At 43.7% G+C, this 72089-nt stretch overlaps 1 protein-coding gene across 3 annotated transcripts; it reads right to left on the bottom strand.

The window, feature by feature from the left end:
• Positions 1 to 1491: 1491 nt before the first annotated feature.
• Positions 1492 to 57539, bottom strand: GOSR2 (golgi SNAP receptor complex member 2). Of its 3 annotated transcripts, none has more exons than XM_033919220.1 (7): positions 57409 to 57539; positions 56799 to 56950; positions 43919 to 43983; positions 28419 to 28527; positions 15620 to 15752; positions 13421 to 13561; positions 1492 to 1959 (listed from the first exon to the last, which is right to left on the bottom strand). In XM_033919220.1, the coding sequence occupies exons 1-7, from the start codon at positions 57424 to 57426 to the stop codon at positions 1798 to 1800; spliced, it is 780 nt and encodes a 259-aa protein (XP_033775111.1). In that variant the 5' UTR covers positions 57427 to 57539; the 3' UTR covers positions 1492 to 1797. The 3 variants fall into 3 exon arrangements, with proteins under 3 accessions (XP_033775111.1, XP_033775110.1, XP_033775112.1); XM_033919219.1 differs by lacking the exon at positions 57409 to 57539 and adding an exon at positions 57197 to 57338; XM_033919221.1 differs by lacking the exons at positions 13421 to 13561; positions 57409 to 57539 and adding an exon at positions 57197 to 57343.
• Positions 57540 to 72089: the final 14550 nt, after the last annotated feature.

The raw sequence follows: 72089 nt of genomic DNA on the forward strand, positions 1-72089 counted from the left end.
TTTAATGTGGACAAATGCAAAGTGATGCACATTGGGAAAAATAACCTCAATCACAAATTATCGGATGCTAGGGTCCACCTCGGGGATTAGCGCCCAAGAAAAGGATCTGGGTATCAACGTAGACAATACGATGAAACCTTCTGTCCAAAGTGCGGCGGCAGCAGCCAAAACAGCAAACAGGATACTAAGATTTATTTTAAAAAGGAATGGTTAACAAAACTAAGTATGTTATAATGCCCCTGTATCATTCCATGGTGCAGCCTCATCTGGAATACTGCGTTCAATTCTGGTCTGCTTATCTCAAGAAAAAATATAGTGGCACCAGAAAAGGTTCAAAGAAGAGCGACCAAGATGGTAAAGGGGATGGAACTCCTCTCGTATGAAGAAAGACTAAAGCTGTCAGGGCTCTTCAGCTTGGAAAAGAGACGACTGAGGGGTGATATGATTGAAGTCTACAAAATCCTGAGTAGAGTAGAACAGGTACAAGTGGATCAATTTTTCATTCTATCAAAAATTACAAAGACTAGGGGACACTCAAAGTTACAGGGAAATACTTTTTAAAACCAATAGGAGGAAATTTTTTTTATCACTAAGAGAATAGTTAAGCTCTGGAATGTTTTGCCAGAGGATGTGGTAAAAGCGGATAGTATAGCTAGTTTTAAGAAAGGTTTGGACAAGTTCCTGAAGGAAAAGTCCATAGTCTGATATTGAGAAAAACATGGGAGAAGCCACTGCTTGCCCTGTATCGGTACCATGGAATATTGCTACTCCTTGGGTTTTGGCCAGGTACTAGTGACCTGGATTGGCCACCGTGAGAATGGGCTACTTGGCTTGATGGACCATTGGTCTGTCCCAGCAAGTCTATTCTTATGTTCTTATGGTCATGCACCAAGAGGCTTGAAAGCAGTAATTACACTTCCTTCCCCAATTTAGGCAGCAGTTAGAGGAATTTTTTTTTTTTTAAATCACACTCCCCTTTAACTTGTTTCATTCCTGGGGCTAAGGGAAAAAAGTCTGAAATAGTGGAAAGTTTCTCCTTCTTTGTCGCTAAGCTGCATACTTACAGTGATTATATGGTACAGGATGTGCTACAAAATTGTCTGTCATCAGGAAGCCATAGAAGAATCACCCCGACAGCTGAACTACAGTTTTCCAAGATGTGGAGGAGATTAAGACTAGAGACATTGGACATAATTCTAATTTTAGTAAAGGATCCATAAAGGCTGAAGGCAAAATGGGGAGAAACACAGAAAATATGAATATTTCAAACAACAGGTAGCACGGCAATTTTGCAACAAAGAGGAGAGAAAATACAAACCAGACCTTGTCATGTTCAGAATAATCCCAGGGTCAGCTAGAGCACAGACTTGTTCTGGCTGAGCTCTGTCCTACAGGTTTTCATCCAAATTTACAGATGTGCCGTTCACAAAGAAAAACAAATAAAACAACTGGAGCTCCCAGAATCTTGTGATTATGTTTGCACAGAACTAGTCACAATAAATTGTTTTTTTTTATTAAAACATTTGCTACACCACAAATATCACCAGGTGTTCAATAGAGAGCAGTCTTGAGGAACATGCTGGTGGGACAATACAGGGTAATTTGATTTTAAAAGACTGCATTGTCATTTCTTTACCAGGGCGTACTTCCAGTTGTGTCCACACATGGTTTGTAGTGCCATCAGAATTTTTCTTGGAATGCTATGCAGCTTATATCCAATCTCAGTTTCACAGTAATGATCAGGGTAGACATAGTGTCCAATGAAGATGAAGGGGCAGTCATGGCCCTGCATGCACCTCAGGTCAGATACTTGATCACAAGATACATAACTACAAAGGTTAACAGCATGCCACCTATCATAATGCACTTATCCTGGAAGGCACGCTTCTCAATCAACCGCATCACTGTGTTGGACAGTCCCAGCATGTTGGCAACATCCAGTATCTTCTTCTGAGTGCCCTGAAATACACAAAGAATTTATCAATAAAATAAAATTATCACTTCTCCAAACCCCTGAAAACAGAGAAAGCCTCTAGTCTGCCAGCGACTGCTTGGGAGATCTTGCCCTTGAGCGCAGAATGGCAATACAATCATGATTTGTACCTGAAGACAGGTGGAGTCCTGCTCCCCAGCAGACCCCATTTTATCACTGTAAGAAACCACCATGTTTGGAATACGCATACCAGCATGTTCTCCTCTCAGTGTCTAATGACTGATTTTTAGTCTCAGTGGTTTTAAAATTTCCAGACTGCTGTTTATTGTAATACTAGTATTTTAGCCCGTTACATTAACGGGTGCTAGAATATATGTCTGTCTGTCTTTATTTCTGTCTCTCTCTCCCTCCCGCTGGCTTTCTTTCTGTCTGTCTCTGTCCCCCTTTGTCTGTCTGTCTTTCTGTGTATCTCCCTGCCCCTGTGTCTTTCTTCTTTTCTTTCTGTCTCCCTTCCTCCCGCTATCTGTCTGTCTGTCTTTCTATCTATCTGTCTCTCTCCCTGCCTCCTATGCAGCAGCATTTCTCTCCCACCACTTCCCTGTGCAGCAGCCAAAGCAGCATTCCCTCCCCCCACACCACTTCCCTGTGCAGCAGCAGTAGCGTTTCCTCTACCCCCCTTTCCCTTCCCGCGGTCCAGACTACGAACCTGGCAATTCCAGCAGCGTGTGCAGCAGTCTTCACACGCTGCTTCGGGCCCTTCTACTGCCCTGATTTATTCTAGCACGTCCCTGATGACATCATCAGAGATGCATCAGAGCAGTAGAAGGGCCCGAAGCAGCGTGTGAAGACTGCTGCACACGCTGCTGGAATCGCCAGGTTCGTAGTCGGGACCACGGGAAGGGAAGGGGGGGCGGCAAAGGATTCGGGTCCCGGGCGGCGGGGTAAGCGCAAGAGCCGGGGCGGAAAGTTGCTGGGCTCCATTTCTCGGTTCGTCCTGGGAAGGGGGGGGGCAGGAGGCGCTCTTTGTGCCCCAGCCCTTCGGAGGGTGTGTGTGAGTAGCCGGGAGGCCTAGGCGGTGACAGGGGCTGCGGCGGCCGTCTCTGAGTGACACCAACTCTCGCTTCTCCTTTTCTGTCACTCCTGGACCGCTGCCCCGCGCTCTCTGATGATTATGGTACACTTTTATTTTCCCCCTCTGTGGCTGCCTCTAAATATCCCGCCGCCGCACGCACCTGTCGCATCTCTAGCACACCTTCGGATACGTAGTAAACATGCATGCGCACTCTTGCCGGCACATCCCGACAGATCAGATCTCAGGGAACACGCGGCGAGAGTGCACATGCGCGCTTAGCGTTTTATTATTATAGATTATGAAAAATACATCTTCATTTTTGTAGACAAATTTACGTATTCTGAAATTAATATTTTTGTTTTGCATAAGATGCTGCTTTCAGTTTAAAGTGAATCTTCATCAAAAAATAAATAATGTTGAAAGGGATGGGACTTGATATACTACCTTTCTGTGGTTACAATCAAAGCAATTTACATATTATATACAAGTACTTATTTTGTACCTGGGGCAATGGAGAAGCTGTAGTGGGAATCATTCCAGTTTCCCCTGATTCTCAGGCCACTACACTAACCATTAGGCCAGTGTTTTTCAACCGCTGTTCCGCGGCACATTAGTGTGCCGCGAGATGTTGTCTGGTGTGCCGTACGGTCAGGGCCGCCATCAGGGCAGTACCACCAGTCTAGGGAGAGGGGCGGTCCGCCTCACGTGGACAGGAGAGAGCTGGACGGGGGACCCGCGGAGTTTAATACATCTCGAGCCGCGAGGCTCGTCTTCTGTTCCTGCCTGTCCTGCAGCTAACATATAGCCGATCGCAAGCGTTCCCCGATGTCAGCGCTGACGTCGGAGGGAGGGCTTAAGCAAAGCCTGCCCTCCGACGTCAGCGCTGACGTCGGAGAATACTTCCGTTCGGCTATTTGTGCGCGGCAGGGCAGGCAGGAAGCAGAAGACAAGCCTCGCGGCTTGAGCTTCGTTTTGCTGAGAAAGTTGCAAAGATGGGCTGGGAGGCAAACACGGAACACAAAAGGGGGGAGGGAGTGCGTTTTGGACACAAGGCATGAACTTGGGAGAGAGGAAGGGAGGGAAAGAGATGCTGAGGTGGGGGAGGGAATGGGTTTTTGGACACAGAAGGCATGGACTTGGGAGAGAGGAAGGGAGGGAAAGAGATGCTGAGGTGGGGGAGGGAATGCGTTTTTGGACACAGAAGAAATGGACTTGGGAGAGAGGAAGGGAGGGAAAGAGATGCTGAGGTGGGGGAGGGAATGCGTTTTTGGACACAGAAGAAATGGACTTGGGAGAGAGGAAGGGAGGGAAAGAGATGCTGAGGTGGGGGAGGGAATGCGTTTTTGGACACAGAAGAAATGGAATTGGGAGAGAGGAAGGGAGGGAAAGAGATGCTGAAGTGGGGGAGGGAATGAGTGTTTGGACACAGAAGGCATGGACTTTGGAGAGAGGAAGGGAGGGAAAGAGATGGTTGTGTACACGGGGAATAGAAGAAAGGAGAATTTTTGGTCATAGGGAGGGAGTGAGGTACAGATAGTGGCATACCAGGGTGGGGGGGGGGGCGGTCTGCCCCACCCCGGGTTTACGTCCCAAGGGGGTGCACAGCTGGCCACCCTCCAGTGTTGTCCCTAGGCCGGCAAACTGCGGCTCTTTAGCCACTTGAGTGCCACCGCCGCCAACGGTGTTGTTGGCGGTGGCAGCATTATAAAATACTTTCTTTGTGTTTATTTGATTCCTATTCAAGAGAATTACTTTATATATAGTCAATATAGGCACAGAGTTAAATTTTTTAACATTTTCTAATGGTGGTGTGCCTCGTGATTTTTTTCATGAAACAAGTGTGCCTTTGCCCAAAAAAGGTTGAAAAACACTGCATTAGGCTATACTTTCACTCTGAGATTCTGGGACCCAAGAGAACAAAAAGCAAGTAAAGTCCACTTTGTTACAGTGGGAGATATTGGCCATCTTAGTTTGTGATGCACACATTCAGTAAAAGGAACCAGCAATGCCTGAATTAGCTTTATCTGTATGTATGTAAATATGCAAAAGGCTATAGAGGCTATGAATCAGTGTATAGCTAAAATAATGTAAAAAAATGGACACAGCACTCCTTTGCTTTGAAGGGCTCGTATTTACTTTGTTGGGTCTTGACTTGTATGCAGGATATGATATAAAGGACCTTTTAAAATTATTAAATTTTCTCATGGTTCTAAGGTCTGTGAGGTATTCACTGGATTCATAAGATTAATTGTATCTCCTTCACTGTCTCTCTGGAGGGAGTTGTTAAGGATTCCCCCTCTCTTTCCCCCTCCCACCACCATTCAACACTGCTCACCCGTCCCACCTCTCTTTCCCCTACCATCTAGCATCCCCACCCCCTCTTTCCCCCACAATACAGCATCATCCTCTCTCCTCCCCCCACCACAGAGAAAGCAAAACAGTTAGTCTATTTGTTGTGCAGTGGTCTGGAACCCTGGGGAACTGGGTTCAATTCCCACTGCAGCTACTTGTGACTCTGGGTAAGTCACTTAACTCGCTATTGCCCCAGGTACAAAATAAGTACCTGTATACAATATGATTGTAATCACAGTAAGGCAGTACATCAAGTCCCTTCCCCCCCCACCCCTTCTTAAGAAACTGATACATTGGAAACGTCTTTGTTAGTCCCCAAATACCTGTTTCCACCCAAAATACAAAATATAAAAAATGTCCTCATTAAGTGTGACAGAATCTGACCCTGCTTTCTCTCCAGAGTATGCGCCGACATCTCCCTACAAACCAGATCATAAACCATCAGTATAAATATAAATTCATCCCACAATGTAAGTCCATTTTAGGCATTAGTGATCCATGATAATAAAGCTTAACACAAGATACAAAGTTCCTCTTTTGGATCTAGAAGATGTTTTTTCAATAACCGTTATCGAACATGGCACAAATTATCCTTTCCCACAAGGAACCAAAAAGTATATGAACACCACAATATGTACTCTTTTCTCTAATAGAGGAAAAAGACCTTGAAAGACATCTATATTCAAGGGTTTATAGCAGGGGTCTCCAAAGTCCCTCCTTGAGGGCCGAATCCAGTCGGGTTTTCAGGATTTCCCCAATGAATATGCATGAGATCTATGTTCATGCACTGCTTTAAATGCATATTCATTGGGGAAATCCTGAAAACCCGACTGGATTCCGCCCTCAAGGAGGGACTTTGGGGACCCCTGGTTTATAGGGTAATATCAGTGGTCAAAAAATCTGTGTGTGCTTTTCATCCCTTAAGTGTACCGTATTTGCCGGCGTATAAGACGACTGGGCGTATAAGACGACCCCCCAACTTTTACAGTTAAAATATAGAGTTTGTTATATACTCGCCATATAAGACGACCCCTTCTTCCGCACACCTTCTGCACAACAAATAAAACTTAAAAGAACATCAGAATTTATTTCAACAATTTTAATTAATTCACTAAAGCTGAATAGAACAATAAACCCATGGGAGCTGCCATGCTATTTGTTTTCTAAACTGTTAACCAAACTGAAACGGTCAATGATAGAAGGAAGATAACACATAGAGGGAGAGAGCAAGTGCCGGGCAAGTCCCTAGCAAGTTTGCTGGCATGACAGTTTCCCTTTAAAAGCCTTCAAAAGCCTCCTGTTCGCCCCCGCAACTTCCTTAAGGGCTAGACTCCACACACGGCCGCATGTGCGAGAGACGTAGTAAAGAGAAAAGGGGTGGGGCCAGAGCACCGCTGCTTCCCGCTGCGCAGGATGAAGGAGCTGGCACCCTTGTCACACTGATGTCCCGCCATGGCCCCGCTGATGTCCCGGCAGGTTTACTAGTACCGTAAGCACCGTAAGGAGGTAAGGAAGGAGATGTTAGGGCATGTAAAGTAAGGGCATGTAAACAGTACCCGGCGTATAAGACGACCCCCGACTTTGGGGAGGATTTTAAGGTACTGAAAAGTCGTCTTATACGCCGGCAAATACGGTATATATTTTCTTCAATTTCAATGTATTTTTGTAATTTTCTAAGGTGATTACTTTTTACATTTTCTTTAATAATGGTTTCCTTCCATAATCATATTTTGAAGATGATGAACAACTGCAAATGAATGTAAATATGTGACAATATTCTTTTTAAACATGTAGCACACACAAAATCATCGGTACATAGATGTCGTCTTCATGCTATGGACCAGCACAATTAATTAATTTTCAGCTTTCTTTAAAATGGTTAAATTCATGCAATGAAAAATTTAAATTTATGCTTTGTCATTTAGAATTTTAACACAGCATTTACGTCTTCAATTGATAAATTCAAATTTTCTTTTGACATTACCCACTAGCAAAAGCATGTTACTGTTTACCTGTCAATGTTGGACAGATAGACATTTTGCTTTTATCCACAAAGTGCCTAAGAAAGGAAATGCCCTGAGCACCAGCATTCAAATAAAACTAAACAAAGTCAGCAAAAGATAAAGTAGAGTGAGGGCATGAGCAGTGCAGAAGGGGCCTTACAGTTACAGCACTGACCTTAGAACCAGGAAACTAAAATTACAACCCCCATAGATAGGCTTACTGTAAGAGGGAAAGAAGTAAAGTAACCACAATATTTCAGACAGGACACTGGTACACAATTCTAAATTGTACAATCATAAAGAGTTGTAAAGGCTTCACATTCAGCAGAGAATTGAATTTAAACTTTTAACACGGATTCATAAAATGTTGCATGGTAAGAGACCCATTCACCTTTTATCCACAGTTCATTATGTTACTGGGAGAACTTTGCATTCTTACCAGTAAAATGAACTCACAATGTCAGATAGTATTACACTTCTCCCTCCGTATTTGCTGTGATAGGGGATTAAAAGAACCACAAATAAAGAAAAACTGCAAATAACTTTATATGTTATTTGCTGTTTTCTATTAAAAACCATCGTGAATATGGTGAAACCGCAAATAACATAGTGGGAGACCTGGCCTGTGAAGAAAGTGCTGGGAATCAGCTAATTTCTCTGTAAAAGCTTGGAATCAGCGATTTCTCTATGCAAGCTGATGTAATTTGGTTTCCACTGTCCCTTACCCACACCGAGAACTGGGACTCCACTGTTTTTATTCTGGTTTCATGTCCATCCACTTTTATTTCCACGCTAGATAGTCTATTTTTCAATTCCAAATTTTCGGATACAACAGTAGTATATCGTGTAGTAAGTTGCTGCATTTGGGTCCCCAAGGAGATTTGTAAACTAGATATTGCTTCCCAAAGTGTCTCCATATTGAAAACCTTGGACCTCTGCGTAGGCATCAGTTCAAAACCCAGACCCTCTGATGTAATTAAAGTACCTAGAACTTCAGCTGAAGATGAATTCAGTGTAAGGAAATCTTGAGGCAATTGCTGTTTCAACTCCTCCGAATGGTCTGGTGGCTGAATTGGCTTCACAACTCCTCCTGCTGAGTCGACTCCCAAACTCAGCTGGTCAGAAGAGGGAACACCCTGGGACGTTCTTTCCTCCATCTGCTACTTTAACGCCCCAGGATGACTTGGAGGACTCCGCTCCTCCGGAGATAGCGATGTTGCCTCGAGGGAGAGCACCGACACTTCAGTGGGCGTGTCTCTCCTAGCCGAGGAAACCTCCGGCTCACTCGTTTGCGTCCCTCGCTAGAGAAAGGCGTCCATCGGGCCAACGATTCATCGGGAAAAACCCGAAGTTTGGATTTGCGCTTCACCATCACCAAGGTATGTGGCAACTCTGGAGCTTCCGTGGCGACTTAGCTCCAGCCTCCCGCAGCCATCTTCCTTAAGCCACTCTCTAAAGTTAAAAGTTTATTGTGATCAAAATTTAAAAAAATACACAGTAAGGCATACTGTATGGTTGTTACCAATCTACATTTCTCCCTCCTTATTCGCAGTTTCAGCAATCACAGTTTCGATTATTCACCTAAGCGATCAATCCAACGTTGTTCGTGCTGGGCTAAATAGCGTCTGAAATCTCCACCTCTAGTGCTCTGATTCTACTCGCCTTGTAGAACATAAGAGCAACATTAAAAATAAAAAAATAGGAGCTCCCCTATCTCGCCATTTTATCGAAAAAAAACCCATGGTTTCTTTTCACTGAAGGGGATTATTATTGAAATAGTTAATCAGAGCACTAGAGGTGGAGACTTCAGACGCTATTTAGCCCAGCACGAACAACGTTGGATTGATCGCTTAGGCATTTTAGAGCCAGATGGTCTTAACAGCGCTTCAGAGTGGCAACATGTTTACTAGAGGATACCTGATGATTTAGTAAACAATCTGTTTGTCCATTATGGACTTTTAAAAACTGCTAGTTTTTTTCTAATTGTAATGTGTATATGATGTCTTGTCATCACATGACTAAATATGTTGCCGGAAGTGAATAAATCAAACGCTGGCGCCATTTTACCACTGTTTGTGAAAGCTCGGCAGTCTTTAAACACGGAGTAAGTAGTATTCTGTTTTATGTTTAATTTGTGATCTAGTATGTTACTAATTACTTTATCCTGTTATAGATGCCTTAATGTCTCCTGGCTATTGGCCCTGAAGCAGTGGACTTAGTCCACAAAACGCTGGCCGCGTCGGCCTAGACATTATATAGGCAGTACAGACAGACCACTAAATAATGGGACGTTCAAGTCATACAGCTGCCTGAGATAAGTAACTTTAATGTTTACTATTCTCTAATTTTGAGAGCAATGCACCCTGAGGAAAATTGAAGTTTTATCACGTTATTTATGTTTCACTAAAGAATAAGTTCTAAAAAGTTCTAAAAAGAATTTTAAAAAAACAATCAAACCCAGGAGCCCATGACTGGAGTCTGGAGCTGTAAAATTACGCTGACTGTTCAGTCCATGATAGGACTACGCGTATGCTCCAAATTTGAGGCCTTTCCTGGTGATAAAAAAAGATAAGAAAGAGCAAAAGTAAACAAAGTAAAAAGCTAGATATTTGATGCATCTCTCATATTAAGTGGTATATGTGTTTTATATGAGTATAGTGTATTTTGACCACTTGGGCTTATAATATTTAGGACAAATATTATAAACCAATTAGTGAATTAACAAGTGTAATGACGTGTAAGAAATAACAAATAAAAACTAACCATGTGATTTAGACCAACATGGTGCCGGCCACCTAGAAATGTATAAAAACAGGCCTTTTAGAGGAAGTAAGTAGAACAGACACCAGTGGATCCTCAGGCCTGAAGATCACATTCTGTTACTCTATATGCTGAAAGATTTATTCTCGTAAGCTGTTACTGATTTGTTAATAAATATACTTATCGATTAATAACAGTATATTGAGTGTGAGGTCTCTCATTGGCCGTAGGCCCAAACAGCGGGCTTATGTCATTGGTGACCCCGCCGATTGATAGAGGGGATATGCGTAGCTTAAGCGACCTCACCTGGATTGTAGGCCTAAGTTTGCTTGTCAGACTGCCTCTCCACATTTTTGTATACTTATTTTTCTGGCTTTTTTCAGCTTTTCATTTATGTTTGTACTTACTAACTGCCTTTGCTTTGCTTTTCATTAACTTCCTCTTTGTATTACAGATTCATTGTGCTGCCCTCATTATTTTGCTTCCCCTTCTTAACGATTCTTTCCTTATTTCAGCCTTGTCTGTGGATGACCATTGTCTAACACTGTAACAAAAAGCTATCTGTTTCATTTGTTGGTATAGTCGATAAGGATTATAGGTTTTACAGGATAATTTTAGAAATTATTATAAGGGTACAACGCTTAGTTTAATAATATAGCTGGTTCTATATAGGACCCCTCAGGAGAATTAAGGAAGACACGCGGTCCAGTTCTGATCCCAGCGTACCTCCACGGAACTGTAGCAACCTGCGCTCTAACCCTCTGCGGACGAACCAGGGGAGAGATGGCTCCCGATCCTGGAGACCCGATCCAATCTGCTGGCTGTCTAGAGCAGTGTTTTTCAACCTTTTTACACCCGTGAACCGGCAGAAATAAAATAATTATTTTGTGGACCAGCAAACTACTAGGCCTAAAATTTAAAAACCCCGTTTCCACCCCATCTCTGCGAGCTCGGTCCCCACAAATCATCTGATCCCATCCACACAAGCCTCAGTTATGATTTTATATTGAATGTATTTTATTAAAGTATAAAAAGAAACAATATTCTGTACAATTGTCATTTTATAAATACAAATACAGAGCAAGGATCAACAAAACACCTGTCTCCCCTCCCCTTCACATATATCCCCTCTACTATCAAGAAAATTGAACAAGCCAAATTATTACAGAATGCTACACACGAATAGTTTTAGGGGAGTACGGTCAGAGAGCGCCCTAAGCCAGCTGGAAGCTAAAGAAGCACTGCCTGGGCTTTGCAGTCCCCAGTTATGTCTAATACCAGCTCTAGCAGGATATATATTTCAAATTTGATATATTCTAATCACAAAATAGAAATAAAATTATTTTTCTACCTTTTGTCGTCTCTGGTTTCTGCTTTCATCTTCTTTTCACTCTCTTCCTTCCAGCATCTGCCCCTTTCATCCACTGTCTGTCTTCTCCCCCTTCCATATGGTATCTGACTTCTTTCTATGCCCCTCTCCCCTTTCCATCCAGCCTGTGCCTCCTCTCTCCTTTTTACATGATTCATTCCAGCTTCACTGCTCTCTTCATTTTTATCTCTCCTACACCAGATCTACCATCGTTGTCCCTCTCTGCTTATTTTTCTGCTGACCCCTTCCCATCATCAATCTCTCTACTTTCTCATGCCCGTCTATCCCCTTCCCCTCCTCTAATCTCCCTGCCAACTGTTTTCTTCCTTTTTTCCTTCTCCCTTCCCTCCTCCTCCTGTCCAGCAATAACTCTCTTCCCTTCCTCCCCTCCCAGCAGTATCTCTCCTTCTCTTTCCCTCCAGGTCCAGTAGCAGCTGTCCCTTTTTTTCCCTTGCCCAGCAGCTTCCCAGACTCCTTTCCCTCCTCTCCTCCCAGTAGCATCTCTCCTTCTCCTTCCCTCCAGGTCCAGTAGCAGCTGTCCCTTTTTTTCCCTTGCCCAGCAGCTTCCCAGACTCCTTTCCCTCCTCCCCTCCCAGTAGCATCTCTCCTTCTCCTTCCCTCCAGGTCCAGTAGCAGCTGTCCCTTTTTTTCCCTTGCCCAGCAGCTTCCCAAACTCCAATAGTGGCTTTCTCCCCTCCCAGCAGCTCTCCTTACTTCCCAGCGCAGCGATTCAGGAAGGCAGCCTCAGGTCCTTTGTTGGGTCGCACCACCTCTGAGGAAAAAGGAAGTTGCATCATCAGAGGCAGCCGCGACTTAGCAAAAGCCCCAAGGTTGCCTTCGTGAATCGCTGCGCTGGTAAGTAAAGGAGAACTGCAGAGAGGGGAGAAAGCCACTGTCGGAGGCTCCCCATGATCTCTCCGGTCCAGCGAGGACCAAATGAAAATAACTCGTCGATCTTGCCGGCCCTGCACAGACCGGGAGAAATTTCCTGTGGACCGACACCGGTCCGCGGACCGGCAGTTGAAGAACAGTGGTCTAGAGGGCTTACTGCAGTTCAAGCTTACAGAGCACCCTCCAGAAGCAGACAACTTTAAGGAAAAGTCTGCTATCTCCCGCCGAAGGAACACTCTCGGAGTAAATCCGCAGCACTTGGACAATACCTGCGGCACCGAAGAAAATAAAAGACTAGGAACTGAGAAATAAAATCATGAGCAGAAGAAATTAGAAGTTCTCAGCAAGGCTGCAGAAACAAACTGAGCTTCAAGGGGAGTGCACGCACAGGTGACATCGCAGAGGGGGGGGGGTTGGTTTTATTTCTAAGTTCTGCAGTCAAGGCTGGAATAGATGCACAACCCAAGAGTTCAGCCTCCAGAGGGATTGTACAAGAGAATATAGAATCAATGTTGTTGTAAAGTTATGTTGCTTTGTTTTACTGAGTTTTATGAATTTTATGCTGTAAACCACTTTGCAACCACCTTTTAGGGACAGGTGGTCTAAGTATGTTGAATAAAATAAAATTTAGCACACATTTTAGGCATGCAGTCCTCTATTCCAGTTGCCCTCATGAAACACTGCTGTCACTCCACACCCATCCCAGGATTTATTTTCCTAGGATATGGCATAAGAGAACTGATGCATCCAAAAGTGGAACTCTAAGATGAAGCAGATTCAACAGCAAGGGATGAAAATAAAGAATGGCCACTCAAAGCACAGGAAAGCAAGTTTTAACTGACCTCTATTGTCTACTTTCCAACACCCAGAGTCAAGTTGTGTTACCTTATGGAGAACAAATTTAAATTTTAAGAGCCCCAGGATTTTCAATCCTCAGGTAAATGTGGCTTGTACCTTTCCTGTTTCTGGGAATATCCTCTCTTACTCCTTTTCTCCCAACACATAAGAAAACGCAGCACTTGTTGTTCCTATGCCCCCACCTTCAATGTCCTTCTCTGGTCCCTCAGCCCGTCCAGAATGCTGCTTCCACTGCCCAGCAGCTCATCCATACCTCGGTGGGCGTTGTGCAAAGAGGTGTTAAACTGCAGTGTCTCATCAATTGGGATGGTGGTATCAGAATCCTGTGTGAGAAATGTAGTGTCTTCATTATCCCACTCTGCCAGACTGGTTTATCAGCTAGTGAAGGAAGATAGAATCAAAGAGGCAGCACCTGGAAGCCAATTTCTGAACTTTATCATCAGAGTGGGTACACTGTGTGCAGCAGCAGAACAAGCCATATGCCAAGAGAGATCTTCACCTCAGGAGAGCAAGTGGCCTCTCTGTTTAGTTCATCAGTCAGGATGCTAAATGGGAGGAGCCATGGGAACAGGACTGAAAATAACTCATTTTACTACTGACCAATGAATTTACTGGAAATTTCAGTCACTACCAAATTAAACACTCACATAAAGGTGACGGGCTCCCTATCATTGTGTCCATCCCACAAGTCATTCAATTCCTGGATGAGAGGCTCTTATCCTTGTGCCTATTTTGCAGCCCTTTAGTACTAAAGGAAGTAAGTTCTGTATCCCTGCACCTATCCCCTGAGCCTTCCAATCCTAGAGACAGGTTCTGTATCCCTAGTATTACTTATTTCTATAGCGCTGCTAGATAGACACAGCACTGTAAATTAAAACATTTAAGAGACAGTGCTGGTTCAATAGAGCTTATAATCTAATCAAACAGACAAACAAGACAAGTAGGGGGTTAGGGAATTTCTCAGGCATAGGTACTTTACAAGTGAGAGGGGGTTAGGAGTCAAAAGCAACCTCAAAAAAGTGGACTTTTAGCCTGGATTTGAAGACTGTCAGGGACGGAGATTGATGTACTGACTCAGACAGTCTGTTCCAGGTGTATGGTGCAGCAAGAGAGAAGGAACATAGTCTGAAGTTGGCAGTAGGGAAGAAGGGTACAGATAAGAGAGACTTATCTGATGAACGAAGTATAGGGCGAGATAAGAGGAGAGTTATTGAAGAGTTGCAGAGTGAATGCATTGTAAGTCAATGGATGCAGAAATGGATAGGGAGCCAATGAAGTGATTTGAGGAGAGGGGTGATATGAGCATAGCGACTCTGGCAGAATATAAGTTGTGAAGCAGAATTTTGAATGGGCTGAAGGAAAGAAAAAGAGTTACATGGAAGACCTGCGAGAAGCAAGTTGCAATAGTCTAAGAGGTGCTAAAATTGTGCATATAGGTTCTGGAAGTGTGCTCAGAGAAAAAGGGTCAGATTTGGTGATATGATAGAGAAAGAAATGACAAGTTTTAGTGGTCTGTTGGATCCGTGCAGAGAAAGAGAGGAGTCAAAGATAACCCCAAAGTTGTGAGCTGATGAGACAGGGAGGATGAAAGTGTTATCCACTGAGACAGAGAGTGGGGAAAGAGGAGAGGTAGATTTAGGAAGGATAAGTAGCTCATTCTTGGCCATGTTCAGTTTTAAGTGACAGTGGACATCCAGGAAGCAATATCGAACAGGTAGGCTGAGACATGGGCCTAGATTCCTGTAGAGAGGTAGATCTGGGAGTAATCAGCATAGAAATGATACTGAAAACTATGGAAGAAGATCAGAGCATGAAGGGAATGAGTATAGATGGAGAAAAGAAGGAGGTCCCAAGACAAAGCCTTGGGATACTCCCAACTGAAAGTGGGATAGTATACACTAAAGGTGCGATGTAAAAGATAAGAAGAGAACCAAGAAAGAACAGAGCCCTAAAATCCAAATAAGGACAGCATATCAAGATGGTGGTCTACCATGTCAAAAGCAGCGGCAGATCAAGAAGGACGAGGATAGATTAGAGGTCTTTGGATCTGGCCAGGAATAGGTAATTGAAAACTTTAGCAAGGGCAGTTTCCGTAGAGGGTAGGGGGTGAAAGCCTGATTGGAGTGTGTTAAGAATAACTAGATGATAGAAAGTCAAGTCAAGTTAATTAAACTGTGCCATCTCAGAAGCTTCAAGAAGTCCATACAGATGAGATCAGCTGGCAAAGATATTTAAATAACATCTCTTATGAGTTAAGTCTGAGAAGAATATTAACATATTTTTTTTAAAAACCCACACACAAGCTGGTGGTAAATATGTAAAAACCCTGTGGAAAAACAGCTTGCCTGTCATTTTTCCAAGCAGGCATAGAAAATGCTTACATTAGTGGTATATGTGCGTGTCAGTAGCTCCTCTCTTTCTTTCTCCTGCTGCTCCTGGTTGTACCGCCGATGTTGGAAATTCTTCAGAGCTGTCTGAAGATGCTGTACGTCATATTTCAACTGGTCCACTCGGCTACAGAGACCCGGTCAAAGTGTATGAGAAGCCAGATATAGGACAAAGGAAAAGGTCGAATGAGATAACATAAAAGATGGAAGGAACCAGAAACCCAAGTTAAAATCTGCATATATCTAGTTTCTAAAAGGTCTCTCCAATCTTTGGCTAGGAGAAAAACCCGCTTTCACTTGCAGTGAACTGAACATGGCCAAGAATGAGCTACGTATCCTTCCTAAACCTAAATCCAGAGCAAGTGAAATGAGTTAAATACTTGCCTAAAGATGTGCAAAACTTTGGAAAATGTTTCTCAATGAGGGGAAGCGACATAGACCAGGCATGCAACTTACCTTGTGTACTGCGATTGAGGGAAATGTTTTCAACATAACAAAATCATACGAGCAACAAAAAAAATTTATTTATACAGTGGTGCCTCGCATAACGAACGCCTCGCACAACGAACGCTGCACACAACGAACTTCATGTCTTGATTCACACAACGAACTTCGTTTCACACAACGAACTTCACACAACGAACTTCGTTTCACACAACGAACTTTGTTTCACACAACGAACTTCGTTTCACACAACGAAGTCGCCCGAGCTGCCGATGTATTGCATCCTTCTGCGCAGGCACTGCAGGCAGTCGTTAGTCACTGCGCTTAACTGCCCTCTCTCACTGTATACAGTCGTCCTTTTAAGATAAACTCAATATTTTTTATATATCATGGCTTCTAAAAAAAGCAGGAAGGTGATTTCTGTTGAAATGAAACGGGAAATAATTAGAAGGAGTGAATGTGGGGTAAAACAGTGTGACCTCGTCAAAGAGTTTGGCCTCAGCAAGACCACCATTTTCACCATTTTGACAAATTTATCTTTTTTTATGTCATCTTAGCATATTTTATGCTGCAGAACGAATTATTTTTTTTAACATGTATTGTTATGGGAAAACGCGTTTCACATAACGAACTTTTCGCATAACAAACTTGCTCCTGGAACGAATTAAGTTCGTTGTGTGAGGCACCACTGTATACTGCAAAACCTTACAGTTCTATGTGGTTAACAGAATAAAAGAAGACTGAATAATCACAGTGAAATACAAAACTTCAAACTTCCCAAAATTTTACAAATAGGTGAGTTCAACAATTTCCTAAAATGTTGATAAGAAACAGAGATAACTATCAAATAGCAACTGTGATTAAAATAGATACAGGGCAACATTACTGCTGTCTGACAGACTCTAGATTTGGAGTAGTAAACTTCTCTTTGGTCATATGATAAGGGTTAAGTCGATACTTTTTAAGGCTCACAATACTGGGACATACAGGTTGGTAATAAAGTTTCCAAGTTTATTCAAATTTTGATATACCGCAGGACCGTGAAGTTCTATGTGGTTTACAATGATTAAGAAATGTTGCAGATTGATTAGTACTAACAGAGTTAAAGTTTAGCAGTCAGTTATTGTGGGGAGAGATTGTGCAGTGCAGCTGCCTACGTACTTTAGGAACAGATATGTTTTTAGGTGTTTCCTAAATTTCCCATAAGTATTTGCAAGCATGAGTAATTGCTTCAGGTCTTTACCCCATAATGCTGCCTGATATGAGAAGAGACCGTCGACATGTATCTGGTCAGTTTACAATGCTAAAATAATATAAAACATAAAATTTTAAAAATAAAAAGGGGTGGAGGGAACAAAAAGACAATCACATTTGACATAAATGATACATGAGATAGAGGAAGGGAAGAAGATTAATTACATCCATAGTCTGTTATTGAGAAAGACATGGGGGAAGCCACTGCTTGCCCTGTATTCAGTTTTGGCCAGGTACTAGTGACCTGGATTGGCCACCGTGAGAACGGGCTACTGGGCTTTATGGACCAGTTGGTCCATAAAGTAAGGCTATTCTTATGTTCTTATCATAAAATAAAAATAAGAAGAGGAATGAGGGGATGGGAAGGAACATCAGGGAATGGGTGGTCGTTTCATAGAAGCAGTTCTCATGAGACGAAGGAAGTAGGACGCTGTGGTTAAAAAAGCAATGTTATCTTATTGTTTGGAATGCGTCCTGGAACAAAAAGGTTTTGAGATTGGCTTTGAGTTTATTGAGAGAATTTTCATGGCGGAGGTTAGATGGCATGGCATTTGAAGGGACACGTATCATGTACCTTGTAGTTTTCCTTAGGCTGTGTTTGAAGCTGTAAAAAAAACAGACCCTGTTTGTTTTTCCTTCTCTGAAATACTGCAAGGCCATTTTATGTTTGAAAAATGTGTGTTCTTATCTTGCTGTGAAGTGAATTCAATTGTTTTCATAAGCTGTATTTGTAAGAAGCTTTAGATAACAAAATTGTCTGCTATGCAGGGCACCCTTTGGACTTCAGCCTTTAGATAGTAAGATGCTTGTTATTTCTTCAAAGTTTCATATGACCTGTGTCCATATATGGTTTGTATTTACGTCACATGCTGATGACATTGACTCATGTAAAATGATATAAAAAGAGTTGTAGAACATTCAATAAACTGGACATGTTTGGGAGATTTCTTGTCTCTAAGATATTGTCCCCAGATGCATCTGTTTTGCTAATGACAGAGAGAGAGAGTGCGGGGCAGTAATTGGGACCTAATCATTACAACATTCCAGAGTGTGAGAACTGTGACAGAGAAATTTGTGTTTCTGGTATAATAGAGATCTTTTCATCAACGACCTGGAAGAAGGAACGTCCAGTGAAATCATCAAGTTTGCCGATGACACTAAGTTATGTCGGGCGATCAGATCACAAAAGGACAGCGAGGAACTCCAGAGAGACTTGAGCCAGTTAGTGAGATGGGCAGAGAAATGGCAGATGAAGTTTAATGTGGAAAAATGCATAAGTAATGCATTTGGGCAGAAAGAACAAGGAGCACGAGTATAGAATGTCAGATGTAACATTAGGTAAGAGCGAACAAGAAAAGGACCTGGGTGTACTGATTGATAGGATCCTGAAACCGTCAGCGCAATGCGCAGCGGCGGCAAAGAAAGCAAACAGGATTTTGGGCATGATAAAGAAGGGAATCAGAGGAGGTTATAATGCCACTCTATAGAGCAATGGTCAGACCACACTTGGAATATTGTGTCCAACACTGGTCTCCTTACCTAAAGAAGGATATAAAACTGCTGGAGAGGGCGCGGAGGCGAGCAACAAAGCTAATAAAAGGTATGGAGAACTTGAGCTACAAAGAATGACTTAGAAAACTGGGACTGTTCTCCCTTGAGAAGAGGAGACTGCGAGGGGATCTGATTGAGACTTTCAAAATACTAAAAGGAATCGACAAAATAGAGCAGGAAAACAAGCTATTTACGATGTCAAATGTGACTAGGACAAGCCCAGGACAAATGCCAGGAAGTTCTGCTTCACACAGCGAGTGATGGACACCTGGAACGCTCTCCCGGTGGATTTAAGGGCAAGTTAGATGCACATCTCCTCGCAAGATGCATAGAAGAATAAGGGTGACTAAGTATTCGCTAGGTTACACCTGGCTGGGCCTCCGCGTGGGCGGATCGCCGGACTTGATGGACCTAAGGTCTGATCCGGAGATGGCAGTTCTTATGTTCTTATGTTTAATTGACAGGTTCTGGTCAGCGGATCTAATGGCCCTGGATGAGGAGTAAGGAATGATGTATTTATCGAGGACAACTGGAGAACGGGCAAGTTTGATTTTGAAAACAAGCAAGAAAATTTTATATGTAAAATGCAGTGTGAAATGGTAACCAGTGTGTTTCTCAGAGAGGGGTGACAGGATCATACTTGCTGGCTTTATGGATTAGTTTGATAGCTGTATTCAACATGTTTCTTTTTGAGTAAAACTGTAAAAATAAAGAGTTGCAATAGTTGAGGCCAGAGATTATCAATGAGTGAATCAAGGTTTGGATAGGGCGGTGTCGAGTATTGAAGTTATGGAATAAATGAGACAAAGTTTATAGTAGCATTTTTTAGTCAGAGAGCTGATTTGGTCATGATATGTAAGAACTTAATCAAGGATTACTACTAGCAATTTTATTTTGGTTTCCATTTGAATTGTTCAGGAATCTATGCAAATTTGCCCTTTAAGGGTTTCGTTACTTTTTGCTGGGAAGAGTAGGCCTCGAAATTTAGTTATATTGAGAGATAATTTGTTTGTTCGGTGCCAATTATTGATTTTGGCTAGTTTGGAGTTGATTTAGAGAATGTTGGAGATGTTTGAGGGGTTGATGGGATGTAAAAGTTGGATGTCATCGGCGTAAGCAAAAGTGGTGAATCCAATTGATTGGGCTAAAGTTAAAAGAGGAGCAAGGAAGATGTTGAAGAGTAAAGGAGAAAGAATTTAGCCTTGCGGTACGCCGTATGATTGGGTGATTGGGGATGATAAGGTTCCTTTGCAATGTACTCTGAAATTGCGATCTTTGAAATAGGAGATGAACCAGAGGGGGGCAGAGCCTGAAATTCCACAATTCTTGAGATGGGCGAGTAGGAGGATATGGTCAATGGTATCAAACGCTGCTGATAGGTCAAGTGACATTAGGAGGAGAATGGATTTGCGGTGGTCCTGAAAGTAGTAGATGGTGGTGGTAAGTGCGAGAAGAGATAGTTCTGTTGAGTGGATTAGGCGAAATTCCATCCGATTTGGGTGAAAGATATTGGTTTTCTCAATGAATTCAGATAGTTGGTTAAATACTATTTTTTCAGTGAGTTTGGCAATAAAGCACAGTTACTTACTGTAACAGGTGTTATCCAGGGATAGCAGGCGGCTATTCTCACATATGGGTGATGTCATCGACGGAGCCTGGATGTGGACGCCTCGTAAGCAGACTTGCTTGAAGAAACTCGAAGTTTCGAGTCACCCACACCGCGCATGCGCGAGTGCCTTCTCATCCAGCACAGGGCGCGTCTCCTCAGTTCAGATAGCTAGCTAAGAAGCCAACCAGGGGAGGTGGGTGGGTTGTGAGAATAGCTGCCTGCTGTCCCTGGATAACACCTGTTACGGTAAGTAACTGTGCTTTATTCCAGAACAAGCAGGCAGGTATTCTCACATATGGGTGACCTCCAAGCTAACCAGAACGGGACGGTGGGAGTGTTGGCATTTTAGAAGAATAAATTTTGTAATACAGTTTGGCCAAACTGTCCATCCCGTCTGGAGAAAGTATCCAGATGATAGGGAGAAGTGAAGGTATGAACCGAGGACAAAGTAGCAGCCTTGAAAATTTCCTCAATAGGTGTAGATCTAAGGAAAGCTACCAAAGCTGCCATAGCTCTGATTTTATGGGCTGTGACTTTACTGTGAAGGGGTAATCCAGCCTGGGCATAGCAGAAAGAGATATAAGCCGCCATCCAATTGGAGATGGTACGCTTAGAAATAGGATGTCCCAACTTATTTGGGTCGAAGGAAACAAAAAGTTGAGGAGCAGTTCTATGTGGTTTTGTGCGTTCCAAGTAGAAGGCCAAAGCACGTTTACAGTCCAGAATATGAAGAGCTGATTCTCCAGGATGAGAATGAGGCTTTGGAAAAAACACTGGAAGAACGATGGATTGTTTGAGATTAAATTCTGAGACCACTTTAGGTAGGAATTTCGGATGAGTACGAAGAACCACTTTGTCATGATGGAACACTGTGAATGGTGGGTCAGTAACTAAAGCTTGCAGCTCACTGACTCGTCGAGCAGAAGTGAGGGCAATGAGAAACACCACTTTCCAACTGAGATACTTCAGATGAACCTTATCAATTGGTTCAAATGGAAGCTTCATGAGTTGAGTAAGGACAACATTGAAGTCCCAAACCACAGGAGGCGGTTTGAGAGGAGGTTTAGCATTGAAAAGTCCTTTCATGAATCTGGAAACCACCGGATGAGCAGAGAGGGCCTTCCCTTCAATAGGCTGATGGAAAGCCGCAATTGTACTGAGATGGACTTGTATAGATGTAGACTTGATACCAGAATTGGATAAGTGCAAAAGATAGTCCAAAACAGAAGATAAGGAGGAATGCTGAGGCTCCTTATGATGAAAAAAACACCATGTAGAAAATCTAGTCCATTTTTGGTGATAGCATTGTCTAGTTGTAAGCTTTCTAGAAGCTTCTAAAACGTCTCTTACAGATTGAGAAAACTGAAGAGGGGTTATGTTGAGAGGTACCAAGCTGTCAGGTGTAGAGACTGCAGGTTGGGATGAAGCAGAGATCCTTGACTCTGTGTAAGCAGAGAAGGAAATCTGGTAGAAGGTATGGCTCCCTGGTGCTGAGTTGAAGTAGAAGGGAGTACCAAGGTTGTCTTGGCAACCTAGGAGCGATTAGAATCATGGTGGCATGATCGTTCTTCAACTTGACCAGAGTCTTGAGAATGAGAGGGAATGCGTAGAGGAAGAGATTCGTCCATTCCAGAAGAAAAGCATCTGCCTCGAGGCGGTGAGGAGAATATATCCTGGAGCAGAACTGAGGCAGTTTGAAGTTGTGGGGAGTCGCAAAGAGGTCTATCTGAGGGGTTCCCCATTGTGAAAAAATGTGATGAAGAGGCGAGGAATGGAGAGTCCATTCGTGAGGTTGCAGAAGACGACTCAAGTTGTCCGCCAAGCAATTCTTCACCCCTTGAATGTAGACAGCTTTGAGGAAAGTGTTGTGGTGGATTGCCCAGTCCCAAACCTTCAGAGCCTCTTGACAAAGGAAGGCAGATCCCGTCCCTCCTTGTTTGTTGACATAATACATGGTGACTTGGTTGTCCGTCCGGATGAGGACTACCTGGTCGCGAAGATTTTGAAAAGCGTTGAGAGCCTTGAAAATAGCTCTGAGTTCCAACAGATTTATGTGACATTGGCAATCCATACTGATCCAGTGGCCTTGAGTGGCCTTCCGAGGTTGTTGTTTTTTCTGAGGAGAGCGCGTATAAGGACCCGGCTTTGGAGCAAAACGTCTTTGATAGATAAGAGCAGGGCGTGCAGGCTTGGCAGGAGCTGGCTTTGGTTTAGGTCTGACTATATATGCGATGATTACAACTAATGCAAAACACTGCGGTCAGACTAATCTTCGGTCTAAAGAAGTTCGATCACGTGACGCCATACTTCAAACAGCTACACTGGCTGCCGATGGAAGCTCGTGTAAAGTTTAAGTTCGCCTGCCTCTGTTTTAAAGTTTTCTACAGTCTAACCCCTAAATACATCACTGACCTATTCTCCTTCTCAGCCAACAAATACAAGAGAAGCTCCCACTCGCACTTCGTTTCTCCCCCGGTTAGAGGATGCAAACTAAAAAAACACCATGAGCATCTTCTCTCACATCAGGCTGCTCTATGGGGTAAAGACCTAGAACAACTCCTATTGCCCACCACTTATGAGGTATTCAGGAAACGCCTCAAAACTCCCCATTATTCCCTCATCCCTTAAGTTAACTCAACTTGTATGTCAACTCAACTTGTACTCCACTAATCTTCTGTAAACCGCATAGAACTTAACGGTATTGCGGTATATAAACTGTTACTGTTATTATTATTATTATAGAAGCAAATGATTTTTCATGGTCAGATAATTTCTTGGTGGCTGCCTCGATGAATTCATCAAAGAGGTCGTTGCCCTCACAACGAATGTTAGCTAAGTGGTCTTGAAGGTTAGAGTCCATGTCAATGGTACGAAGCCAGGAAAGATGACGCATAGCTACAGAGCAAGCAGCCTCTCGGGCAGACAACTCGAAGGCATCATAAGATGATTGGAGGAGATGCAGACGTAATTGAGAGAAAGAAGCAATGACTTCCTGAAACTCAAAATGTATTTGGTTTTCCAAATAAGCCAAAAACTTTGGTAGAAGAGAAAGAAGAAATTCAAAGTAAGTGATGAAATAAAAATTATAACTGAGGACTTTAGAGGACATCATAGCATTCTGGTAGATGCGACGTCCGAATTTGTCCATAGTTTTCCCCTCCCTTCCAGGAGGAACTGTGGCATAAACCTTGAAAGGATGGGACATCTTCAAGGAGGATTCAACAAGCAGGGATTGATGAGATAACTGTGAGTTGTCAAACCCTTTGCGATGCACAGTTTTATACCTAGAGTCCAATTTTCCTGGAACAGCTGGTATGGAAAAAGGTGTTTCCATGCATCGACCAAAAGTCTGATTCAAAAGCTTATGAAGTGGAAGCTTAAGATACTCTGTCGGAGGTTGAGGAAGATGCATGACTTCTAGATACTCCTTAGAATACTTGGAGCCAGTATGCAATTGAATATCCAAGTCTACAGCCATCTGTTGCAGGAAAGACGAGAAAGATAGCTGATCAGCCAATGCTTTACCTCGAGAAGGACTCGAGGACGTTGAGGCAGTCTGTGTCTGAGAAGAAGCTTTGGCAGGGAAAAAGGCATCAAAGGAACCTGGTGACTTGGACGAGGCAATCTAGACCGTAACATCCTCGAGGTCTGGCATCGGAGACCTCGAACGAGGAATCGGTGGTCTGGTCGAGGTTGGAGTAGATCGAGGCTTCGAGAAAGATGGTCTGTCATGAGAAGAAGAATGATGCCTGGAAGGATGCCTTGATGAAGGCCTCGAATGTCGGTGAGAACTGTGTCTGGAACCAGATCTCAAGAATCGAGGAGATTTCGCCTCGGAGACGTAAGCAGCCGATGCCGATGTATGAATAGGACTAGAGCTGTAGATCGAAGCTCCAGAGGCTTGGTGGAGGAACTTCGATGCACTCTCAAAGACTCTGCTCCTTGTTTAGAGTGTGAGGATTCTCGTTGAGGCACTCACAAAGAATCTGCTCCTTGCTTTTCGTGCTTGGATGGCAGAACAGACACTCGCAGAGACTCTGCTCCCTGCAAAGAGTGTGTAAGTTCAGACTGGGGTAAAGGAAGCGGCTCGACCTCGCGGGAGTCTGCTGAATTGCCCAGGCTGGATAAGAGGAAGCAATTTAGGTCCCTTGTTAGTAAGGAACTGCATAAACTGCTTCTCTAACATGGTCTGGAAACAAAGCCGGCAAGGATGGATCCGCGTCTGAAACCAGACCACCTGCTTTGGCTGGAGGTTCCTTCGAGGTAGTGTGAGTGTGTTTCGACTTAGGAGTCTTGGACACTTTAATCACCACCGGCGGAACCGACTGCTGAGCTATCTGACCTGAGGAAACAGGGGAAGATACAGCAGATGACGTCAAAGCAAGAGCTGCTGCAAACGACGAAGGTCTGATGAGGCTCAAGGTGGAAGCAGTAGGTGCAGAAGAAGCCTCGATGGAAGTCGAGGCCAAAGACGCCTTTGAAGTCGAGGGATCAGTAGGAGACTCCATCTCGAAAAGCTTGTCCACCAGAATGCAACGAGGCTGAAGTGGTGGGTAAGGCAGGCACGACCTAGGATGATGTTTCGGCCCAAGGCACTTGAGGCAGCGTCCATGAAGGTCCATAAGAGAGATCGCGCGCTGACACTTGCTACACCTCTTGAAGCCCGTAGCAGGCCAGGACGTAGACTGAAAAATAGCCGCCGCAAAGTTGAAGCCCTCGGGCTGCGGCCGAGCAGCCTGTCCCAGAAAACGAACGGAAGAAGAAAAAAATTTATTTTTTTTTTAACTAAAATAAAAGAAATAAAATAAAACAGCGATTCGTGAAGAAAAAAACACAAACCACGGTTGAGAGAAGGCACAAAGTGAACGAAGTTAAACCCAGAGAGTCAAAGACGGACTTCTCGGCTCCGCGGAAAACTGAGAACTGAGGAGACGCGCCCTGTGCTGGGCGGGAAGGCACTCGCACATGCGGGCGACTCAAAACTTCGAGTTTCTTCAAGCAAGTCTGCTTGCGAGGCGTCCGCATCCGGGCTCCGTCGATGACGTCTCCCATATGTGAGAATATCTGCCTGCTTGTCCTGGGATAAAGGGCAGATTGGCAATGGGTCGCTAGTAAGAGCATTGTGTTTCGTTTGAGTTTTGGTTCTTTATTTTGGGGAAGACTGGCAGATTTCCAGATTTTTGGGACTACGTTGGTTGAAAGGTTCTTAGTTATCATTTCGAGGAGAAAGAGGCCAAAGAGAGAAAATAATCTTTTTCTGATGGAGGGTGGAATATTCTCAGTTGGGTTGTTAAAAATGTTAATGGACTGTTTGACTTTAAATAGATCTTGAAGAGAGGGAGGCTTGAAGTTGGAAAATGTGCTAAAAAAGAGATGGTAGGTCTGGTTGGTAGGATCTGGAGACCTTGTAGGTGTAGAATGGCCTTGTAAGGGAGGACTGAAGTCATTTGTTGGCAGTGTCTGCTAAACACAACTGCTGAGGAGTTAACTTCAGCACTCACTGAACTCTTCATGACCTTTGGCTCACTGCAAACTTCCCCAGGGCAGTATCACAAGTGATTTGCAGAGCATTTTAAAAAGTACTTTTATTAGAAAAACGTTATGGCTAGGGATCAATCGCTTACTGTGAGATCAGAATTGCATTAAGAACCTTCTGTGTAACGGAAGATAAAATCTTGCATTCAAATTTCAATCAAGAAGGGGATCAAAGATATAATAATAAAAAAAAAATAGCCTTACAATGTTGCCAAAAACTGCATAAGAGTCCTTTAAAGCAGACAGTGAACGTCTATCAGCCTTTGATTTGAAAATGGATTTCCCACTGTACATTTTTGAATCTGGGAATATGGGGAGAACTCTAAACAGAAGGAAATGTGAAAGAAAGTAAAGTTACTTATCTGTAACGTGGGTTCTCCGTGGACAGCAGGATCAGTCAGCCACACATTGGTGACATCATCTGATGAGCCCAAAATTCGGATTTGCTCTCCCAGAGCTCAGAGGGAGGCTTTTGTAGCCTCCCCCTTGGGTGTGCTAGCTCGAGCTGGCCGAACCAGGCCACCCCGGAGACTTGGTCATAGAGGACTAACCCATAGCCAGTGGAAGATGAACTGATGTTACATAGCCAAGGGAAAGTAAAATGTTGTTGTAATATGTACTCAGGTTGACATATGTGTACAGACTGTGTTGTGTACTGCAGACAACCCTGTCAGCGGTGCTACGACAGTTAAGTTATTCGGTTATGTCATGGTCTATTAGGCTATGTCTGTTAAGTTATTTGTTATGTCATTCTCTGTTAGGCGATGACAGTTAAGTTATAGTTTTTTGCTAGAAGCAACGTTATACATGTTAAATTATAAGAATAAACAACGCCCGTGCCCACATGGGCCATTAAAGCATTTTGCCCTTTTGCACAAAACGTGGTCCTTAGTCTTTATTCCTCACCACGTAGCCCTCATCTGCCCTCAACCCGTGAAGCGGGATGTGGAAAGGGCCCGAGGGGAGAGACGCAATGATCATTCTCGGTCCCTCCCACACCCCTCAGCTTGGGAGTCACCAATGTGTGGCTGACTGAGACTGCTTGTCCATGGAGAAAGTAAAGTTACTTATCTGTATGTGGGTTCTCCATGGTCAGCAGGATCAGTCAGCCACACATACCCTCCCACCTTCCCTGCAGATGAGGCCGCAATTCTTATCTGGGGAAAACCTCTGAGGCAAGGAGATCCTGCAGGGGAGCATGCAGGGATTCATGCAAAATTGAAATCTTCAATCAAGTTTGCTTGAAAAGCTGTCCGCGTCGGGGCTCCGTGGATGACGTCACCCACATGTAGAGAATATGCTGCCTGCTTGTCCTGGGATAATGTTATTTACCTACCTTGCAAGAATGAAAGTTCATGACTAGGCTGGGATTAGAATCAAAACAGACTTGTTTGCTGTCACCAATTGTTTTCTCTTTCTTCCCTTCTCATTCTGTGCTGCTGTCTCTTGCTGCCACTACAGTCAGTGGCTGCCTTCCCCACTTGCCCCCGCCCCCCATGGACTCAAGAGTACTACCTCCTCAGCAATTCCCAGAATACAGAACTGCTACTGGAAATGCTGGGCGCCAGTCATTGGGCCCTGAGGCTTGACCCACCCTCTCACATTTTCCTGCCTTTGTCACAAAACAAATGGAAAATGTAAATTCCTTGATAGCTTTCAATGCGATGTGAAGAAAGTCTATTAGCTGAGTGAGAGCCAACCTTCCTGACTGCAGTTTCCTCTTTATAGATGAATTATTTTTTCTTTTATCTGCCTATGGCCCAAGGTCTCATATCATAGGAACTCAGTCTTAATTAGCCTGGAAAGAACCCAACAGTTAATATGTAACTTGGCATAAAGCCACTGGGAATTAGGGTCTTTCATTAAGGAACTGAAGAGATCCTAGACTGATAATATTATCAGTGGATAAGAACCTGTAAGATCAGGAAAGAACTGCAAACTGAGCAGACCTGGAGAAAAGATAATCAACCATGAAGACCAGAATAAACTATAAAGGGCTAGATTCACTAACCTTCTATTCATGTCCGATCCGTGTCCGTTTGCATGCAGGCCGATGAATTCACTAAAGACCAGCATGCAAATGGGGGCGATCGTTGGCATGCCCCACACCGACTACACGGATTATTAGAGAACAATCCTTGAGCATGCACAGACTAACTTCCTTGCCTCTAAATTGACTGTGCATGCTCTCAGCAGGAAACTTTTTTTTTTTTTTTTTTGCAAGCCCTTGGTTTTAACCCGCTTTAAGCCTGCAGGTTAAAACTTCAGGCTTGTACTGCAGGGAAGGGCAGGAGAGATTCGGGGCTGAGAGCAGGAGAGATTCAGGGCTGAAGGCAAGGCAGGCACTAGCACTATAGACAGGAATGTCTTCAAATCCAGAAGGAAAATGCAGCCACTTACAGTTTTGCATTCTGTCGTTTAGAGGGAGGCTCCTTGCTGGAGAGGATTTCCAGGCGTTCCAGGTTACTGAAGATCTGGTCAATTCGGGCTTGAACTTCATTTTCTACCACTGGGTGAGGTGACAGACAGCTGATTAATGCAGAGTTAGAAAGAGCTGAAAAGTTGCAAACATCTTGTACAAAACCCTCAAATAAATACAGCTCCTCAAACCTGTCCTGATGACTTTCAAGTCAGTCCAGTTTTCAGGGATATTCACAAGTATTATTCATGAAACAGAACAACAAAAACCAGAAAAAAACTTCAGATATATGAGAACCATTTTTAGGATTGCTACATTGTATTTTATAAAGACTTTGTACTAGAGAGCTGCACGGGAACGGGGACGACGGGAATCCTGCGGGACCCGCGGGAATCCCACGGGTTCCCCATTCGGGTCACGGGGATCCCGTGGGGACACCTCCGAGGGTCGCAGGGTTCCTGCGGGGCTGGATGTATTCAGCCGCGAGGCTCGTCTCCCTACCTGCCCTGCCGCACACAGCCGAACGGAAGTCTTCCTGATGTCAGCGCTGACTTCGGAGGGCTTAAGCAAAGCCCTCCCTCCCTCCCTCCGATGTCAGCGCTGACATCATGAAGACTTCCGTTCGGCTGTGTGCTGCGGCAGGGCAGGCAGGGAAAAGGCAGTGGTATAAGGCGGGGGGCGGTCCGCCCCGGGTGCAGCACAGCCAGCCAGGTCCCCCAACCGACCGCCAAAAGGCCCGGTCCGTCAAATCTCCCTGCCCTGTAGCCGCGAATTTAAATTACTTTCTTACAGCAGCTTCAATACTCCAGCTGCTGTAAGAAGGTAATTTAAATTCGCGGCTACAGGGCAGGAAGGTTTGTTGGACCGGGCCTGTTCTGTTGTCATTCAAGCGGGTAAGTGCCACAAAGGTAAGGAGCAGGGAGGGAGAAAGGGAGGAAAGGTGGAGTGGAGAGGAAAAGGCGCTTAAGGTAAAACTGAGGGGGGAGAAGGATGCTGAAAGCACTGGGGAAGTCAAAGGGGTGGAGAAGAACGCTGAAAGGACATAGGGAAGATGGGGGGGGAGAAGGACGCTGAAAGCACATGGGGAAGACAAAGGGGTGGAGAAGGACGCTGAAAGCACATGGGGAAGACAAAGGGGTGGAGAAGGACGCTGAAAGCACATGGGGAAGACGGGGGAGAAGGACGCTGAAAAGACATGGGGAAGACAGAGGGGGGAGAAGGACACTGAAAGCACATGGGGAAGACAGAGGGGGAAGAAGGACGCTGACAGGACATGGGGAAGATGGGGGGGAGAAGGACGCTGAAAGGAAATGGGGAAGAGAGAGTAGGGAGAAGACGCTGGCAGGGAAGAAGACAGAGATGCCAGACTATGGGGGGAGCGGAGTGAAGAAGATGGGTGCCAGACCAATTTGGAAGGGGAAAGAAAGGGAGAGGCACAGTAACAGAGCAAATTGAAGATGCAGAAGGAAGAGAGACAGTGGATGGAAGGAATTGAATGAGAACATGAGGAAAGCAGAAACCAGGCAACAAAGGTAGGAAAAAAAATTATATTTCTTTTTTTTTTTTTTTTTGCTTTAGGATAAAATAGTATATTAGTTGTGTTGATAAAAATTTATAAACATTAGAGGCTCTGGTAGAAACCCGTTTACAAAGTATGTATTCTTCCCAATAAATATTTCCAAATTAATAAAGTCTTTTTGCTTATTTGTAAATGGTTTCTACCAGAGCCTTTAATTCAGTAGCATAATTAAATGAAATAACTATTTCTGTAGTTTATAGGGACGGGTGGGGACAGAGGGGATTCCTCGCGGGGACGGGTGGGGACGGAGGGGATTCCTCGCGGGGACGGGTGGGGCGGGGGGATTCCTCACGGGGACGGGTGGGGACGGGTGGGATTTCTGTCCCCGCGCAACTCTCTACTTCTTGTGCCAGCATTGTCGGCGCATTTTGTGTTAAATATCTGACTTTTGTTTTGCCCTCACTGGCTTATGTTTCTTTCTTCTGTATTTCTTCCCTATTGTACTAGGGAATCAGTCACAATCACTTACTTCCTGTAAATCGTGTCTTTCTCAGGTTCGTAATGGAGATAAGGAAGAAATGGCCCTCCTGTATCGTACCCAATTTAAGTGCCCCTCAGCCCCTTTGCCTGATATTTGTTTGCATGACGGCGTTAACTATAGAAAGTGTCAAACATCTGTTTCCAACCTACTGGTGATGAAGTTGAAAAGTGGGCGGAGATCCGCATTGATAATGTTGAGAGTCCACTTATCAACCAGACTCTTATTATAGACCCCACTTGCCCAGTGTCTTTGTATTTTGATGCATGTGTGTTATTTGATGTTGCCCAGGGTCATGGTATTGCCCCTAATACAGTCTCATGAGGCTCCCTAGCTTGGCAGCGCTATTACACCTCATGTGCTAAGTATGCGTGCCTATACAACTTAATGCCTTTTAAGAAATGCCCTATGAGGAAACCTTCACTAATGGTGGAGCCTGTCCTGAGTGGGAATGTGTCTCGTAGGCCACCTACAAGAACCCTCATAAATACCCAGCCAATACCCCCTCTGCCACAATTGCAGTAGGCCCTAACCCCGGTCCCACATGTACTGCAAGCCACTGTAATCCCATGGTTTTCACTATTACTAACCCTCACACCTGAATGCCAATGCCCAGGTCCGGTATGCTAAAAACTGAATATTGATGGTAAAGGATTAGACCCAGGCACTGTTGTATGTGTCTGTTTTGTGTCCCACACTCGTGCCCCTGTTCACCACTCTGTGGCGTTTCCCCCAGTTTTATGAAAATATGAAAGTAGATATTGATATTCCTGTAATCACTAGAAATCTGTTTATACAGTTTGCTGAAACTATAGGCCAGATTCTTAACATTAGCAATTGTTTTGTATGTGGAGGGACTGGTATGGGAGAACAGTGGCCATGGGAGGCAAAGCAGCTGGACATGTTAAACCTCACTTCACAGAACCTCACTTTCACGTCAGGTCCATGATCTCCACGATGGGCCTTGCAAACCTCCATAGTTGCTTCCCACTGCCTTCAGCGAATCAGGGGTCCCTTCAACATCCAGGTTGGACACCTTAAGTGTTCATCTCTCTGGTCTTTTAACACCTCCACTATTACCTGGGATCAATGTTCCCTCTAATTTTTCATAGGCTGTGTGCGCAAAAAATTTCATCTGTGCGCATTTTAAAGAAAAACTAAATTTGTGTGCGCTATAAAAATGATTACCAGAGGGCCCGGAGTTCAGTTATGGGCAGGTCTTTGAGTTTAGTCTGAATTAACAAAAACACAATGTAATTTTAGTTACACTTTTTGTTAGTTACACTTTATGTAACATAAAGTCTCATTTCAATAAACATAAATTATGTTTCATTGAAATGTTTCATTGAGCGCTACCTATAAATAAGGTATCATTGTCCTTTATACTTAAAATTTAGAAAATAACAGCAATTTAGTTTTCAAAGTTTTTCCCTGCGATCTTTCATATTTATCCAGTCCGAATAAATTCTGTCAAGATCTGTTGAGCCTCCATCTTGAAGTTGACTCTTAACACGCATCAGCATTTCCAAATGCTCTAAATGTAAACAATTCCTTTGTTTAGTCTTCAAATTGTTCATTAGACTAAAACCATGCTCACAATCTGAACTAGATGCTAAGAATATGGCACCAATGTCCATCAATTTTGCTAAATCTGCAAACTGATCATTCTAAAATGCAAATTTTGTCATATCTGGAAAGCTGTTTATCAGATTGCTTTTGATTTTTTCTGCAACAAGGAATTAAAAGTCATTGTATTGCTGAATAATAACACTTTCCTCCGGAAGAAATTGTTTATACTTTAAACAAAGAGAGCTGATATGTCCATTTCCGAAGTCAAAATCGCATTGTGATATTGCTGTACAGTCAAAAGCAGACCATTCTTCAACTTCATTTTCAGGAAATCTTTCACTCAGATGCAAACATAGGATGTTGATGAAGGTTAATATGGAATTAGTATCCACTGAAACTTTTTCTCCAGACCTCATCCTGTTGTCAAGAAGACTGTTGACTTTATCACTCCACTTAACCTTGCCGCCTAAGTTTTGCATTTGAAGTTTGTTCAATTTACCCTGGGTAAGATGATAAGCTTCCAATGGTGTCAAACCACGTTTTTGAAATGCCATGGTTAAGGAAGCCAGTTCTGATAAGACATCATTCAAAACTTCAAGTGTAATATGAAATTGTTCACTGTTCAGCTTCTTATAGCAGTACTTTGCAATAGGATCATTATCTTCTTCATCTTCTAAATATTTTAACAGGGGATCATAATTTTGAATAATTGCTTTAAGTGCAAAGTGTCTAGATAACCAGCGCACTTCATTCAGAGGTCTGAAAGCAATTGATTCACATTCAGATGCATCTGCTATTTCTTGAAATTTGCATCGTTTAGTTAGAAGACCGACAGAACACCGTTCTCATTACAGTTTCTACTTCTTTCATCAATTTTACTTCTTTCCATGAATCAGAAAGTCCCAAATCTTCCCGATGTGCAGCACAATGTTGCTGCACTAAATGTGGCATATCTTTTCTCAGCTGTGCTGCAACACCATCTATTTTGCCTAACATAACAGAGGCACCATCAGAGGTGAACATAACTATTTTATTCAGATCAAGTTCATGTTTCCTATAGAATTCCTTAATTGCTGTTACTATTGATGTAGCATCACACCAACTGTAGCATCCCACCAAATGATGTCCTATACTCATTTGAATTGACTGGCCAATACTTAAAATAGAATATTAAGTACCTGTTGACAGAAATGTCTGTGCTTTCAACAATAGTTAACGTATGATAGAAACATAGAAACATAGAAATAGACGGCAGATAAGGGCCCACGGGCCATCTAGTCTGCCCACCTTAATGTCCCTCCCCTACCTTTGCCCTGTGAATAGATCCCATGTGCCGATCCCATTTGGCCTTAAAATCAGGCACGCTGCTGGCCTCAATCACCTGTAGTGGAAGACTATTCCAGCGATCAACCACTCTTTCAGTGAAAAAGAATTTCCTGGTGTCACCTCGTAGTTTCCTGCCCCTGATTTTCAACGTTGCTAATTTAATGTCTGCCATATGATCATCTTGCACGATGCCATTGATAATTCCAAGAAATTCAAACGCATAGTTTTTGCTTCTCCAGCTATCAGGTATACTAACATACTTCGCCATGTGCTCACTGATATCTTGAACAGAGAGTATTGAGATATTCATCTTAATGGCCAGCACAACACTGTCGACAAGAACCTTAATTTCATCAGGACTGGAACGCTTCCGTTCATTACTAATTTGCCTGTTTTCTTTTTTGGTTGGGCTTTCAAGCAACATGTTAACCAGTCCCCCTCTTAAATTCGGAATTTTACTTCTGAGTTTCCTAATAATGTCAGTATGAGATTTATTTGATAGATGGCGTTTCAGAAAGTCCAGTTTCCAAACATCATCCCATATTTTTCCAGTAGAGAATTTTCTAGTTCTTTGGCATCTTGACAATAACCATCAATCGAACCCACTCTTTAAAATCACAATCCAAATTCATCCACTAACCCAATAATCTATCACATAAAGTACTAATATAGTCATATAAATTCATTGATATAGTATTTGTTCAACATTTTATTAATATATATATCACCATCAATAAATTAAAAAGGCAAACATATAAACATATACACAAAAACTAAACAAGGCACAGGAATTCAATCATTCACAGTATTCATATATTTTCATCAGATACTTCATCAGTCACTTATCTCGAATAGGCCCAAACTTCAGCTTAGTTCAGCTTAATTCATCTTAGTTCATCTTCCATCCGTTGATGTCAAGTCCAATGAAACATCGAGAACAAATTGAAATCCTTAGCCATCCAAAACTATCTAAAAATCAAGCATCCACAAGTTCAAAGAGTCATGTGCAAACTGTTCCCAAAATCATCACGATGAGCAAAGTGCAAGTGCAAAATCCAACAATGTGATCCAGTAGTGTTCAAAGCACAAAATGAATAAACAAACAAAATCGTCTTCCAGAGAAACATTCAGCTCCCTCCTCAACACAAGCGTTCTTTATCAAGAGGAAGAATCTCACTGGGAAAACAAGAAGCACATAAACATAACATAACACCTATAAACCACATAAAATAAAATATCAACCTACTCAAAACAGAATATATAAATAAAAATAAGGGCAATCATACCAGGCAGGAATATAGAAGCTGACTTAACCAGGAGCAACGGTTAGGGCCACCGCCCAAACATAATGTCATCCCACATCTATTAGCTTTTTGGACATACAAAATCGTCTTCCAGAGAAACATTCAGCTCCCTCTTCAACACAAGGGCAATTTGATACTTCCATTTTTCGAAAATCTACGGATACTAATTCGTTACTTCATTATTGTAGTTATCATCCGACAGTATTGCGTAATGTTAAGACTTAAGAACATAAGAACATAAGAAATGCCTCCGCTGGGTCAGACCTAAGGTCCATCGCGCCCAGCAGTCCGCTCACGCGGCGGCCCATCAGGTCCAGGACCTGTGCAGTAATCTTTTATCTATACCCCTCTATCTCCTTTTCCAGCAGGAAATTGTCCAATCCTTTCTTAAACCCCAGTACCGTTCGCTGCCCTATAACGTCCTCTGGAAGCGCATTCCAGGTGTCCACCACACGTTGGGTAAAGAAGAACTTCCTAGCATTTGTTTTGAATCTGTCCCCTTTCAACTTTTCCGAATGCCCTCTTGTTTTTTTATGTTCTGAAAGTTTGAAGAATCTGTCCCTCTCTACTCTCTCTATGCCCTTCATGATCTTGTAAGTCTCTATCATATCCCCTCTAAGTCTTCTCTTTTCCAGGGAAAAGAGACCCAGTTTCTCCAATCTCTCAGCGTATGAAAGGTTTTCCATCCCCTTAATCAGTCGTGTCGCTCTCCTCTGAACTCTCTCGAGTAACACCATATCCTTCTTAAGGTATGGTGACCAATACTGGACGCAGTACTCAAGATGCGGACGCACCATCGCCCGGTACAGCGGCAGGATAACTTCTTTCGTTCTTGTTGTAATACCCTTCTTGATTATCCCCAGCATTTTATTCGCTCTCTTGGCGGCCGCTGCGCACTGTGCCGTCGGCTTCATTGTCATGTCCACCATTACCCCCATCATTACTTAAACGCTTATGTTCTTCTGACATTGATTTTAAAACTCCAATTCACCACATGTCTCGGAGATTTAAACAACGGGGTTACCCCACTCGTGTGATAAGACGGGCGGCCAAACGTACGACTTTTGCTGAACGACAATGGCTTTTTCTCCCTAAACCTCCTAGAGATATGTCTGATCAGAGGATCACTTGTGTGCTCCCTTTTTCTCCCTTGTCGTCTTCGGTACAAAATATTATTGGCCAACACTGGCATTTGTTAAGTTTTCACCCGGTGTTTGGCAGCAAACCTAGGTTTGCTTTTAAACGTAGTAAGAATTTGGGGGAATATTTGAAACATCATTCCTTCTATCCTACTGGTGATGGCATACAGTTCCAATTACATCAGAAAACTAATTGTAGCTCTTCTCAGGTAGTGTATGGCATGGGGGTCCAGAGGGGGTCTGGCTTTCCGGCAGGAGGGGTTGGGCGATTGGGAGTCTGGGGGGGTGGCGTTCCGGCAGGAGGGGTTCGGCACCCTCCTGCCGGTGATTGGACAGGCCGACGCGGCCGCTATACTTATTGCGGCAGGGAGATCCCTTGCCGCGATAAGTATAGCAGCCGTGTCTACTTACAATGTAGGCCAGCATTTTGCTGGCCTACATTTTAAGCGTCTCTTCCTCTACTAGAGAGACACTTAGGGCCGCCTAGGTTCGCCTAAGGCCCTTAGGCGAGCTTAGGCGTCTTGCGGGCCTCCCTAGGCTCCCGGAGGTGCCTTCAATATAGGCGGCCTGCCTGGGGAGCATTTTTTTTAAAAAACGTGCATCCCGATTGGTTGATTAGACAGCTGTAGGATGCCTACAGCTGCCTAAGATCGGGACCGCACTTTTCAGAATCAGCTTGGGGGCTCAGGGGTCCGCATATGCTGAATAAAATATACCTCTCGCTTTCTTCAAGTCTCTAAGTTTTGTGGCTGACCAAAGTGACCTTTCACTACTAACTACTCCCTTTGCAGTTCCCTAGGACTGATCAGCATTCCAATCACCTAAGCTACCCTGGCTCAGGCTATCCACTCTCAGGGTTGTTTTGGGCTGATTACAACTCCTTGTATCTGAACTGATTGGGCTACCCATTCCTTTTGTTTGTGGGTAGTGCTGCCCAATTCAGGAAAAAAAATTTTGATTCAATTCAGCCTATTGAATCGATTTTTTGATTCGATTTTCCTGCCCAGTTGAGTGTTTTATAGCCTCTTCACCCCTTTTATAGCCTCTTCACCCCCTTTACCTTCTCCTAACCACACTGGCACTGTGGTATAAACAAAATAAATAAACAAACAAAAAGACTTTTCCTCTCTCTGTTAAATCCTAGCTCACGTCTGCGGTCTAACACCAGCTCTGGCAGGATACACGTTTCAAATCTGACATATTGTAATCACAAAACAGAAAATAAAATTATTTTTTCTACCTTTTGTTGTCTGGTCATTATTCAAATCTTGTTGGTCCCAGGCTGTCTTCTGATAACATGCTTGCCAGGGTCTCCTTCTTTCTTCTTTCTCCGTGCTAACCATCCATCTTCCATCTCTCTCTTCCCCTTCCGTTTCCCTTCCCTCCCCCAGAGGTCTGGCATCTTTCCTTTTTTTCGTCTCCATCCACAGATCTACCTTTTCCCAACTACCCTCCTATCCAGTATCTCTATCCCCCCCTCCACACCATCCCTTGTGTCCAACTTCTCTCCTTTTCTGTTCCTTCCCTCCCTAAATCCTATTGTCCACCATCTCTCTCTCTCTATCCTGTTTTTAGGCCCATTACTTCTTCCCCCAAAAGTCCACCATATGCACGTCTCTTTGAACCCCCTTCCCTCCCTCCGTGTACTTCTACACCAGGGCCCCCCTTCCCCTGAAGGTCTGTCCCCCCATGAAGGCCTACACCCCCCCTGAAGACTTGAACCCCCCTGTAGGCCTGTCCCCCCCTTGAAGGCCTGCCTCCCCCCCTTGAAAGCCTGCACCCCCCCTTGAAGGCCTGTCCCCCTTGAAGGCCTGCACCCCACCCCTGAAGGCCTGCCTGTTCCCCCTGAATGCTTGTACCAGCACCCCCGAAGGACTGCCCCCCCCCCCGGAAGTATTCCCCCTGACCTCCCGCACATCCATTTACCTCATTTCAGCAGCCTGCAGAGAGGATCGCTGTGCTAGCGATCTTCGGAGCTGTCTTCTTTCTGCCATGATCCCGTCCCTCCTCTGATATCAGAGGCAGGATCGAGGCAGAGGAAACAGCTTCGAAGGCCTATAGCAGCTTGCAGAGATCACTAGCACAAGCGATCCTCTCTGCAGGCTGCTGAAATGAGGTAAATGGATGCGCGGGAGGCTAGGGGGGAAAGCTGGACACCAGCAGGAGGTCAGGGGGGAAGTTGGACACCAGAACTTCCCAACTGCCGCTCCTGCTTTAGGGGGCGAGGAGGGAGAACCAGTCACCGAAACGGGAGGCCAATTTTTTTGTTTTGTTTTAAATCGATTCGAATCAATTTGAATTGTGAATTGGGCAGCACTAGTTTAGGGAAAACACTTGGGCTAATTAGCCTACTCACTCCAGCCCTGGTTTGCCTTGCTCCCATCCTGGGACATGCTGGGACTGGTAGTTCATGCTCTTTCCCTGTTGGCTTTTTAGGGAGATTAGAACAGGCTTTGACTAACTTACCAGTTTTAGAACTGGTGAGTAAAGGATCCTGCTAGTACTGAAATGCTCTGGACCTAACTCTGGGGACAGGTATTGCATCTCCTACAGTCCAGTCCGTGCCTCCATCCCTGTTTCTTGAGCACTGCAGGGTTTCCTTTACCAGCACAGGGGTGACACTGTGACAAATGGCAGTATCACAAATCAACACTTCATTGACTTGAACACTCCATAAAACATCAATTACTTTTCAGAAGTAACTTTTTTTTTATTCAAATACACTTTTATGATAGTCACACATGTTTTTCTTAAATATCAAAGACCTACTCTGACATAATATCTTAGGTACTAGGGAGAGTAGGCATAGACCAAAATTGATCAATCCTCTTATCCAAAATGAGCCTCAGAGCTACAGGCACGGCATAAAACGCCAGAGCCCTTGTATTCAGCTACACAGCTGACCTTCTATAATCATCGGCTCCTCTTCCAGCCAGCACATACCCAGGAAAAAACTCCACCCATGGGAGAAAAAAACCTGTGGTGTTGCCGGCTGTAGAGACAAAATCACCCATACGCTCTTATTGCGCCTATGCACTTTGCACTAACATCCCCCTCCTCCTCCCCCCCCCACACACACACACATACCCACAGAACAGGTTTTTAGTGCCGGCTGACACGCTGAATGCTCTGCATTGCTCTGATGGTCAAAGAGTTCCTATGAGCGTTGGAGCAGCGTAGAGCATTCAGTGCAAAGGCTGGCACTAAAAACCTCTTGCATGGTTTCGTAAAGTGGGGGGAAATAAGATTGGGTTTCACATACATGATAACTTATGGCCCCTTTTACAAAGCCGTGTTAGTGATTCTGTCGTGGTAAATGCATCAAATCCCATTGGAACTGAATGAGCTTTGGTGTATTTACCGCAGCAGTATTGCTACCAGGACTTTGTAAAAGGGGCCCTTAAGTTATAGTTAAACAGCTAAAACTACTGTATATTTTTAAATAAATGCATTTATTCATAAAGCACTATTTTATTGATACATTTTTAAGTTTTCATTAAGATCGTCAGTATGCTGCCAGAGTATTATTATTAAGTCATGATTTTGCACCATGGTAGTCTTAAGAGTGCTAGAACGCATGTGTGGTGTTCACTGAATTATCCCAAACGAGTTAGCGACACTTTAGCTGTAAATACTTCAGCATTTATTTATTTGGTACTTTGTTTTTTGCTGTGTCCTTTCAGAATGGTTGTTTTCAGTCACTCAATATTAAATTGTTGCTCTTAGAGAGATTTAGCAGGGACGTTTGTTGATAATTGTGGACTGCACCAAAAGCAACAGGGTATTCAGTTTAAAAACAGGCAGCTTTTTCTTTTCACATAATATACAATTATGGTGTTTTGGAGAGCTTTTAGTACTTTTTTTTTTTTTTTAAATCACTATTTTAGTTTTACCAGATAACACTATTTTTGAAATAATTTTAGTAAAGAATGACACTTTTTTTACACACTTAATATGCTCATTGCATGCAAAAACTACTTGATAGAAATCTATGTGCTAATAATAAATAACGATGCGTCATATTCCCAATTTTTTGTTGGTTGCATGTGATTAGTTTTTTAGCCCTATTATATTAATCTTTGCCACTGATGCTTTGGGTGCGTATCATTTTTAGTCATTCCTTTTACAAAGCCGTGCTAGCGGCCGCTCTGTGCTAACGGCCCTGAAGCCCATAGAGAATTAAAGGGCTTCGGGGGCTGTTTCTGCGCGGCTTTGTAAAAGAGGCCGTTAGTTTTATTGAAAGCTTCCATTTCATTTTAAATTATTGTTTTAAGGAATTCATTTCGGGGCCCCTGTTTATGAAGCGACAAATCGCCAGGTCCGGACGGCATTCACCCAAGGGTACTAAAGGAACTAAGGAACGTAATAGCAGAGCCACTTCGCCAAATATGTAACCTATCCTTAAAGACTGGAGAGATCCCGGAGGATTGGAAAATTGCAAATGTCACGCCCATCTTCAAGAAGGGTTCAAGGGGGGACCCAGGGAACTACAGGCCGGTGAGCTTGACCTCGGTCCCGGGAAAAATGATGGAAGCACTGATTAAGGACAGTATCTGTGAACACATAGAAAACAATGGACAGCTAAAGACGAGCCAGCACGGCTTCTGCAAGGGTAGGTCATGCCTCACAAACTTATTGTACTTCTTTGAGGGAGTAAATAGACAGGTGGATAAAGGAGAATCCATTGACATCATTTACCTTGACTTTCAAAAAGCCTTTGACAAGGTACCGCACGAAAGATTGCTTAAAAAACTGTGGAGACACGGGGTGCAAGGGGAGGTCCACCGATGGATCAAAAACTGGCTGGCAGACAGGAAACAGAGGGTTGGAGTGAAGGGCCATTACTCAGACTGGCATGGGGTCACGAGCGGAGTTCCGCAGGGGTCGGTGCTGGGACCGCTCCTGTTCAATATATTTATTAATGACCTGGAGGCGGGAACAAATTGCGAAGTTATTAAATTTGCGGATGACACCAAACTCTACCGCAGGGTTGAAACCATGGAAGACTGCGAAGATCTGCAAAGGGACCTAACGACGCTAGAAGAATGGGCCAAAAAATGGCAAATGAACTTTAATGTAGGGAAATGCAAGGTCATGCATGTAGGGAAAAAGAACCCGATGTTCAGCTACAAAATGGGAGGATCACTGCTAGGGGTAAGTAACCTTGAAAGAGACCTGGGAGTGATGGTGGACACGTCTTTAAAGGCGTCGGCACAGTGCGCCACAGCCTCAAGAAAAGCAAACAAAATGTTGGGTATCATTAAGAAGGGTATCACGACCAGGACAAAGGAGGTCATCCTGCCACTGTATCGTGCAATGGTGCGACCGCATCTGGAGTACTGTGTCCAATATTGGTCGCCGTACCTCAAAAAGGACATGGCGGTACTTGAGGGAGTCCAGAGAAGAGCAACTAAACTGATAAGAGGTATGGAAAACCTCTCATATACTGACAGACTGAAAAAGCTGGGGCTGTTCTCCCTGGAAAAGCGGAGACTTAGAGGAGACATGATAGAAACCTTCAAGATCCTGAAGGGTATAGAAAAAGTAGACAGGGACAGATTTTTCAGATTACGGGGAACCACAAGTACAAGGGGGCACTCGGAAAAATTAAAAGGAGACAGGTTTAAAACAAATGCCAGAAAGTTCTTTTTCACCCAGAGGGTGGTGGACACATGGAACGCGCTCCCGGAGGCTGTGATAGGCCGGAGCACGTTACAAGGCTTCAAAGAAGGTTTGGATAGGTTCCTAGAGGATAAAGGAATTGAAGGGTACAGATAAGAGTAGCGGTAGGTTATAGGGATAGTCTGGGACCATTGCTCAGGCAATGGGCCTGATGGGCCGCCGCGGGAGCGGACCGCTGGGCGAGATGGACCTCTGGTCTGCCTCAGCGGAGGCAACTTCTTATGTTCTTATGTTCTTAAGCCACGTTAGCGTGTTTTATCACCGGCTGCAGTAGTAAAAGTTCCAAAGCTCATAGGAATTCTATGAGCATCAAAGCTTTTACCGCCATGGCCAGCGATAAAAAACATTAACATGGCTTCCTAAAAGGGGGGAGTGTATTTTCTATATGAGACTTTGTTAATCTTGAATGAGGAAAAGTAGGGTGGAGATATACAGGTCCTTCTACAAAGCTGCGCAGCCTAGCAGTGCTAAACGCCAAGCCAGCCATTCTATTCTTATGAGCAGCTCAACCCGCCATACTGATCTGAGGATAAAAACTATTTCTTTGTTTAACCTTATAGATAATATTTAATATTTATTTTATCGTTCAATGCATTTGGTATTTTATATAACTTTCAATACAAAACTTATTATTTGATATGTTCCTATTTAAAATGTATGTGCTATTTATTTATATATTTTTATAACATTTAGCCCTCTTATCAAGCCATGGTAGAGCGTTTTAGTGTTGGCTGGCGAGGCAAATGTTCCAATGCTCATAAGAATTGAATGGGCATTGGAGCATTTATCTCACCAGTCAGCGCTAAAACGCTCTACCATGTATTTTTTTATACAATTTTGTATACAATTCTTATATAACTCCTAAGTAATTCCTATGACAATTCTTATGTCAAGTTACAATTCTTGTAACTCCTGATAATCTTATGTAATCCGCCTTGAACTGCAAGGTAATGGCAGAATAGAAATCACTAATATAATGTAATGTAATTTTTTTAGATTCCTGATGCAGGCTTAGGAAGAAAAACAGACTGTGTTGGGTGATTTTAATGAAAGCGCTTTATGCCCCTGTTCTTGAGGTCTGTTGTAGCAAAAATCAAGCATCTATAGTAAAGCATGGTTATCAGAATTTACACCAGTTCTCATAGTGATACACACTACCCATAGTCATTTTAAACTATTTTAGTTAACTTCCATTTTTACTAGTGTAAAAGGTAGAGCATGGGAAATATTTTTCCAGGGTTTACTAAGATACAATTTCTCTTTCTCACTGATCATACCTGTTGCTCACACACACATACATGCAACAACATGGAGGAGAACAAGTGGTTGGATGCTCTATATATAGGCAGTCCCCAGTTTAAGAAAGGGTTCCATTTTTTAAACTGTTCTTAAGTTGGATTTATATTTAATTTGGACCCTAGTATACTTCCCACCTTCTCCACCTCTTTGAGGCCCCTCTTGCATCCTTTTCCATCTATCCCACTGTTCCCTCTCCACCACCACATCCAACATTGCTCCCTCTCATCTCTCTCTTCACATTCATCTCTACCTAACTCCTCTCCTACCACCATGCCCAATAATTCTCTCTCCCTCCCTATGCCCTATTCTCCTCTTTCTTCATCTCCTCATGTGCACCATCTTTCTTTCCCTCTCTTTCAGACATCCAATTCACCCTTTCTATTCTCTCCCCCACCTCAGCATCTCTTTCCTTCATTCCCTCCATTCTTCCATCCAATGACTCATGCTCCCCTCTCTCCCTCCCGAGTCCCAACGCACCCCTCTCCCTCCCTCCCTCCAGTCTGTGCCCCAAGTGCATGCCTCCCTCCAACAGGTGTTTACCTTCTGGCCAGCTCCCTCCTTCCAGCCACAGTCGTTTCTCTGCACAAAGCCGCTAGCAGCGGCTCCTAGGCGCTTCCCGCGGCTGAGCCCAAAGTCTTCCCTCTGATGTGGAAGCTCCTCCCACGTCAGAGGGAAGGCTTCCGTCCAAGCCACAGGACATGCGTAGAAGCCACTGCCTTCAGCTTTGTGCAGAGAAACGACTGCAGCTGGAAGAAGGAGGGAGTCGGCCAGAAGAAGTTAACCCACCAGAGGGAGGCATGTACTTGGGGCACAGAATGGAGAGAGGGAGTTAGAGGGGTGCGTTGGAACTCGGGAGGGAGAGGGTCACGTTGGGACACCGAAGGTAGAGTAGGACCCCCTGTTCGTAAGTACGAGTCCGATGTAAGTCGGATGTTTGTAAAACGGGGACTGCCTGTATGTAAAAGTCTGAAATCCTTTTCTGATTTATGTGGATTTACTTTATGTATACCACTGTCCCAATTAAGTTAGTAGAACACCCAGTCCCTGGCTCATTAGACTGCATTACATTCATCAGCATCAGCATGTCCTCTGGTTAATTACTCACGGTGCACGGACTGTTTGTCCGAAGTCTCCAGCCGACCCATATGCAACTGTATCTCATGGACTTGCCTAGAAAGAAGTACAATCAAATGAGATCAGCAACAGAGCTCAAGCGTGGTAAAAAGATGAAAGCACAAAGTCCTTTATCATTAAAAACAAGTTTTGTTTTCATCTAGTTAGCAGTCACCTTATAATGAAATGTGCTATGTATTTTTTATTACTTCATGCTTTAAAATGAGGTACAAACAGAATAGTGTGACTGATATTGCCAAATCAGTTATTACAATAATTTGGGACAGGATCAACCTTAACAACTTAAGGGCCCCAAGTCTACAGCTCACTGGCAGTAGCAGCAGCAATTCACCTGTACTGCTGAGAGCCAGACCTGATTCTGCAGTGCTTTGTCCCTGCAAAAACAGGAAGTTGTCAAGACAGGGCAGGATGCTGCAGAGGGAAAATTATAGGACAGACCCCAAACAGCATAGACCACATGCGGAAAAAAAGAAGACACAGTTCTCAAAACAATCACAGTCTCCTTGATGCGGAGAAAAGAATCCCTGTATAATAGAGCCTAAAGCTCCGACACTCTCCGTGCAGAAGTGACCGCAACGAGGAAATGGTAACATCTCTCAGAGAAATCCTATCCAGGGGTTCATACAGCGGACAATCCAGCAAGTGGAAAACCAGATTCAGGTCTCAAGGGGGCCGCCCCCGTAAGAAGCATACAACATCTGGGGGAGATGTCAGAGAACCCCCGAGAAGAAGGACCCAAATACGACAGTACCGCAAGGGGGACATGGAGAAAAGAAACTGCCAAACTAGTCCTGAGGCCAGCCTACAGGAAGTCCAGAACATGTGCCACCAATGGGGCCAAAGGATCCACTCGAACCCCCACACACCAAGCCTAAAAGCACCTCTAAGCCTTCGCGTAGGCCGACCCCATCGAATTCCTCTTGCCGTGAAGAAGCGTGGCGATGACAGCAGAAGAGAAGCCCCTAGCCCTCAAGGCCACGCATACAAGTGCCAGGCTGCAAGGCCAAAGCAGTCAGGAACTTGAAGGGCTATCGGGCCCCACGTGAGCAATCTCCAATGGAAAGAAAGATGTAGACCCCCCCCCCCACGGTGCTCAACCTGGAGGGAGCCACTAGGAGTACCGGACCTGTGTGAGATACCACAGGACGCACCCTATCATAGACCATGGGGCAAAGCCATACGGAAGTTCCCCTTCTGGCCACGGTTGAACCAGAGTGCCGAGCCCTGCACTTTGGCGATCCATGATTCTGTGATGCACAGGAATCCAGGGTCGAACTCATCTAGAAGGTCCTTCAAGATTTGGGTCTTATTGCATGCTGATCTGGCATTGCAATAAAGAATCGGGACTGGGGTGAGAGAGTCAGAGACAGCATTGGGAAGATTGGCTTGGGGCAGGGGCTTTAGTGAGTTTAGGTTGACTTTTCGGAGATTTTTCTTGAAAGGGGGAATTCTGGTGCGTATCAGCATGGGAATTCTGAGGCCAGGGCAAATATTATTGGTGTTTGGTGGGTCGAGTAGGTTGGGGAGGGGAGTATCAGACAGAGGGAAGAGTAGAGAGGTGAGCAGAATAGGAGGAGAAGGAACCAGAAGAAAGGATTCATGGCGGGGTTAGGGCCGGATGATTGGTGTGTGAAAGTCTGCAGCAGGGGGGGATTAGTATTTGCTAAGGAAGGGGCAGGGGGCTTAATTAGGCTGGCTGAGTGCATAATCAAGAGTAGGGAAGAAAGGCGAAACCTTTGGCAGTAATACAATTTGGCACTGAACAAAAGCACAGACAGTAATAAACTTAGGCAACTAAAACAAGAGCATGGACAATAATAAAAAATATGGAGCTAAAACAAGAGTATAGACAGTAATAAAATTTGGCCCCCAGTGGATCTCGATAAGCCAAGGAGGCGGAGGGCGGTGAGTTAGTCAGAAAGGAGCCCCGTTGGTTTGAGCGTCAGACTGCAGCTCTCAACTGTCGGCTCTCCCCTGCTGGAACGGGGGAGGGGTGTAGATGATGCTAGGTGCCCTGCTGGAAAGGGCTCCCGAGCTGGCCACTAGTGAAACTGGCAGTTGGTGCCGAGCACCGTCAGCGCTGCTCCTCTTGTAATTCTCTCCCCTGCTGGAACGGGGGAGGAGGGGAGTAGATGATGCTAGGTGCCTTGCTGGAACAGGCTCCCGATCTGGCCACTAGTGAAACTGGCAGTTGGTGCCGAGTTTCCGTCAGCGCTGCTCCTCCTGTAGTTCTCTCCCCTGCTGGAACGAGGAAGGGGTGTAGATGATGCTAGGTGCCCTTAACTGCGGGTTCTGCAACCAGGTCCATGTTCATAGTGACCCAGAAATAAGGTTGGGCAGGCGGCTAGTCTTAAAGAGCCGGCACACTGCCTGGTGATCCGCAAGGTCTCAGAACCCATTGTTCTGGGTATCACCCAGATCCGCCAAGTTAGCCACATCTGCTGATTCTGCCGAAGAAAACAGGCAACAGCAAAGGCACAGACACGAAGCAGAAGCAAGGGCGGGGACAAGCTGCCTGCTTTCTGGTACTCCAGTAAAGGAACAAATTGACATGCTGGCATCCAAAGGTGGAACAGACTGTTGTACTGGAGTCAGAAACAGGCAAAGCTCCCCCCCCCCCCTTTTTTTTTTTTTTTTTTTTTAATACAGCCCAATAGCTCAGATCCACAAATTCTGGGGAAAAACAGTCACCGGCGGCCGGAACCGCTCTATATGTCTCAGATCTTACAATATTAGCAGACTGAGGAGACTTTCCCCAGAATTGCAATTGCGGTTCGCTAAAGTGCCATCCGCGTCCAGTTTAGGTGCCCTGGACGCAGCAATCGCGACTCCGGTGGAAATAAAGGGAATTAGGGCCTCTCAGGAGGAGAGGAGCGCAGGATCCACACACATCTTACTCCCTTTTGGGGGATACATGGCCACAAATCTGACTGCCATCTGCCACATGTAATGTATGAATCCATGCCATCCTGTCCTGAGGAGGCCACATGAGAAGTTTGTAGCAAAAACGAAGCTTCTAAGTCCAAAAAATACACTTAAAAAGTTTAATGAAAATCCAAGATGGCCGCTGTGGGTGCCGATTTTGACTGAAAACGGCCCGTTAAAACTGCAATTTTACAGGTGGTGGGGGGGGGGACCAGGGAATGCAGGAAACCACTCAAACCCCCGATTTCAGCACCCCCCCCCCAAAATCGCCAAATCCAGAGGTACACATAAAGCTCTGATACATGTGCTGAAATGCATTTCAATGGCAGCTAGCAATATACAATGCAAGCATAGGGAGATAAGTACCTCAGGAGCTGATTAAACTGGATTTTTCAGGTCTTCTGATCACCTCACCATCCTTGTCACCACAGATCATGACCACCAGGACCCCTCAGGGGAATTAAGGAAGACACAGTCCGGTTCCGATCCTGGCGTACCTCCACGGTACCACAGCACCCTTTGCGGATGAACCAGGGGAGAGATGGCTCCTGATCCCAGAGAGCCGATCCAATCTGCAGGCTGTCTAGAGGACTTACTGCAGTTCAAGTTTACAGAGCACCCTCCAGAAGCAGACAATCTTTAAGGAAAAGTCTACGATCTCCCGCCGAAGGAACACTCTCAGAGTGAATCCGCAGCACTTGGGCAATACCCGCGGCACCAAAGAAAATAAAAGACTAGGAATTGAGAAATAAAATCATGAACAGAAGAAACCAGAAGTTCTCAGCAAGGCTGCAGAAACAAAACTGAGCTTCAATGGGAGTGTCTGCACATGTGACCTTGCAGAGGGGGTTGGTTTTATTTCTAAGTTCTGCAGCCAAGACTGGAATAGATGCACAACCCATAGGTGAAGCTTGTGCAAGAATCATCTTTCATTCCAAAGAAATGGCAATGCTCATATTTCATCTTACAAAATAGATGACATTTCAGCAGTTTTTTAAACGTGCATAACTCCTTTTGCTGTCTGATAAACTGGGAGTTTGTTCCATTCAATAGGATCAGCACAACAAAAAGACACTAGTTCTCACTGCTTCCAAATGCAATTTTTTTTGTTGGAATTAGATCAAAGTGTCCAGCAGAACGTAGCACATGAGAGGGTACAGGTCACAATATTAAGAAGTTAGCATACCCAGGAATATACAAAAATTATTCGTTCTAGGCAAAGTGATCAATGCTCTTCGAGAGGAGAGGATTTTGTAAGATCTTTTTAATGCTATATTTATTCTTACATTTAACATATGTTAGCTAAGACTAAGAGCTCCTTTTACTAAAGTGCGCAAAATTACCACACGGTACGCTTTTAGAATAACGCCAACTTAATGCTGACGTTAAGGTCAAGCGCACATGGCAACTATTCCACGCGTTAAGGCCCTAACCTTAGTAAAAGGAGCCCTAAGTCTACACAGCAAAAGATTCACAAGACAACTAATGTATTTAAACCATTCCCAGTCAGTCTACAGAGGTAAAGGTAAAGGGCCCAATATTCAAAGGGATTTTAGGAAAAGAGAAGCTCCAGCCCGATTTAAATTGCCTAACCCACGATAATCAACAGCACTAAATGGAGCTATGCTGCTGAATATCGTCTCTGAGTGTTGGGGAGAAGCCGGCAGTTATGTAGATGCTGGCAGAATTCAGTACCAGCACCTGCATAGATAAATGGGTGATTTCAGGACAGCTCAAAAGCTTGTGCTCGCAAGGAATATTGTCCGGCATCTGCAAAACTCCTTTCTTTTATTTAAATCTACCCCATCCCCTCTCTAGACTCCCCAAAATATCCTTCAATTCCTTCCTCTAACTCAGGGGTGTCCAATGTCAGTCCTCGAGGGCCGCAATCCAGTCGGGTTTTCAGGATTTCCCCAATGAATATGCATGAGATCTATTAGCATACAATGAAAGCAGTGCATGCAAATAGACCTCATGTATATTCATTGGGGAAATCCTGAAAATCTGACTGGACTGCGGCCCTCGAGGACCGACATTGGACACCCCTGCTCTAACTTAATGTCATGCAGAACCCCCCCCCCCCAAATGGTCTAGGCAGCTTCTCCCTCCATGTCTACATGATGTCTCTAATGATCCATGGGGTCACTGGGGGCAGAAATGAAGCCTTCTCATTCCTGCTCCTTGCAGCTTCCCTAAAAAAAAAGTCTCTGGTAATCTGAGAGGTTATTGCAGTCATCAGGGGAGCCATATCCAGACCATGGGGAAGGAGGCAGGAGGGAGATCAAGGGGCTTTAAAAAGAAGAAAAGGGTTATATGGGTCCCAGCTGAATAACACCTTGGACCTGCATAGTCAGTGCTGGACCTGCACATGGTCCAGAACTAAATATCCAGGGCCAATTTAGCAGTGTCTCAAGTCAACAATTTAAAATATACTGACCACTGCTGGCTGAATATCGGCTGGAAATGTTTTTGAATTTAACTGAATCTGATTTTTGATGGCCATAAAATTGATCATGTTATTTAGGTACACTTCAGGACATCCTTGTAAGGTCAATTTATTAGTATTTTAATTTATTTTACTAACAAAATTGATGGCATAGCAAACCAACCTGTACACCGAAAAACAAAGGGCTGCTTTTTTTCTAAGCCGCGTTAGGGCATTAACGTGCAGAATAGCGCACGCTAAATTGCCCCGCGCGCTAGACGCTAACGCCAGCATTGGCGTAGGTTTAGCGAGCGCTAAAATGCCGTGTGCGCTTAAAACGCTAATGCAGCTTAGTAAAAGGAGCCCAAAGAGAATTCAAGAAAGCCTGGGCTGGGCACTGGAAGCCCTAGTTGTGGAGATGTAAAGAAAATGCTAGAAATCAGCTGAAGTCCGTGGCACTGCTCCAGGAAAGCGCTCTCTTTTTCCCACATTTTTTTCTCAGAACCTCTGGAGCTTGTTTTACAAATTAAAAAAAATGAAACAAACTAGCTTGCAAAGTAAACAGTGCTTTGCTTAGTGTACAGTCATTTTGCAAAAACAACTGTAAAATTGAAAAGTAGAAGCCTTGAACTGGACACTTATCTTAAAATTTTGTTTCCCAGATAAATGTGTTTCCTTTTCTCTGGTTTTGTCTGGTAGGCGCATTCATTTTCTCATGATCTAACCTGAATACTATTAAGATTTAGTCAAAGCAAATCCAGGACACCAACATACCTTTTACAAAGCTGTGACCGGAAGTGGCTTAAGAACATAAGAACATAAGAAGTTGCCTCCGCTGAGGCAGACCATAGGTCCATCCTGCTCAGCGGTCCGCACCCGCGGCGGCCCATCAGGCCCATTGCCTGAGCAATGGTCTATACCTATCTATACCCCCCAATCCCTTTTTCTTCTAGGAATCTATCCAAACCTTCTTTGAAACCATTTAATGTTTTCTTGTCTACAACAGCCTCTGGAAGCGCGTTCCATGTATCCACCACCCTCTGAGTGAAAAAGAACTTCCTAGCGTTTGTTCTAAACCTGTCCCCTTTCAATTTCTCCAAGTGCCCCCTTGTACTTGTGGTGCCCCTTAATTTAAAAAATCTGTCCCTGTCTACTTTTTCTATGCCCTTCAGGATCTTGAAGGTTTCTATCATGTCTCCTCTAAGTCTTCGCTTTTCCAGGGAGAAAAGTCCCAACTGCTTCAATCTGTCAGAATATGGGAGATTTTCCATTCCCTTTATCAGTTTGGTTGCTCTTCTTTGTACTCCCTCAAGTACCGCCATGTCTTTCTTGAGGTACGGCGACCAGTACTGGACACAGTACTCCAGATGCGGCCGTACCATTGCACGATACAGCGGCATGATGACTTCCTTCGTCCTGGTCGTAATACCCTTCTTAATGATACCCAGCATTCTGTTTGCTTTCCTAGAGGCTGTGGCGCATTGCGCCGATGCCTTCAGTGTTGCGTCTACCATCACTCCCAGGTCTCTCTCCAGGTTACTAACCCCTAGTGGTGTTCCCCCCATTTTGTATGTGAACATCGGGTTCTTTTTCCCCACGTGCATGACCTTGCATTTCCCCACGTTGAAGCTCATCTGCCACTTTTCGGCCCACTTTTCCAGCTGCGTTAGATCCTTTTGGAGATCTTCGCAGTCTTCCTTGGTTTGAGCCCTGCTGTATAGTTTGGTGTCATCTGCAAATTTAAGCTTGCCCTTACATGGATTTTTCCTGCATGCTAAGCCTGTTTGTACTACAGCTGAAAAATGGCCAATTTTCCAATTTAATAGCCGTATTTGAGCACTTATTGCTATCTATTTTATAGGTGGTAAGGGCTCATGTGCTAAAATCAGTGCATGGCAATACAGATGTACTAACTGATTAGTGCAGAAATATCCACTTTCCAGTCCAGACATGCCCCCTCCCCCCTGGTTAAAAAAATTAAAAATATTTTTTAGTGTGTGAGTGGCACAGGCATATTTGTAGCTTACTGGGGAATATCTGGTTGCACCAGCAGTGAAGGCCCTTTAAGTGGCAGTAAGCACACACTGGTGTGTGTTTATTTATTTATTCAATTTTCTATACTGTTCTTCCAGGAGAGCTCAGAATGGTTTACAACTTTACATGAATTTATTCCCTTTATGTTCCGGCGGGCCTGGTTTGGCAAAATCATGTCAGGAGTCTCATTCTATTATTTTTTTTTTAGAAAACTATTAAAGACACAATTATTTGACTAATTTGTAACCCAAGCTTCCTAATTGCTTTTTAAATATAACATGTATTGTGTACATTCTAGAAATTGATGTATCTTTTTGAACTGTATATTCGCCGGATGTTCAGACTTATCTGCTGTGAACCGCCTCGAACAGGGGTGTCCAATGTCGGTCCTCGAGGGCCGCAATCCAGTCGGGTTTTCAGGATTTCCCCAATGAATATGCATGAGATCTATTAGCATACAATGAAAGCAGTGCATGCAAATAGACCTCATGTATATTCATTGGGGAAATCCTGAAAATCCGACTGGACTGCGGCCCTCGAGGACCGACATTGGACACCCCTGGCCTAGAACCATTTGTGGTCTGGCAGTATATAAGAATAAATTATTATTATTATTAATTTATCTAAATGTACCTGGGGCAATGGAGGGATTAAGTGACTTGCCCGGGGTCACAAGGAGCAGCGCGGATCTGAACCCACGCCTTAGGGTGCTGAGGCTATAGCTTTAACCAGTGTGCCACACACATTTAGTAAAAGGATCCCTTAGGTTTATGACTTTAGTTTAACTTCCTCCTTCGAATTATAAAGTGGTCTTTCTACCAATGCTGTGAGGCACCCCACCTTGACCAGAGATTGTGAGCTGTATGAAGCACTACTACAGAAATAGAAATAGCAGCAAGATATGTGCTGTAGGTGTAATCAGCTTATGTAGGGTTACCATATGGCTCCAGAGGAAAAAAAAAAGGACAGATTGAGACATCTGGGTCTTCCATTGAAAGCAATTTTATTTATTTATCTTATTTATTCAATTTTCTATACTGTTCTCCCAGGTCATCACCCTCAGCCATAACCAATTCATCTAACTCTGCCTCAGGACCCTTAAGTCTCCAGGGGCCCCAAACAGAGAGCTAAGTTAGGGCGAGAAGCCTGCTCCTCCTCTGAGTCTAGCATGATCTTGTGCCGCTTGAGCATGTCTTCCCCTGCATCAGCCTGAGGCCAGACCAGCAGCGCCGGAACTGAGGCTTCCCCAGCCCCATCTCCCTCTGTACCGTTGTTCACCTTCTGCAACTAAAAGGCTTTGTGCATAAGATAGACAAACTCCAGGGAGAAAGGCAGATAATCAGCTTGCTAACTGTCGAACCCCAGTTCACTCTGCACCTCCCCCCCCCCCCCCCCCCCACCATCGGACTCACTCGGGTTAATCACCATCTCTGAAGAGGCCCACTCCTGCAATGAAGTTTTCAAGTCCATAACCACGTTGGACGCACAGGAAAAAGACATGCCCTCCGGCGCCGCCACACTCAACTCCGCTTCCCCTGTACAACCGGCCACACAAACACCCACCGGCGTCCTCCGCTTTCCACAGCGGGAACACCGCTTGACCATCTCCGCTCCCTTCAGTTAGCAAGCCAACAACCATAAAAGAAATATACAAAAGTACTCACGTGCTCCTGATCCTACCAGAAAGCAACAGAGAAAAGCTTGTGCTGCAGCGGCTTGCAGATGCCGGCACCTAGGGTCGGGGTTTTGGGGGTTTTTTTTAATATAGGAAAGGAACCTCCAACCCCCTCAGCTTCTCTGCATTGATAGGGAGGGTGGGGAAGGGACCCGGGTGGGCCGAGGTGTTGCCCCTAAAATTGGTCCAGCTTGGCCAACACCCCCAAGGTTCAACTGAAGCCGCAACAACAGCCTTCTGTCCTCAGGAGCAACAACCAGGAACCAGAACGATAGATACCATCCAACCTGCTGGAGATAGAGCATACTGATTGGCAAGAGGGAGTTCCATCCAGATATACTCCTGAAAATCAGGGCTCTATCTCCAACTGCTAGTAGGTATGTGCCAGTGGCGTACCTAGCACGTGTGACACCCGGGGCCCATCATTTTTTGGCACCCCCCCCCCCCTATCTGTACGAAAAACATGATTTTTAGTAACAAGCCACACGTCACACATGAGTACCTAGGAAAAGGCAGCATCTTACATACTGCAGTGAGAAGTACAACAGCAATACACCCATTGTAAAACTAAACAAGACTAATACAGATCAATCCTGCAGTCAATCCTAACAGAAAACCATGCCTTTCGAATACACAGAACACAGAAAACACCTTCGCCTAGTATGGAATAAGTAATCACAAACTTACCCCTCCCCCTTTTACAAAACTGTAGTGTGGATTTTAGCCACGGTGGTAACAGCTCTGACGCTCATAGAATTCTGAGCATCAGAGCTGCTACCACCACGGCTGGCGCTAAAAAACGCTCCACAGTTTTGTAAAAGGGGGGATAAAATAGAAATACATAGATAAAGGTTAAATTGAACCAGCAAGAAGCTGGACTCTGCATACAATGCAATACCACAGAAACAGTGACACATGTCTCCTAAAGCAATAAATAAATAGAAATTTTTTGTTCTATCTTTGTCTTCTCTGGTTTCTGCTTTCCTCATCTTCTTGTTACTCTCTTCCTTCCATCCACTGTCTGCCATCTCTCTGCCCCTATATGGCATCTTCTCTCCTTCTATGCCCCTTCCAGAAACTGTATGCCTTCCCCTTCAATCTCTCCTTTCACCCCATTGGTCTGGTATCTGTCTCCTCTCCTTCCCCCCTGCTCTCGCATCTCTCTCTCCGCTCCCTTCCTCCTGTTCTTCCCTGGTCTTCCTTCTCAATTTATTTTCTGCCTTTGTCTAAATTCTTTTTTACTATTCAGTCCTCAATTTCCCTCTTTCACTGTGCCACCTCTTTCCCTCACTCCTTTCAGTAACTAACCCTATCCTCTTCCCTCAATCCTGCATGTGCCCTTTTTTTCTTTCTCCTCCCCACTTCCTTCCAGCATCTGCTCCCCTTTTCCCTCACACTTCCATTCAGTAGCTGTCCTTCCTCTCCCCTACACTTCCATTCAGTGTCTGTTTACCTCTCTCTACCCCTTCCATCTACTGTTCACCCTCTATATCGCCCCTTCCATTCACTGCCCTCTGTGCTCTTTCTATCCAGTGTGCACCCTCTCTCTCTCTTCCATATGGCATCTTCCCTCTTTCTATGCTCTTTCCATAAACTATCTATCCCGTGCCTCTTCTCTCCTTTGTACATGATTGATTTCAACTCTGTCACCTCTCCATTTTTCTCTCTCTGTCACCACCCCCTCCCCTATGCTCTGGCATCTCTCTCTTCTCCTTTCTTTCCTTCCCACCTCGCAGTCTGGCATCATCCCTTCCCTGATTTCCTGATTCTCTCCTTTCCTTTTCTTCCATCTCTCCCTCCCCCTCCATGCTCTGACATCTCCTCCTTCCTTTTCCCTTGATCTGGCATACCTTCCTCCTTCTCTCCATGCCCTGGCGTCTCTTCTTCCCTTTAAGCCCTGGCATCTCCTTTCATTCCCTCCAGTTGGGTAGAGCAACACTCTCCCCAATTCTCTCCCCCTCTGCTCCCTTTCCTCCTTCTGTCACCCAAGGCCTGGTGTCCTGAACTTCTTCGGGCAGCAGCATTCACAATTCACTGCTGTTGCCGGCTTCAGGCCTTCCTCTCTGTCGGGTCCTGTCTTCATGAAAACAGGAAGTAGGCAGGACCCGGCAGAGAGGAAGGCCTGAAGCCGGCAACAGCAGCAAATTGTAAATGCTGCTGCTGCCCGAAGAAGATAATGGCACCAGGCCTTGGAGCACCCGAGGCAGACCGCTTCTCTCCCCTCCCAGCCGAACTCCCGCTGACCCTCCTATCTCTCCCCCCCCCCCAAGTGAACCTTTCCGACCCTCCCAGCGAGAGCAGCAAACCTCCCTCCAGTAGCGTCGGCTGCTTTGCGGCTTTGTCCTGCCGGTGCAGCGTCGCTGATGACGTCATCAGTGACACGGCAGAGGGAGGAGAAAGCCGCAAAGCAGCCGACGCTACTGGAGGTTAGGTTTGCTGCTCTCGCTGGGAGGGTGTGAGTGCGATTGGGACCGGGCTGGCTGTGCAGCCTCCCTAAGGCTGCACCCGGGGCGGACCTCCCCCCCCCCCCGCCGCCACCCCCCCTCCCTCCCTTGGTACGCCACTGGTATGTGCTATCCCACTTTTCTCTGGATTCATCTTCTGCCGGCGTTAAGGAATAGATATTCTGAACACTGAAGTAAGGAGGACAGTTTGAGACATTTAGGTTTTATTTTCATTGAAAGCAATGGAAGTAAAACACGGAGATCTCAATCTGTCCTCCTTTTTCTGGAGCCATATGGTAACCCTAAGCTTATTAATATCAGGCAGAGACCTTCTGAAGTGTGCTATCACATCACAGTGCACTATTGACATTTACATATGTAAATAAATAAGCAGAACCAAATAGAATGGGATCCATGAAAAAATAACGTGTATTAACAGACTGTATATTATTAGCACAAAATAGTTTCCTATATCCCAAACCGAATACTACAGAGTTACCAGCAGCTAATCCAGGTCTAGCTCCATTATTAGGCAAGACTAATCAGTTGCCTATAGCAGCAGCTAACTGTACCACCAAAAAAACAGTTACAAAGCAAACCAATATATTGACAGTCACACAAAGTCAAAGAACAATCGTCACATGCATTTTTCATATGATTTTTGAGTGTTGATTATGGCTACTAAGTTAGCTATCATAATGGGGGGGGGGGGAGGCAGGCAAGGGGAGTGAAAGTTAAAAATAATTGAGAAGGGGGATGTAAAGCTGAAGCTTTGCTGAGGGCACCCACTATCCTCGCACTTGCTCTACGTTAACCCTTTCAGGACCATAAGGATCGTAGGCCAATTTTTGTGGTTTTTTGACAACATTTTTATGGTAAAAAGGGCTTGCAGATGCCAAAAAATTGATTTTTTTTGTGAAATATCATTTTTTTTTTAAAAAAAAATCAAACTTCTGGCTTATGGACAGTGTGGCAAGTGAATCTTCTCGTCAATCTGGCAACGACGCTAATGAATGAATGTCGGAACCAGTTTGTTTACATAAAGGCAGTATCCTATGGAATCCGTACATATCACATTTAGAACTGTAGACTATCCCAATCAAAATGTATAGGATTTTAAAGTTATGGGACAAATATGTCCCTTGGTCCTGAAAGGGTTAAGCAGCCGCCCCTTTAGACTGGGGAGTGAGACAAGGCTTCGTCAGCGCAAAGTCCCCATAGAAGCCCCTGAGCAGGTGAGGTGGGAATGGGTTTCTTGAGCCAGGGGCTGGGGCTGCATTAGTGGGACAGAGGAAGGACCACTGGAGCATAGACGGGAAAGCAGGGAGGAACCTGACCACACACTCACTTGTTCGTCTGATGATAAAGCACGTCCATGTTGTCAGCCTTCCTACCCCCAGAACCCACGTCAACCGGCAGCCATTTCCGGCGCCGCCAGGACCCCGCCGTGGGGATAGGGCTGTCCGCAGCTGCCTTTGCCGCAGCGCTCCTCACCAGAGACTAAAAAAAAACAAATAACACCGGACATAAGCGAAACATTTAAAACTGGATAAAAAAAATAAAGGTAACGACCGAGAAAAAACATATTCTTCCGATATAGTTAAAAAAAAATTAAAAAAAAAAACCCAATCCAAACGGTGCGAAAACTACATTTCAGGAGCTGGCATTCAACTCAGCATCATAAGGAGGGGGCCTTAGATGTAGTGTTGGTGGTCAAGGGTTATTAGAGGGGGTGCTGAAAGCCACCTTTTTGCTGCATAGTGTGTTATTGAATCCCGGCTCTTTTAATAATGGGCAGTACATTTTGTACTTCAAAGGTTAACTCTTAAATGATCGTGCGGGAAGTGCACTATGTGGATGCCCAGCACCAGCACTGCATTTAGCAAGCAGGATACCGCAGAGGCGCTGCGTTATGGGATCCTTTTAATAAGTTGTGGTCAGCAATAGCGCATACTCACCACAGCTTCTAAGGGCATCCCACGGTAAGTTCCAAATATGCACGTGCCACCCACCAGCTATATATTTATTTGTTCGAGGGGCGGAAAAGGGGTGTTTGTGCTAATTGGTGCATTTAGTTTGATGCGCGCTGATTAGCGCATTGTTAGTGTATGAGCTCTTACCGTCTACAAGGGCTCACGCATTTCCTTTTGTTAATGGCAACATTAGTGCATGATAAACACAACTGGGTAAATAAATAAACTAAATATTGTTCCAAAGAGGGTATAACAACAAACAAAAAAGGAACAATAATTGAAGTTATTGATACTATTCTTGGATGGCGCTCAGAATCCAAAGGTGGAATAAGAAAGCTCAACATGGGGAAACAACCCCTCTAGAGACTTTCACAGACTCAATCATTGCACCATCTTGTTGGATAGAAAAAAGTGTTCAAAATAACTTCATAGAATAATAAGTGTTTCTTAAATCTCCATACCGTGAGAATAATGTCCAAAGTCTTATAAATGCAAAAAATGGTGTAAACAAAAAGACTTAACTTAAATGTCTCTGCAGCGGTAACCCGGCGGGGTTCTAACATTAGTGTGAACATTAGTGCATGGCCATTTTCATGGTGTGATACAACTGGTCTTAGTGCATGGAAAAAGAAAGGCATAAGGACGAGTTAAGGCCACTTTCTACTGTAGCTTTTTAAATGGGCCTCTATGTGTAATAATATCTGAAAGTGCAGGAGCACAGGTGCTGTCAAGCATTCCATATAATCCTGTGCAGGCGCATTGCAAATAAATAAAACTGAACTGGCATGGCAGTGGTGCACTCCTCCCCAACCTGGTACAACACTCAACCTAGGGTAACCAGATGTCCGGGAAACCCAGATATCATTCAAGGTAAGTCTTTATGTCTGGAAAAGTTTCCAGTGAATAATTGTCACCCCTGATGCCATAACAATTCTCTCTCATATAATTGAGTCTTCTAGATCACCATACTAGTACAACTTTATTAGACTTCTGTTAGATATGTGACAAACTGTATGGAATGAGATCTAGAACCTGTTACCTGGATTGTCTAGATGTCAGTAAAGTGCTCCTATTGAGTTGTGCTCTACTGGAGGGATTGGGGAGTTCATTTCTCTTCATCCTCCAGTGATTGATGTCCCCCCTGAAAGCAAAACTGGTAAAGAAAATGGGGCTCTGTGACAGCTTCAGGAAAAATAAACATTTATGCTTATGGCTGACATGCATGCTTATGTTGCCATTTCATAACATGAACATCCACGTACTGCCACAGGCGTTCATATTCCACTTTTGCTCCATTAATATTATAGGTCCTGATATTCAACTCGCGGTAGGCAGCCCGACGATCCCAGAAATTCACTGCTGTATCCAGTTTAAAGGTTGTCACTGTGGACTTAAGCCAAGCCAATATTCAGCAGCTAGTCCAATATTCAGCAGCTAATGCCCAAAGATTGATCTGCTTTTTAGGCAGGTCTATCTAGCCACATGCCTTAGCTGGCTAGCCACTGAATATCGTCTCCAATTAACAAGAATATACTTCTAGACCAGTGGTCTCAAACTCAAACCCTTTGTGGGGCTACATTTTGGATTTGTAGGTACTTGGAGGGCCGCAGAAAAAATAGTTAATGCCTTATTAAAGAAATGACAATTTTGCATGAGGTAAAACTTTATAGTTTATAAAACTTTCCTTTAACAGTTAAAAGGAAAGATATATAAACTATAAAGAGTTTTACCTTATTCAAAATTGTCATTTCTTTAATAAGACATTTAACTATTTTTTCTGTGGCCCTCCAAGTTCTCTATTTTTTCTGCAGCCCTCACATTTAAAGTTTAATATCTTTTCTTTCTCAAAACTGACACATTTCAATCACTATATTTTCCCTACCTTTGTTGGCTGGTGACTTTATTTTTCTGTGCTTTTAACTATGTTTCCAGGGCCTTCTTGTCCTTTGACTGTTTTTCTCTCCGTTTTCACTTTCTGCCTTGCATCCATCTGTGTCAGAAGCCTCTCTGATGTTGTTACGTCAATGAGGCTTCCGATGCAGAAGTGGATAGCATGAGGAGCTTCCGCCTGCGGCTTTGAATGGAACGATCGACTGAGCAAGGAAGCCGGCCAGACACGCTGCTGCTCCACAAGGAAGGGAAGGGGGAAGAGAAATGCTGGTGTGGATGATGCAAGGAGCCTCCGCCAGCCGCAGCTTTGACCGGAACAATCAACTGCAGCAAGGAAGCAGTTGATTATCGCGTCCAGACCGCGGGCCGCAAAATAGCACCTGGAGGGCCACATGTGGCCCATGGGCCGCTAGTTTGAGACCGCTGTTCTAGATTAACAGTAACATTTAGTGAAGGAGTTCCCGCTCACTCTTGATCTTATCTTGATCTAATTTTATAAAAACTACAAACAAATAGAATTTTGGATATAAAAGCACTTGCATCTTCAGTATATGTAAACCATATAGGATATATGTAATGTAATGTAATTTCTACTGTGGGCCTGCTAGGTAAATGTTCCAACACTCATAGAATTCTTGAGCATTGGATCATTTACCTCACCGTCCGGCAGAAGAAACCTCTACCACAGTTTAGTAAAAGGAGTCCTATATTTATTTTTATTATTTCTTAGGATTTATTTACCACCTTTTTGAAGAAATTCACTCAAGGCAATATACAGTGAGAATAAATCAAACATATGCAATAGACAATTTACAGCAGTAAAAATGTTCAAATAACAATACAATGTATAGCATAGAGGGGCATTTATGAAAGGACGTCTAGCTCATAATATCCAAAACAGATGTCCATCTCGCATGTATTTTCCAACAGGAAATATGCAAGTGGTCAGCCATTAGTGGTGTGCAGTGAGTGCTTTCCGGTGATTCAGTGAATCCCCAGCTCTACAGCCCTGCATTTTTATTTTTAAATTTTTGCTTGATGCATTTTGATTTATTGAGAAGATGGCCTGCTCAACCATTCAAGTTGCATCTTAATTTGATTGGTTGAGTAGCATATGCCTGTTGCCTGATCAACCAATCAGATTCAGAAAAGTGCCCTCAGGGCCTTGAGGGGGTGGGGGAGAATCCTCTACAGTCCCTGACCGCATGCCACTGTCAGCTGTTCAGAGTACCTTTTTGCACCCTGGATATGACTGAATAGGTCTAACTTAGGATATCCTTCTTTTTAGGATTGGATGTTTCTTCCCATTTAATAACTGTTAGATGTATGCTACAATACAGTCAACAGAATACATGTTTATTAGACAGCATAGGGTATAATCAAAGATGGAACCTATAGATCAGTGGTCTCCAACCTTTTTTATGTAAAGGGCCACAGTGTAAATACAAGAAAGCTCTGAGGGCCACAAAAATATTTCAAGTTTACACATACTACTAATTTTGTAAATTGCCTCAGCACCCAATAGGGTATCAAACATAAAAAATTAATACCAATATTGATTCTACAACACTTCAAGGATAGATTTTAAAAACTCACTTCATTTTGGTTTGTCAACAGTAGCAAATTCCATAAATAGACACCTGAGAAACATACTTAATAATAACTTTATTTTTGTATACCGCTATACCACAAACAGTTCAAAGCGGTTTACAGAGGAGGAGACTGTACATATACAGCGAAGATACAGAGAGTAAAGATTGTTTTCAGTTACCTGAATTAATAAGTCATGCTCCGTCTCTAGCAGTGTTCAAATCCAAGCTAAAAGCCAACTTTTTTGAAACTGTCAGATACCCATTGTATTAGAATCTTCCCAACCCTGAGATGTCCTGTCTGTGTGTCCAAATTAGATTGTAAGCTCTTCTGAGCAGAGACTGTTTATTGAATATTAAATGTACAGTGCGGTGTACGCCTTTCAGCTCTATAGAAATAATAAATAGTAGCATTACTATATTAAGTGGGCAAAATTGAAATTAATGCATTTACAAGATTTGACGGGCATTTCATCTGTTTGAGGGCCACAATGGAGGACTATGGGGGCTGCATGTGACCCTAGGGCTGCGCTTCAGAGACCACTGATATGAATGGAATAATGGGCGTTAGAAAATGAGACTATCAATGTTCTTTGTTATGTGGAATGCTATATGGACTCCATTTCGAATGTGGAAAGCGAAACTGAAACAAGATCCTACTTGCTGGAACTGTTTGAAAGAGCCTGGAACTCTTGATCACATGCTTCTTCACTGCACTATGGTTCATTCCTTTTGGATTCGTATATGGGACACTATAAAATCTATTACCAAATGTTCAGAAGATATTTCCATGGACATTATAATCCTTCGTTCTCAACACCCTTGTTTTGCACTATCAAACTGTCCTCCTAAACTCATTGACACCATGTTTGTGACAGCTCTTATGCACATTTTGAAAAATTGGAAGTCATCCACACTACTAGACTACACCTTTTGGTGGAACTCTTTGAGCATGTACCACAAATTCGAATCATATGCATATGAAAAGAATATGATATCCCGTTTCTCTACAAATTTGGTGCGAAATAAATCACCTTGGTCATTCTTAGATTCATATGTTCACTCTGCCTCGTAGACACTTCTGCCACTCTCTCACTCTCTCTCTCTCTTTCTCTATCTCTCTTTTTTTTTTTTTTTTCTTTTATTTCATCATCTCTGCTTCTCTATCCTTTCTATTTCTTTTCTTAGCAGTTTCAAATACATTGAATTCTTCTTACTAGTCTGTTATATGCAAATGAATGCAACTATGGTTTCTCTTGTTTATACATCACTATTTTTTTATTCAATCTTTATGTACTTGAACTGCTTTTTGTATATTATTTATAATATTCAATAAAATTATTGAAATACAGAAAATGAGACTAATTTAAAGAACTTTGCACATGAAGTCAGAAAGGTGCTTTATTTGTTTATTTATCTCTCCTCCTAAAGAGGCTGAACAGAACACTTTTTTGGCTGGAGAGGTCAAACCAACTATTCTCTGGTCCTGTTTCCAAATTCTTTAGTTGCTGATGCAGTCTTGGGCAAAATATTGGATGGAACATCACCCCACCGCCTACCCCATTCTGCCCATGAATGACCCTTTGATATCCTGCAGTTCCAGAGCCCAGAATGTAAGGGGATTCCCAATTCCAACTTGGGAGATTACAAGTTTTAGGATGGAGTGGCGAGATGGTGCTGGGTCTGGCTGGAATGTGAAGGATGAAACCATTCATTCATTCAATTTTCTATACTGTTCTCCCTCGGAATGGTTTACATGAATTTATTCAGCTACTCAAGCATTTTTCCCTGTCTGTCCCAGCAGGCTCACAATCGATCTAATGTACCTGGGGCAATGGGGGAATTAAGGGGTCCTTTTACTAAGCGCGCTAGCCGTTTTAGCGTGCGCTAAATGCTAACGCATCCATTATAGTCTATGGACACATTAGCGTTTAGCGTGCACTAAAACGGCTAGTTCGCCTTAGGAAAATTACTCCTAAGTGACTTGGCCAGGGTCAGAAGGAGCAGCGTGGGTTTTGTGACCAGCCAGGCATTCTCCCTGCCAAGGTCCCAGTTAGATCCCTAGGTCAGACCCAAAAGAAATCCCGGAGAGGAATCAGGAAGGTGCATGTGGTTCCTGATACTGTCCGGGATTTCTTTTGGGTCTGACCTAGGGATCTAACTTGGACCTTGGCAGGGAGAATGCCTGGCTGGTCACAGTTTGAACACACAGCCTCAGGGTGCTGAGGTAGCTTTAACCCCTGCACCACTCTAGAAATCAAAATGTAGTAAAAGTGATCTAAATGTAGGACAGTCCAGCCATTGTGACATCATTGATGAGGTTGGCTCTTAGGCATTGGTGGAATGAGGCATTATGACATCACAATACCAGCTCTGGTTAGAGGCTGAAACTTTTCACACTATTCAATTTTCTATACCATTCTCTCAGAGGAGCTTAGAACAGTTTACATGAATTTATTCAGGTACTCCAGCATTTTCCCCCATCTGTCACAGTGGGCTCACAATCTATCTGTACCTGGAGCAACGAGGGGATTAAGTGACTTTGCCCAGAGTCACAAGGAGCAACATGGATTTAAACTCACAACCTTAGGGTGCTGAGACTAGCTTTAACCACTGCACCAGAACCACAGATTCTCTTGTTGCAATTAAGAAGAGTTTAAAAGAGGCTTTGTACGGTAGCAGGACAGTTTTGATATATAGCCAGACAAAATTAACATACTAGTCAAGACTTCTTACAGCAACAAACAATTTTGACAATAGCTCATGAATCAATCAGCTTATATACCGCAGGACCGTGAAGTTCTATGCAGTTAACAAAAATTTACTAAAAAGATATACAATTGAATAGAAACAATATTAAATGACCAGTTAACTACAATTAAACAAAACAAGTTACTGAAATTTTAATATCCATGTGTATGCAATTTAATTACTCAAGTATTTGGAGAACAAATATGTTTTTAAAATTTCTCCTAAATTCTTCATAGGAATTAGAGGACATTATCAGATGTTCCAAATCCTTACCCCATAAAGCCACCTGTATCTCCGGTTAGCAGTTACCAAGAGTTTGAGGATAGGAGAATGGGGGGGGGGGGGGCATTTGTCCTTCCGTCTCACCTTCAGGAGCTGTCCCCCACCCTTGAGAATTTGGTATGTGGTGGTTGATCAGTTTAGGTTTCCTGTTCCAGGGTCTGTTTTGGTCAAGTTTAACAACAAACACACAGTGGTTCATGAGGTATCCGGCCTAGCGTGCCATTACTAAACAGAAAGAACTGCACTCCCAACTTCTCTGGAATGCTGAAGACTAGCAAGGAAAGGACATTAACTCTCTGCCTCCATCTGTTTTTTTACAGTCTTAGCGAAAATAAGAGCTTGGGGAATTTACACACGTTGCTTCCATTTTACCTTTATTTTGACAAGGGAGCACACACTTGTGTTACCTCTAACCTTCCCGATCATGTTGAAAAGCTGGATCCTCTGCTTAGTACCTCAAAAGCAGCCCAGCCCAACTCGATCCTGATCTTCCATTCCAGCATAGACATCTCAGCTGTCTGTTCCCTGAATATCCAAGACCAACACCCTTACTTAGCCTTAATAAGACTGCTAAGGATCCAACTGAAAGAGCCAGTCCTGGATTTCTGACAGCTTCCACGGTGGTACATTCTAGCACCTGCGGTATTGGCTTCAAATGACAGAAGCAGGGCCTACAAATGCCATCACGCATTGTTCAAAAACCAGGACTGGCAGAAAGTCTTGCTCCTTGAACCGAGTCATTTGGCAGTTCTGCTGTTATGTCTCAACTCTACACTTTTAAACCCTGCCATGCTGGGGCAAGTCTGAGGTGACTCGCTTGCCCAGGGTTTGAAGGATTATGATGGATGAGCTCCTTAGCCTTTTGTCACATCTCTTTTTCCCCTGTACCCCCTCAAGCACTTTGAGGTGAACCAAGCACTCTGTGAGGTCTGTAACAGAGCTTGTGAGGGATCGGACATGTCAGCCTCATTGCCTGCAGCTGGATTCAGCCGCTCATCCACCTCTCCTTTCCATCTGCCCTTGGGCCCTGCAAGGCCTCACTTTCAAAGCTATAAAATTATCCACATGCTTGTCTTTTTGAAGATTTCAAAGAGCTGTGTGGGAGTGAGAAAAAAGGGAAATGGAGGAAAACAGAAATAAAATTTATTAAAACCTGAGAAATCTCAGTGTAATTCAGGGTCCACTGCTGTTTCTAAAGCAAAATTCCTACAGGATCTCAAGGCAAAGGAGAAAAAAGATCAGTGCATGCACTGTGGATCCCTGTAATTTTCTGTAATATTTCACAGTGCAGGAGCTCATTAGGGAAGGGAGTAGGGCTTGTATACTGCCTTTTTGTATTTTTTACAATGACACGCAAATACAGGTAACTTCAAGCATTTTCCCTATCTGTCCTGGTGGGCTCACAATCTATCTAATGTACCTGGGGCATTGGAGGATTAGGTGATTTGCCCAGTGTTACAAGGAGCAGCATGGTGTTTGAACCCACAACCTCAGAGTGCTGAGGCTGTAGCTCTAACCACTACTCTACACATTACTGGTACAGAGTTCTAGTATTTCCAACAGGATTCATACCCCTCTCCCCATTCCACCTCATGCACAAGAGATGATTTCCCACATGTTCTTTCCTTATAGATCATCTCTACTGATCTCAGACAGTAGACAATCCCAGACATGAAATTTTGTTTTTCTCTGCTTGATAAATGAATTACACAAAGGGTAAATAATGCATTGCCGCTACTATAAGGTGGTTCTGCAGTTCCTGTCACCAGCACACACTGACCAGCAATCCTACATCTCAAACTGTGTGCCTCCTGAGATTTCAGGTGTGCTGCCGCACACTGGGGAGGAAGAGAGATGCCAGCGCCAGCTGACTGCCTACAGGATGTGTCTCTCATGGCGAGAGGCATGTCCTGTAAACAATCAGCTGACACCAGTGCCTCTTCCTCTCTCCAGCCCTCTTCCCTGCTGGCACCCCCTTATGGCATCTCAGGGCCTGTCTGGAGGGCCTTCATGCGTACATCATCACGGTGACATTCACGCACTTCCGGTTGCCTTGAGCCGCAGCCACTACATTTAGGGCTCCTTTTATCAAGGTGCGCTATGGGGGTTAGCGCTCGGAATTTCATCACGCGCTAACCCCCGCGGCAAGCCAAAAAACTAATGCCTCGTCAATGGAGGCGTTAGCGATTAGCACGCCAGGCAGTTGAACGCGCAGTACACCTACCGCACCTTGATAAAAGGAGCCCTTAGTGTGCTGTGGCTCAAGAAAGTTTGCAGGACACTGCTGTAGACTGGCGTGTTTCCCCAGATGGGGCTATTCCTAAGCCTAGGAGTTAACAGAAGACTAGGTGCTGCTGGCAGGGGTCCAGGACAGGAATGACCTGGGGACACATCAGCCAGCGATAAGCAACTCTTTCCGTCCCCTTTTATCCTGTTTACAATACAGTGGCTTGCCTTGAACAGAAAGCTTCTTTCTCCATCCTGGCTCCTGGCTGTTGTGGCTACACTACAAGCTGATGGGCTTTCCTTGGCAGTAGGTATTGAACCCTCTCACTCAGTTACCTTCTGTCTTACTTTCATATTTCGGCATGCCACAGCTGCACATATTTTATTTAATTTGTTCCTGTTCTCAATGAGCTCAGAACAGTTTACAGGATAACACATAAAATTTAGACAAATAAGTTACAGGTTAACATATAAGAAGTTTAGACAATTGGGGTTACAGGTTAGCATACAGATGAAGTCCTCTTTCACACACAAAAGTTATTTCTAGTTGCATAGCGTGGGTTTAGCGTGCACTAAAATTCTTCACGCACTAAAAATGCTATCGCAGCTTAGTAAAAGGAGCCCTAAATTTCCCTTGAACTTATCTAGATTTTTTTCTGACCTATGAAGTGGTAGGGAATTCCATGCTGTGGAGGCCGTAATTGCAAATGAGGTGGCCCGACGCATGCTGATGATTTTCAGGGATGGTGTGTAAAGGAGATGTTGTGATGAAGATCTTAAGACTCTTGAGGGTTCATGTGAAATAAGAAGTTTGTGAATAAAGGCCAGCTCATTAGTATTTTGTGTCTTGAAAGAAAGAATAGCTATTTTATATATAATTCGATGTGATATTGGTAGCCAATATGCACTTTTCAGCAGAGGAGTAACATGATCAAATTTCTTTTTGTTAGTAATAATTTTAATGGCTGTATTTTGTATCAGTTGTAAACGGCAAATATCTTTTTGGCATGTACGCTTGTATAGTGCATTACAGTAATCTAGTTTGGATATAATAAGAGAGTGAATGAGAATGTTGAGGGATTGAGGGTCCAGTATATTTTCAAGAGATCTAATCATCCGTAGTCTGATGAAACAGTTCTTTACTACTGAGCTAATTTGTGTACAATAAATCAGTTTGCTATCTATGATAACTCCCAAGATTTTAATAGCATTCACGGTGGTAATTGGAGTGTTATTTACAGTGATCGGAGATGTAAGCTGTAAGTTATCTTTCCATGGAAATAACAGACAACCTGTTTTTGATAAGCTAAGAGACAGTATATATTCATGAAGCTATTGACTTATTTTATCCAGTTTAGAATTGACGAGGCTAATGTTATTGGGGCTGGAGGCATCGATAGGGTATATGATCTGGATGTCATCTGCATAATCGTAAGCGATAAGATTAATAGATTGACAGAGTGTCAGCAGAGCTGCCAAATAGATATTAAAGAGTAAAGGGGACAGTATGAATCCTTGAGGGATCCCAAAATTATTTTGGTTAACTGATGAAGAGTTGTTGAACGAAACGACAGAAGTGCAGTTTGTAAAATAAACCAATCTAGGACCTGTTCAGAAATTCCTGTAGCAGCTAGCTTTTGAAGTAGGAGTTGGTGATCTACTGTATCAAATGCTTCTGAAAAATCTAGTGAATCTAATCTAATCTAATCCTTAGGTTTGTATACCGCATCATCTCCACGTTCGTAGAGCTCGACGCGGTTTATAGTAGGAGAAATAGGAAGGAACTACAACAGAGGGTTAGAGGTAGAAGTGTGAAGAAAATTTAGAGGACTTGGGATGCCAAGATATAAGAGTTTCCTTGATTCCTAAGTTGGAGGGAGACTTACATTTTTTGAGAAAAGCCAGGTTTTCAGATGTTTGCGGAAAACTTGGAGAGAGCTCAAGTTCCGAAGAGGGGAGGTAAGGTTGTTCCAGAGCTCAGTGATTTTGAAATGGAGGGAGGTTCCTAGCTTTCCTGTGTGGGAAATGCCTTTTAGCGAGGGGAAGGATAGTTTTAATTTGTGGGAGGATCTGGTGGTATTAGGGTTTGAGGAATTCCAAGAAAGAGGGATAAAGGGAGGGAGGATACCATATAGGATTTTGAAAGTTAAACAGGCGCATTTATAGTGGACCCTGGCGATTATCGGAGCTTGGCCAGGAAATGAGAATAACTGATTTATGCTGATCCAGGAAGTATTGTACGGATGTAGTTGATCCTATTTGTGTATGTTTGGTAGAATGGTTTTTCTGAAAACCTGTTTGATTAGGATGGAGAGCTTGAGTTTTGTCGAAAGTCTGAAATTTGATTAAAAATGATTTTTTTCCCATTACTTTAGCGAGAAAAGGAAGGGTAGAGATTGGTCTGTAATTGGAGCAGTCTTGATTATTGCCATTGTTATTTTTATCGTGGGGTATAATAGAATGTTTCCAAGATGCAGGCATGATAGCTGAGACAAGACTATAAATAAAGAGTATAAATGGACCAAAATTTGAAAAGTATTGTTTCAGGATGAAAGGAGGAATTATGTCACAGCTTGAACCTTTCGTATTTAGTGACTACATAATGCACAGAACATCATTTAAAGAAGGTAAAGAAAAACATGAACTAGATGAGCATAGGAGCTTTGGAATACTGTCCTCCAAACAGTAAGAATTTTGGGATTTATTTTTAATATCTTTCCGGATTTTAAGGATGTTTTCTTGAAAGAAGTTTGCTAAATATTGAGCTGTGGGGGTAGAGGTGTTAGTGTAGGTTTGTTTATGTTTAAATTGTGTTAGCCTTTTAAGGATAGAAAATAGGGCAGAGGAATTTTTTGCTTTAACGATATGATCAAGTTCAAGGTTGAGGTAGGAATACCGAAAGGAAAGAGAACCATAGTGATAACTTTTAACTTCAGGAAAGGAAACTACGAAGCAATGAGGGGAATGGTAAGGAAGAAACTTAGGAACATTTCCAAAAAATGGCAAACGGTAGAACATGCCTGGTCTTTTTTTAAGGACATGGTGAGCGAAGCGCAAAATCTGTATATCCCCAGATTCAGAAAGGGGATAAGAGTGCAAAAAGAGTCAAACAAAAGACCCAGCATGGATAACTAATATAGTGAAGGAAGCGATAGGCAATAAGAAAAATTCATTCAGAAAATGGAAAAAGGACAAAACTGAGGGGAACTGGAAAGAGCACAGGAAGTATCAAAAAGAATGTCACCGTGTGGTCCGAAAAGCCAAAAGAGATTATGAAGAGATGCTAGCCAGGGAAGCACGAAATTTCAAACCGTTCTTTAGATCTGTTAAAGGTAAGCAACCGGCTAGGGAGGAGGTGGGACCGCTGGACGACGGAGACAGGAAGGGAGTGGTGAAGGAGGAGAAAGAGGTCGCGGAAAGACTTAACATGTTCTTTTCGTCTGTATTTACAAACAAAGACACAACCAAAACCTGAGCAATTCTTCAATGGAAATCAATCAGAAAAATTAACATCCATGGAAGTGAGCCTTGAAGATGTACGGAGGCAGATAGAAAAACTAAAAACTGACAAATCCCCGGGTCCGGACGGAATCCATCCAAGGGTTCTGAAGGAATTAAAGGAGGAGATAGCAGAACTACTGCAGCAAATTTGCAACCTATAAACAGGAGTGATCCTGGAGGATTGGAAGATAGCCAATGTTACGCTCATCTTTAAAAAGGGATCAAGAGGTGACCCGGGAAACTACAGACCGGTGAGTCTGACCTCGGTTCCGGGGAAAATGGTGGAAGCACTGATAAAAGAAAACATCGATGAACATTTTGAAAGAAACGAACTTCTGATAACCAGCCAACATGGTTTCTGCAAGGGAAGATAGTGCTTAACTAACTTATTGCACTTCTTCGAAGGAATTAACAAAAGGATGGACCAAGGAGACCCCATAGATATCATATACCTAGATTTCCAAAAAGCCTTTGACAAGGTGCCTCATGAACGTCTACTCTGGAAACTGAAGAACCATGGGGTGGACGGAGACGTACACAGATGGATCAGAATCTGGTTGGCGGGTAAGAAACAGAGGGTAGGGGTGAAGGGCCACTACTCGGACTGGAGGAGGGTCACGATTGGTGTTCCTCAGGGCTCGGTGCTCGGGCCGCTGCTATTTAATATATTCATAAATGATCTAGAAACAGGGACGAAGTGCGAGATAATAAAATTTGCGGATGACACCAAACTATTTAGTGGAGCTCGGACTAAGAAAGACTGCCAAGAATTGCAAAGAGACTTGAACAAACTAGGGGATTGGGCGACGAGATGGCAGATGAAGTTCAACGTTGAGAAATGTAAAGTATTGCATGTGGGAAGCAGAAACCTGAGGTACAACTATACGATGGGAGGGATGTTATTGAATGAGAGTACCCAAGAAAGGGACTTGGGGGTAATGGTGGGCATGACAATGAAGCCGATGGCACAGTGCGCAGCGGCCGCTAAAAGAGCGAATAGAATGCTAGGTATAATCAAGAAGGATATTACTACCAGAACGAAAGAAGTTATCCTGCCATTATATCGGGCAATGGTGCGTCCACATTTGGAGTTCTGCGTCCAATATTGGTCGCCGTACCTTAAGAAGGATATGACGTTACTCGAGAGGGTTCAGAGGAGAGCAGCATGTCTGATAAAAGGGATGGAAAATCTTTCATACGCTGAGAGATTGGAGAAACTGGGTCTCTTTTCCCTGGAAAAGAGGAGACTTAGAGGGGATATGATAGACACTTACAAGATCATGAAGGGCACAGAGAGAGTAGAGAGGGACAGATTCTTCAAACTTTCAAAAAATAAGAACAAGAGGGCATTCGGAAAAGTTGAAAGGGGACAGATTCAAAACAAATGCCAGGAAGTTCTTCTTTACCCAACATGTGGAGAAATACCTGGAAAGCGCTTCCAGAGGACGTAATAGGGCAGAGTATGGTACTGGGGTTTAAGAAAGGATTGGACAATTTTCTGCTGGAGAAGGGGATAGAAGAGTATAGATAGAGGATTACTGCACAGGTCCTGAACCTGTTGGGCCGCCGCGTGAGCGGACTGCTGGGCGCGATGGACCACAGGTCTGACCCAGCGGAGGCATTGCTTATGTTCTTATGTTCATTTCTTTTTTCCGTATTTATTGTTTGTAGTATTATGAATGTTCCTTAAACTTGTTAAGGTTGAACAATGTAGAATTAGTTCACCATTTACGTTCTAAGGAGCGTAACTGGCGTTTAAGAAGAAGCAAGGAGGAGTTAAATCAGGGATTTTTTTGTTTTTTTAAGAAATAGTTCAAGTAGTAATTGGAGCTAATTTGTCAAGTAAGGAATGATAAGCATTGTCCTAGGTCTTTAATTGTTTATCTGGATCTTCTGAGTCAAAGGTGTCAATATCAAGTTGAAGTGAAAGAGGATTTAACTTTTCTTATAGGTTATCGTAGTCTCTGGAAGAGATAATTAAAGGAGGAACCAAATTAGAAGGGGTAGAGAGGATACAGGAGGTAGTGATGAAGTAGTGATCCCACCATGGTACTTGAAGTAGTTGTGGACTTGAAAAGCTGGATTTATGAGGTATAGAAATAAAAATCATATCGAGTGTATGACCCTTTGAATGAGTAACAACAGAAATCAGTGAACAGAAGTTGAGGTCCTTTAGGTGATTGAGGAAGTCCTGACTCATTGTAGAATTGTGGGCATCAAAATAAATATTAAAAATCACCCAATATTATAGGAAATTGAGCTTGAGTGGCAAAACTCAAATATTAAAGACTGAGCTTGAATAATGCTATTTTGGTCAATAGGAGGTGGAATATAGAGTAGGAGCAAATCTATTATTGGATTGACATTGATTTTACAGTGAAAAGCTTCCATAGCAGATGTTGAAAATAGTGTATCAGTGCTCACTGC

The sequence above is a fragment of the Geotrypetes seraphini genome, chromosome 13, assembly GCF_902459505.1.
Source record: "Geotrypetes seraphini chromosome 13, aGeoSer1.1, whole genome shotgun sequence".
Taxonomy (NCBI): Eukaryota; Metazoa; Chordata; class Amphibia; order Gymnophiona; family Dermophiidae; genus Geotrypetes; species Geotrypetes seraphini.

Bases quoted from the DNA above. Each gene is read 5' to 3' on its own strand.
- GOSR2 (XM_033919219.1), bottom strand. From the start codon at position 57,253: ATGTACTGCCCATTATTAAAAGAGCCGGGATTCAATAACACACTATGC. The intron at 28,528-43,918 runs GTGAGTAATTAA...CACCTCACCCAG, and splicing joins GGACAAACAGTCCGTGCACC to TGGTAGAAAATGAAGTTCAA. The intron at 13,562-15,619 runs GTAAGCATTTTC...TTTCTCACACAG, and splicing joins CACGCACATATACCACTAAT to GATTCTGATACCACCATCCC.